Below are 72089 nucleotides of genomic sequence, written 5' to 3'. Positions count from 1 at the left end.
AGAAGCCTGTCGTCTTTTCTCCTCAAGACAATGGAGAGACTTATAAGCCTCCACATTAATCTTACCATTTACCCAGATGATCTCACGATCACAGCACTCGTATAGGAAGGGAACCCAAGAAGAGCAGCAAGTATCCGGAGCGGAGTCCATTTTGGAAACGAGCAGTAATTTATATTTTGTGTGAAGTTTTATAACCTTTATTTTTTTATGCTATCTGTATTCTCATCAAACAGGCAAACAGGATCAGGCAACCACATTAAAGTCAAAGTCGGTGGAACAAACCCAAAAATTCTGTGAGCTAGCCGCGGCAAACTGTTGTGAGCGGGAAAAAGAAAAATAGTTCGTAACAGCTGGTTGGGTAACGTCATATAATCACCAAAAAAGGAAGAAAGTTCAAGGAGGGTGACAAATGAAGAATTAATTGAAGAAGAGTCTACAATCTTGATGGATGCAAATCGGTGAATAAAGTGTTTCTGCACTCGGTATTTTCTGCGACAAAATTAAAGATCGATTCAAGGTAGGAAAGGCGAGGGAGTCTCGATTTTTCGTTGACCACTCTACGTTGGCAATTCTTTGCCTCCTGCAAATGCCGATTCGATGTATGAAAGCTGTTTCTAGTTTTTACGCTCGTGGCCACTTCCTACCTTAAGCGGAGGTTATTCCGAGTGATTGGAGTTCCGATCTTTATTTTTAATTACTAACCCGTTATTTTGTTGGTTAAATAAGCTGCAGCGCTTGCTTTCTTGATTCCGCGAATACGCTCTCAAAACTTTACGGTTATTGGAAATAACGGACCAAATTATAACGTTCCCTTGTAGCTATCAAATAAAGGGTTTTTCAATCGCCGTAGCTTTTTCGAAACTCATACAATGAAGATCTTAGATTTAAAGGATGTTGCAAACGTTTCAGCGGGAATTATCGGACAAAGATAATTGTCCTTGTATTCTCCAATGACAGATGGGCAATGGATATGCACTGTGACACTAATGCGTTCGTCGCCGTTATCACTCCCACCACCTACACTATTAGCTTCCGTGTTAATCGAAGTGCCTCATAATCATGCTTGCTTTAGATTCTACCTCGTTCAAAAAGTTTTAAGAAAACGTATTTTTATGCCCTTCGATATCATTTGGCTGAAAACGATTGTCAATGTGAAACTTTTATTCTTTTGCCAATACGCAACGTAAAATTAAATTTTTTCAAACCTTAAAAAATATTACAGACTTCTGAGCTAGTTAGTGCTAATTTCTTTGCGTAATTTTTCAAACAACTTATTTGTTCAATTTACATGATCTCAAATCTTCTTATCCCTATAAATTTCAAAGGCAACATTCAAAATTTCAATACCATGATGCGTTTAAGGCTCTCTCAACAATGGAAATCTCATTTTCTGCTGGTCCAGAAGAAGGCCCTTGCTGTGTTTTCAGGCACTGCTCTGATATCCATTGCTATCATATTACTATCTTATTCAATTTATCCTTGGAGCTTGCTATCTTCCCAATATTGTAAACAATAATGGATTTATGGATGGAATAAATCATTTATGGTTTCGCTTCATAAACACAACCGAGGAAATGCTAAGCTATCTGTGATTTCCAAACTGCTAAAGAAACTTGTTACTTCGAAACTGCATCATTTTTGCAGCATCATATCCACCTCACAGCATGGTTTTGTCAAAAATCGCTCTGCTACATTCTTCTTGAATATATTTCGATCATTCACAGGGGTTTTCTGAGCGGCATGCAAACTGATGTGGTATACACCATCATTATTTCAGAAAGGCATTTGATTCTGCAGAATACTTATCACCTTCTACTTAAGCAGTATCTTATTGGGTTGTCTCAAAAAATCGTACAGGGGTTGACTTCCTATCTACCTACACCACATGTTCACATTACAAGGTAGTAGAATCAGAGGAGACGACGAGAATAAAAATGCGAGCGCGGCTTATCGCTTACAAGGTAAGCGGAGCTGATCATTGCCGCCACAAACAATTCAACCGAGATGAGTGTCTGTACCATCGGCAATCCAAACCCCCAAACGATTGAGCAGCTCACAAAATAGGCTCGAGCAGATCAACAGATCTTTTAAGATAGATAGAACTAACCGGCGACATCTACGCTGACACTGGGATAAAAGTCGGTGACTGCAGACCGAGGCTTGCTGAGGCCCTTCGTTTTTGTTCCAGCATGGCCTATTGTGATGAAGGATATTACCAAGAGTTGATTTTGGTTGGTTTTTATTTGGAAGGAGCAGCTGAGGTGCCGCTCCAACGATCAAAATGTCTCTGTTCTTTTACAATATTTCTTAAGTCTAAGTAAGGCTAAGTCTCGTAGCAGTGCTGCTCGCAGGCGGCGGCAGAGAGACGGCTATGTACTTATGTATAAAGGAATATAATAATATACGTTGTTATGCGCTCTCAAGTGGAGGCGCGAGGGGTATTCATATGCTGACCGTTTGTTACGATTATGCTGACACTAGCACTTTCTGTGTGCGGGCTAAGCCATAGAAAATGAAATTATTAAAAGAATTTGTGTATTTATTTATCTATGTATGTGTGTCTTTGTATGGCCATACTTAGTGCAATTTATGAAATAAAGATTTTTAATCTATCCTTATGAACTGTTTGTTTTTTATGTTTATTATTTGCTATTACTATGTTATCTCTATCTCCTATTTCCGTTACTATATACAGACCTGTATATTTAGGATCTAGCTTATGACCTGTCTCGTTTTTTAATAAACTGATACCTACTGATATATCTATATCCCTTACTTTATGATCGTATAGTAGTTTATTTCTATTCTTATTTGCTTCTAACATAACTCTAGCTCTTTAATAGGCTACTTCTAATCTATACTTACTCTCCTTAGCATAGTCATCTATATTATATAGTGCTTCTACACTATCTATGCTATTAAAATGTTTTGGCAAATTACTTGTTTTACCGAATACTAGCTCATATGGACAATATGTATGTGCCATAGAGGGGGTCGTGTTGAAACAGAAGACAAAGTATTGAAGCCATACGTCCCAATCAGTTTAATCAACCGATATGTAAGATCGTATGTATTCATTGAAAGTTCTATGACTTCTTTCTATTGTTCCAACTGTCTGGTGGTGGTGTGCTGTGGATGTAATATTTTCAACATTTAAATATTTGCACAAGTCGTCTATAATTGAATTCTTATATTCTGTTCCCATGTCCGTAATGAACGTCTTCATTGGACCGTACTTCAGGATAAAAGATTCAAATATTGCTTTAGCGACAGTATTGGCATTTTTATTCGGAACAGGTATGGCAACTAAATACTTAGTTAAATCACATATTAAAGTGACTGCATACTCATTGCCATTTTCTGATTTTGGCAGTGGACCAATAGTGTCCACTATCACTCGGTCGAAAAAATTTATTGGTGTGTCTGTAATTGTTAAAGGGGTCTTTGTGTGTTTAGTTATTTTTGATTTCTGGCATTTTTGACATTTTCTTACGTACTCAGTTATATCTTTAGACATGCTTTTCCAGAAATAGTGTCTTTTTACTTTGGCCAAAGTTTTTGATATGCCAGTATGACCTCCTTGAATTGGATCATCATGAAATGTAGACAAAATTGCTTCTTTTTCTTTTAAATTTGTTATTTGGGTCACCGGGTTGAGTAGCGCTACTCTTAATGTTTTCAATATTTTATTGCCCATTAATTTAAATTTATCTATTGAGGTATATTCAAAGATATTTTCCCACGGTGCCACTTTGAGTTGGCTGATTTTATGTACACCGGCTTGCATTTCAAGCCTTTGGAAAAATTGATCTAAATCAATAACTTCATTAGAATATAAATCGCTAACATCATATCTTGCTGTAATTTTTCTGCCTTGTTTAAATAAACATAACATATTTTTTATCTGCAAGGTCACTACTTTACGCACTTCATCATTGTTTTTGACGTCGTATACGTTGGGCTTAGAAGCTTTATTTAAAGATTGCCTTGGCAATTCTTGTTCTTGATTTTCCGCGCGGAATTTTTGTCTACTTTGATATCTAGTAAAGTCGTATTCTTCTAGTTCGAGCCTCATACGTGTCAGTTTAGAACTGGGATTGGTCATTGAGAAAATGTATATTAAAGGTCTTAATATACAAATGTTCTTATTAAGAAATGTTTTCCATAAAACATGTTTCCATGTTTTCCATGGTCTAAAATATAATATCGCCCAGTGAATTGCAGCTAATTCCTGCTCAGTAGTACATTTGTTACTTTCACCTTTTGTAAATCCTCTTGATGCGTTTGCAATGGGAAGTTGGAGACCATTATGATTTTGAGTTAAAACCGCTCCACATGCTTGCTTACTTGCATCTGTTATTATGCAGAATTCTTTAGTGAAATCTGGGTATTGTAGCAAGGTAGGTTCCATAAGTTTTGTTTTTAAGTATTGGAATGCATTTTCACACTCATCCGTCCATTTAAAAGGAACATTCTTTTTACATAATCTTGTTATGTGCCGTAAATAATCGGCGAAATTTTTTATAAAACGTCTATAATAGTTACAGAATGCTACGAAACGTTTAGCACTGTCCGCGTCTCCGTGTATTCCTTTATCAGTGCATTTATGACCTAGAAAAGTCACTTCATGCATAAAAAATGAACATTTTTCTGGATGTAGCTTTAGGTTGAATTTTCTACATTTCTCAAAAACATCTGTTAAGTTTTTAAGCATATGTTTTTCGGAACAACCGATTACTTTTAAGTCATCCATATAAAGGAACGCTTGAGAAGGTTCTAGACCAGAGTCATCATTCTCTGAAACGAATTAGGAGCTATTTTTAATCCGAAGGGTAATCGCGTGAAGCGATATGAGCCGTTGCTTTGAAAAAGACGTTATATCTCTTGAACCTTTTTCTAGTTCAATTTGATGGAATCCTGACATTAAGTCAAGACATGAAAAGTATTTTGCTCGACCTAGTTGATCTAAAATATCATCAATTCTAGGTAATGGGAATTTATCAGATAGTAATTTTTTATTAATATGGCGATAGTCAATTACTAATCGCCGTTTCTTTGCATTTGATCCGGGGGATGATTTCTTAGGAACAAGTAACAATGGGCTATTATATTCGGATACTGACGGTTCGACAATCCCGTCTGAGATTAATTTTTCTACTTGTTTTTGTATTTCATTCACCTAACTATGTGGGCTTCGATAGTTTTTTATATAAACTGGTTCATCATCTTTTAATCTCAGTTTTTGTTTATAAAAATTATTTGTGGTTATTGATTCGGTTTCCAATCCGAATATATCGCTATACTGGGTGCATAGGCTAGTAAGCTGAGACTTGAACTGTGGAGGGAAGTTTTTTGATAGTTGTGATAGTACGGATTTTTTTCTATTGTCTGGATTTGTGTTGACTACATCGTAGTTCGAAAGTGATTCATATATTAGATTATCTGTAATCACTACTTGGTCGGTATTTGTTGTGTTTAATAGTCTTATGAAGGCATTATTGGATGTTGCTATGGTATTTGCAACGTAAATACCATGTTGAATTTCCTGATTTGGAATTAATACACTGTCTGCTGTTGAATTAAGTTAAATTTTCCGAATAACTTGGGATCTTGCTGGCAGAAGTATTGAATTATTGCCAGAACTATGAGCTATTGGTACTTTAATTGGGAATTTTAAATTATTTGGAAGTCTAATTGACTGTTGTATTTTTTGATAAAGTCGATGCCTATTATTCCATCGCATGGATATCGCACCAAGGATATGAAAATCGTGTGGAATTATGTAATTGGTGGTCTGTATCTCTATAGAAACTAAACCTTGGGATTTTATTATTTCTTGACTTATGGTATGCCTTTTATGTCTATGATGTAATCATTTTGAATGTTTTGTTTCGAAGTTTCTTTTAGAATGGAAATGTCTGCACCTGTGTCTATTAAAAATATAGGTTCTTTCCCAGTAGCTACATTAAAAAATGAAACGAATATATTTTGGCTGAGATTAATAGTGTGAACTCTCACTTCATTTATTGTTGAATATTTAAAGGGTTTTTGGAGTTTTCCGATGTGTTTTGGTTATTATTTTGTGTCATTCTTACATTGCCTTGGTTATTACTATTGTGGCCTCGGTTTGATTGACCACTGCCTCTATAGTTTTCTCTATATGGGCCTCGCCCTCTATTGTTATTCTGATAATTGTTGTTATAATTACCGTTGTTGTAGTTATTGTGATTGTAGTTATTGTGTAACCACGAATACTACCTCTATAACTGCCACGTCCGCGATTTGAGCCGCGCTGTGGATAATTCTTATAATATAGGACAGTGTTTGACTGCCCAGTTGCTTCAGTGCAACTATTAACAAATTTGGAAACGGCTTCGTTCATCGTACTGAATGTGCCAGCTTGCATGATAAGTTTTACCTTATCGATTGTGCAGTTTTTAGTCATTGCTTTGACTGCATGCTGCATGGAATAATTCCTGGCTAGCTCTAAAGATAAACCATCTGATATATATTCACCTACTAAGGCTTTCGTCATCTGCTCAATTTCTTGTGTGTATTGGTTAGCAGTTTTATTGCGCTGCTGTAGATTCATCAGCTTCGCTGATAATACCTCAACAGTTTCGCCTTTGACGTTGCTTCTTAGTCTAGCAATCACCTCAGTAATTGTTGTTTCATCACCGATTAGATTCCTGGCGACACCTTTTAGCTTTGTTTTAATAATGGAAATAGCTAATTCTTCGTGCTCGTCTTTTATTGATTGTATTATTTGTAAAGCATCAATGAAACTTGTTAAATTTTCAGCCTTACCATCAAAAACTGGTATAAGCTTAGATGCTGTATTAATAAAATCAATATTTCACTGTGCCATTGTGATGGATTTATCTATTTTGTATTCTATGACACTCGAAGTATCTGAATCTGTAGAGTTATCCAGATCAGTGTATACCGCCGGAATAGTAAGATTATTTAAATCTTCATCTTCTATTTTGGGGTTTACTTTGGGAAGCTCTTCTGACTCAGATTCTTTCGTTTCTGTTGATTCCGAGTCAGGTGCAGTGTCAACTGCTATTGGAGTGTTTAGAACGGTTGGTAACGATATTTCTAAACTGAACTTTTGTTTAATGAATATTAAATTAGATCGTAGTCGTATCAAAAGTTTCGATACCTTTGACCAATGATCTTGATTTAATCTTTCCCTATAATCATGTATTAGCATACGCGCTTCATTAAAGAACTCTACTAATATTTCAACGTGCTTCCTAACCGTATTCTTTTGAATGGGTCTATTCTGAGTTAGAGACTTGTACGATCTGTCAAAATTATTTTTAATTATTGATAACTCCTCGTACAATTTGTTCCAATTCATGGCTTTAGTTTAGCCATACTTTTGTAAAGAGAATTACGTAATATATTTTAATATTTATTTTCTGTTATTTCCTTTTCTTAGATTTTAGGTGTTTACATTTGTGTTTAATAATTTTTATTTTTTCTGGGTTTTTATACCCTTGCAGAGGGTATTATAATTTTGTCCAAAAGTGTGCCACGCAGTGAAGGAGACATCTCCGACCCCATAAAGTATATTTATTCCGTCCGTCTGTCTGTCCGTCTGTCTGTCTGTTTCTACGCGAACTAGTCTCTCAGTTTTAAATCTATCGTCTTGAAACTTTGCACACACCCTTCTTTCCTTTGCACGCAGTATATAAGTCGGAACGGCCCGGATCGGCCAACTATATCCTATAGCTGCCATATAACTGATTGATCGGAAATGGTATAACTTCGGTGTTTTTAAAGTTAGAGAGTTCAAATTTCACATGAGAGCTATTTTTGGCAAAATAATACGACATGCCAGATTTCGTAAGGATCGGCTGACTATATCCTATAGCTGTCATATAACTGAACGATCGGAAATGACCCAACTTTCGTGTTTTTGAAGTTCAAATTTCACATGAGAGCTATTTTTGGCAAAATAATACGACATGCCAGATTTCGTAACGATCGGCCGACTATATCTTATAGCTGCCATATAACTGAACGATCGGAAATGGTATTTGGTAGAAATACCAACTTTGGTATGTTTGAAGATAGAAGTTTGGGACTTTTTTTTAGATTTTGTATTGTAATAAATTGGATTATATATTCATATTCCCATAAGGAGCGGCCAACTATATCCGATGTTTGCGATATATATCCGGTTTTAACTGCAATGGTATATACACTTCAGCTCCGCCCGAAGTTAGCTTTCCTTTCTTGTTTTTATTAGATTTTGTCCAGGTCATTTGTTTGACTCTGGAATTTTTTCTTTAAACATTTGTTGTGTAATTTATATAATTTTAGCAATACGCTTGCTAACATTATAATAACGATTATCATTTACAATATTGTAATTGTTTGAAGATCGATTTTTTCGGATTCAATTTTATTAACGACATTTGCCGTGAAATCTACAACTTTCGTTTCTATTAAACCCATTTTAAATATTGTATATGTTTTTATTTTTTCAATTTCTATTTTTTTTCACTTTGTGTCATACTTTGTAATGTCATCTGTCATATAATGTCATATAATAATATGTCTAGGCAGTAATAGTCAGAATCATTTATTTGATCCGTTTTACTTATGCCATTACTTCTCATTAGAAAAGAGTGAAGAAATTAAAAAAAAATCTTAGTTTTTCTCTAACATCTTTTTCCTACCTATTATTTGTACGGCTATACATGCCATACTTTATAATTGGGCAAAAGAGGTTCCGCTCCATTTTTCAAAAAATATTATATTATATAAAAAAAATATGCATCGCAGTGCAATCAAAAAAATTATGCAACGCAGTGCAGTATTGGGTTAAAAAAATGTTTCTCCTCAGTTGATTTCCTTTTTTTTTTCACGTCAGCTGGTCGTTGCCGGTTTGGCTACACTGATGTTTCCTCGGTGGCGCAGGAGGTGGCGTATTCCCGCACTCTATTTGCTGCTCCTGCTGTCCGGGGCCTTTTGGACTCAGGCGTTACCGGTGCCGGTCCTCGCACAGGTGTCCAGTGGTCCAGGGCAATCCTTCGGGCACGTCTTTTTTAGTTTCGGTAATGGCTTGGGTGATGGAGGTTTTGTTATTATTTTGTCATTCATTTTCCTTATCGGTACTGAGTGAGTGGCGGCAATTTTTGGGCTTTTATTTTTGTTACTCATTAATTTTTCTTTCAGAAAATCTAGTTCTGATTGAAGTTTTTGGGCTGTAGCCCACGCGGGAGGTGGAGTGTTTACGTAGAGTAGCCACTTTAGGTGTGCTACTCTTTTTTTTATTTTTTCCGCAACTCCTCCGCGATTGCCCATTGCTTTCCCTCTACTCATTTATTTATTTATAATTATTTTTCATTTTCGATTTTCCAGTTTATCCGGCCTTTTTTTTTTTTTGCTTATGCGAATCCTCCTGGGTATATCCTTTTTAATCGTCGATGTCCTTCGATGTTCCATGGCTGTCACGGTCGCCATGTGATTAAGGATATTACCAAGAGTTGAGTTTGGTTGTTTTTTTTTATTTAGGAGGAGCAGCTGATATTCCGGGATATTTCTAGCAGTGCTGTACGGCGCCAGGTCATCTTTGGGCGACCCACTCTTCTGCTTCCTTGTGGGTTCCATTCCAGAGCCATTCTTACGATGCTTCCTGGTCGATATGCGAATGATCGTCAACGGGTTGGGGAGGTGGTTGGTTTCTTCTCTTCTTGTATTAGTTTCTTTAATCAAATGATTTTTCAGTTGATCCGGTGATCAGCCAGGTGCAACCTATCCCAGAGGTGGGGCTGCCACCTGTCGATATCTGGGAATAACGTTTTTCAACCTCACATGTTTAGTAGCATCGGAAAAGAGACCACTAAGCATAATGAGGCCGAAAAACTTTGGAGGTCATGATTGCCATGAGTGAGGTTCGAGCCCACGACCCATCGCTTAGCGTGCAGCTACACTACCCACTAGGCTATGGGCCCCCCCATATAGACCCCCTTTATACTTATGTATAAAGGAATATAATAATATACGTTGTTATGCGCTCTCAAGTGGAGGCGCGAGGGGTATCCATATGCTGACCGTTTGTTACGATTATGCTGACACAAGCACTTTCTGTGTGCGGGCTAAGCCATAACGATCGGTTCATATTTCGGCCACTTAGGGTTTATGACCGGGACTTTGGATTATGTAAACACTGCAACAAAGTGTTACAGTGCGCACCCTTTAAGTACTCTCGGTACAGTGGGTATTCAATATATGTGCATACTACACTATGTCAGATACGACTCTGGTGACTTAAATTGGCGAAGCTGCCGTTGAGTTGCTAGTCTCGAGGTGTTTATGTGAGCGCATCCGCGCTGAAGAGCGCACCCCCGCTGAAGAGCTCTTTTGCGGCAGCAACGCCCCCCTACAACATTTTGGTCCTTCGAGCCGGATAAATCCTGGATTTTATTCTACCAGCAGTTCTTGTTCCGCCAAAAGATAAGTACATCTTTCCGTCCCCTTCTCTCTGCCGGTCTTCAGCAGTGGTCCGAACATTAAATTTCGTTTACACTGCTGCAAGATTTGTTTTTTTTCTACCGTGTCAACACCAAGTCCGAGTTTTCCGACCTCACGGCAACTTGAGATTTTCTAAAAACCCTACAAAGTTTTCCATCCGTCTCTGTTTTGTGTGCCTCGCCATATTCCTCGGCGTATTTGTCCTCTCCGTTATCCATTCGCTCGCCAACGGTCGAGGCATTTTTCTTCCCCAATTTTTTACACCACATAACTTTTCTGTTCCCCCAATTATACAGTCCACTTATCGACGCTCCACTGTGCCAACATATGCCCTCATGCCCTTACATATATCCGTACTTACATGCATATTTCCAAATATTTTCTGCCTCAATTTCAGGAAATATATAACCAATAAAATTTAACATATACCGTCATATACAGTCCACTTATCAACGCTCCACTGTGCCAACACATATATCCGTACTTGCGTGCATGTCCATATATTTCCAAATATTTTCTGCCTCCAATTTCAGGAAATATACAACCGATAAAATTTAAAAAAAAATTTAAATTTTTTAAAACCAACAAATATAAACCGCCATTTCACTACAAATCCGTGATTGTGTCGCTTAAATTCAGATCTAGCTGTGTTATGTTTTTGGTGCTGTTTTTTTCCTTTGGGGTACGTACAGGGTGCCGACGGCATAACCGGCTGCGTAACAACTCACTTCAACCAAAAAATAAATTAATTATAAATTTATATATTTATAATTATAACCACCACAATTTATTTAATTAATATTTCCGTTCGAGCGAAGGGCCAGTTTTGTTTTAAGTACCCTTTCCGGGCACTCAACAATTAAAATTATTTAAAAAAAATTAATAATCGAAAATAATTAATAATTTAATTATCTACCGTCTGTCCGAATAGAGCCGCGGTTTCAATTCCACCTTTCCGGCTTCGGGATAACTAAATCCAATTAATTAAAGATTAAGGTTTCAAATCCACCCTTCCATAATAATTAAATCCGAAAATTAGCCAAAAATTAATTATTATTGATTATTTATTTTTTTTGTGTTAAATGCAAGCCGAGGTATAGTCCACCTTTCCGACTCCGCAAGTTCGAAAAGAGTTAAGGATTCAATATCTACGTAGGAACCACACTTGTATACATATACATATATAGTTCGTCATCAATTTGTTTTTCGAACGAGCACGAATTTTTCCATTTTCCGTGCCTCCAACGCTGCTTCTACTCCGCATCAGGCAACATCCGCCTACAATCTGAGCAAACCTCGTCTCCTTTTGGGTTTTTTCTGGTGCCTGAAGTTTTTCTTTCCACATTCGAATTGTGCCGCACACGACTTTCCTTTCGACATCGGTGCCACTAGTTCGCACTTGCTCCTTGTAATTACATTTAATCCGCGATCTCACCGTTCTCATCACATTAGTGCGACCGGCCACCACTTCGTACGAGGCACATGTTGCGCAAGTCAGTCGACAAGCGCTGACCAGCGAATTGGACTCTGAGAATGCCCACGGGAGACGACAAAAAGCCGCGTTCGATCCCAGCCATCCGTTTGGACAGATCTCAATCCGCATCTCCGCGGACGCCTCTTTTGAAGCCTAAGGCTACCAGTGCCAGTCCAAGGGGAAAGAGTGACGAATCCGTCAATACAACCCCCGGTCCTTCACAGAGGCAGACTCGCTCCGTTGCAAAAATGGTTCCAAGTGCGGTCGAAGTGGCGTTGAAAAAGTTCATTGCCACAACAGATCGAATTAGCCAATTTGAGGCTAACATAAGTACTCCGGGCGCCCCAGAAACGGAAATAGGCTCTCAATACATGTGCGAAGCCCATCGGGACCAAATTCGGGCACTGTGGGAGAAGGTGGAAAAGAGCTATGAGAGCTGCTCCGATTTGCTAGCCGTGTCCGACGACAATGCGGCCGCCTCGACAGTGCTGGAAGCGAAGTACAGCTACTGTTACTCCGTCTATTCGAGGTGTATTGCCCAGCTTCGGGAGAAAATTGCCTCCCAATCCTCTCAGGCTTCCGTCAATGTCCACACGCCCGCGTCTACAGGCTGCCAGTTACCTCCAGTGGATACCGAGGTATTTGCGGGTGATTATCTTCGGTTCAGAGACTTGTTTACGGCCATTTACATCCAAAACTCGCGGCTCACCCCGGTAGAGAAGTTGTTCCCCTTACTGTCCAAAAAGAAGCTCACGCTGGTGTAACCCAAGGCAGCGTTCTTGGCCCGTTGATGTACAATGCTTACACGGCCGACCTCCCTGTTCTTCAGAGGCCTGACCTGCTCGCAGCAACCTATGCAGACGACACCGCCTTCCTTACCACCGCCGATAGCGCATTGGGGGCAGCCGATACGATGCAATTGCAGCTTGACTTGCTCAGCGACTGGCAAAAGCGATGGAACATTGCCGTCAATAATGAGAAGTCCACTGCCTCCACATTTTCTCTCTGCAAAGGCAACTGCCCTCCAGTTAACCTTAACGGCTCTTCAATCCCACAGGTAGACAATCCCAGGTACCTGGGATTCACCCTAGACAGGAGGCTCACCTGGAAGCCCCATCTGATTAAGAAGAGGAAACAGGCTAATCAAAGACTTCGATCCTTCTACTGGCTTATGGGTAGGAGATCGAAGCTGAGAACTTCCACTAAACTCCTCATTTACAAGGCAATAATACGCCCTATCTGGACGTACGGCATACAGCTCTGGGGCACTGCGAGCAAGACGAATGTCCGAACTATGCAAGCTTTCGAAAATTGAGCCCTTCGAATCGCCACTGGGGCCCACGTCTATCATGCCAATCGCACCATCCACGAGGTTCTCAATTTCCCTTGGGTCAAGGACGAGATACAAAGAAGCAGCGCACGTTACATGCAGAGGCTTCATAATCACCCGAACCGGTTGGCCAGCTCCCTGCTGGACAACAGCGAGCAACCCAGAAGACTTAAAAGGACACACCCGCTGGACCTCCCCTTACTACTCTAATTTTCTACCATATTAATATTTAAAATTATCTATACGTGAAGTTTACGTGATAACATTTAATGGTTGTCCCTAATGGACAGTTTTAAATAAACATTACCCTGCTATTACAAAAAAAAAAAAAAAAAAAAAAAAACTGTCCAAAACGTGGTGACGCCCACGCCATTGTTTCTAAGGCTCCGAAGACCCATGATGGGTTTGTCGCCGCGTGGCAGAGCCTCACAGACCGCTTTGAGAACCGGCGGCTATTGGTCAACAGCCAGTTGAAGATCCTTTTCAACATCCAGGCTATTTCCCAAGAGTCCGGGGTCGCGCTGAAGGAGCTGCAAGCCACCATTCAGAGTTGTCTGACAGCCCTAGAAATGTCCTCCATTAATGTTGAGGCTTGGGACTGTCTTCTGGTATTTATGATTTCGTCAAAGCTCCCCAAAGTCACACATTCTATGTGGGAGCAATCCGTACATAATAAGGCCTAGATTCCAACATGGAATTAGAAGGAATAAGATAACTTCCTGACAGAGCTCCATCGCACTCTGGAGGCCATCGACGACGTATGGCCTAGTGGCTCCGTGCAATTTCTGCCAAGGTCGGGACTTCCTACTGCCCCTGCTCGGAGGCTCACTTTATACGAGACTCGAGGGGTTCCGGACCGTAAGGGCTGCGATCTCTGTTCGAGGGAGGACCACCCCATTCGCTTATGTCCGCGTTTCCTAGAAATGGATGTAAATGGGCGCTCTGACTACATAAGGAGGAAGTAGTTATGTTTAAACTGTTTTGCCTGAGGGCACCAGCAGCGAGACTGCATGAGCGCCCATACCTGCTTCACATGCCACAGGTGACACTATACCCTCCTGCATCGCGGCAATCGGTTCGCCACCGCTCCAAGTCCGCCTACGCCAGCAAACGGCTCAGAGGATCAGTCGAATGTGCAGGTGTGTTTCGCATCCGGGTCAGGAGCCGTCTTACCCTTATCAACGTGTGCCATTTGGGGTGCACCGTCCAGGCACAAGCACGGGACTCAGGCTCCGAAGCGACTTTCATAACGGAACGACTGTTCAACCTTGTCAAGTTTCCCTTCAAGACGATTCACGCCCAAGTTTCCGGCCTTAATCAGACCATTTCCGCGCAGTCTACTAAATTGTGCCATTTCTCCATTCGGTCGCCGTCTAGACCCGGGCTACAATTAGAGACTGCGGCTTACATTTTTCCGCAGTTGGCAGGAAATCTGCCATCATATCCTATTTCGCGAGATCGTCTCAAGGGGCTGCCCGACATTCCCCTGGCGGACCCCAACTTCTTTGAGAGCTCCCAAGTCGATATTAGGAGCTGACATTCTTCCGTCCATTCTCTCCGGTAATTCCAAGGCTAACATCTGCGGGTCGCTTCTCGGTCAGGAGACCACTTTTGGATGGGTGCTGACAGGCCCATTATCTCCAGGCAACCCGCAGCGTGTCTGTTTTTTCCGCACGAGTTGCCCGCAGCCTCGGTGACTCACTGGATCTGGGAGAGGTGCCCACACAGATCAGCTCGGAATCGGATCCAGGTTGCGAGCACAATTCTGTCTCGACTCCTTCTTTAATTTACGCATCGCATCACGCTGCACGGTGGCAATCAGCTGATGATCCGTCTGATCCGGGCCAAATTCTGGATTCCAAGATCATATTCAGCACGATGGCGCCACGCCCACGCAACGCCCAGTCACTGGAGAGCAGAGGTACTCGAGGTACACAATCTTACCGATGCCGAGTCTGCAATGTGATCCATCCATTGAAGAAGTGTCGGCGCTTCCTACGCCTTAGTGCCGAGGAGCGGCTCCGAGCGGTTCTCGTGAACTCGAGCTGCCTGGCCCACGAGCACTCCGACGGATCCTGTCGGCGTGGGGACGGCTGTAAGACGTGTGGTCAGGATCACCACACGCTGCTGCACCCCGTGACCGAGGAGCACCGGTCACGGAGCGCGGGAGACAGTACACGGAGTGTCTCGCTCTCTCCTTGGCCGTCGTCCGCCAACTTCCGGCGCGGTTCGGGTACTTCTCAGCCTTCGTCCGCCACTTTCCGGCACTCACAAGCCGATCCACGACCACCGATTTCCCGGCGCTCGTCGGCGACGTCTCGGCATTCTTCCGCCACTGGCCGACAGTCGTCAAGCGCTCCACCGCTCATCCGCCCGCGTCATCCGCGCCTAGGCAGTTTTTCGCCTCTCGTCTGCTGCGCCCACCCTATCAGCCGTAACGACGAGGGATTTGTTGCAAACCAAGTGATTGCAAGGGGGACGGGATGTTTATGTGAGGGGCCGTTGGGTCCCTCAGCTGAACGTAAGAGCGCATCCGCGCTGCAGAGCGCACCCGCGCTGAAGAGCTCATCCGCTCGCCCCTTTATGCACTCTCGCTCTCTCGTCGGCCGTCATCGATCGTCCGTTTTATTGTACTAGTTAAGTTAATCTCTTGTAAGCAGCCCAATAAAGCTGAACGCTTATAACATCGAAGACGCCCCCGACTTTTTTATTTTCATCTTCATCTTTACTCCCCCCTACAACACGAGGTAATTAGGTTCACCTGAGAGCCGGAATCGAAAAGCGCTCGGCAGGGAACAAGCTTCCCATAACAGTTCATCATGTTGCCGCTGGCATTTATTTGTCAGGATACCGAGAAGGAGGAGCATCATAAATACGATCCGTCACAAAAAGGGACCGCACTGCACTCAGATGCTTGAACTTGCCGATAGAAAACGCGAGGGACATGATCCGAAAAATGCAATGGCTGGGGTGCCCTTGCACGCACATAATTTAATAAGATGCAGACTCGAGTTAAGTGGGAACTGTTTAGACATTTGCGACATAAACCAAGGCGTCGAATCTTGTGTATACGGCCCTCGGGGTGTACTCTGTTTAAGACAGGGCAGAATTGGATCAGTTGGACGTAGCGCCACATAACAGGCATAAAGAAGACTGCGCCCTAGTAACAACAAACAATGATCGAGTATAGTTACCATGCCTTGGACTTTCTTATTGAACGCTGACGCATTTGGGGCCATCGAGAAATTGACTGTGTCTAAAATCCGGCACTCCTGTCCCACGTCGGACCTACTCACTATTACATCGTCTCTGGCTCCGCCTGCATCTCGTTTTATGTATCCTGAGTGGACGGAAAAATCCCGCAATTTGCATGGTGCCCTTGCTAGCTAGGGCCCCTATATGCACATTGAATTTATAGGACAGCTCACGGAGTCCACTCGATGATGCCTTTTTGACTGCTCCCAAATTCGAAATTTGCTTACCATGCGCTTTAAAAATAAGACGGCGGTTGCCTAAGCTTATTTAGAAGCTCCACATATCATAGTTTCCGTCTGTCAATTCCAGGGGACGAACGCTGAGTCAAGATTCTTCAGCAACCTCGACCTAAGTGACGGTTATTGGCAGATCTCCCTGGAGGAAAGAAGCAGGAGGTACACTGCCTTTACTGTACCAGGGAAACCCCTATACAAGTGGAAGATGATGCTGTTCGGGTTGCACTCAGCCTCGGCAACGTTTCAGAGAGCCCTAGACCAGGTCATAGGCCCGGACATGGCTCCACACGCAATCGCATATTAGGACGAAATCGCGTGATTAGACGCACCAGGGAGGAACACATGGAAAACCTAAAATAGCTGTTCAGGATGTTAAAAGCGGAGAACCTGAGGATAAATGCAGAAAAGTGACATTTCTTCAGAAAGGAAAGGTCTCCGCAGTTACGGAGCTACAATCCGCGACCAACGTAAGGGGAGTACGCCAGCTTATAGGGATGGCATCATGGTATCAGCGGTTCGTTCAACATTTCGCAGGAATCGCAAAGCCCCTGAACGATCTTCTACGGAAAGGAACAAAGTGGGAATGGACAGCCAAACACCAGGAGGCGTTTGAGACATTAAAGTCGCCGCTGGCAGAAGATCCAGTGCTGACGTACCCAGGTTTTGGAAAAAGATTCGTGCTGCAAAAGGACGCCAGCGACTACGGCGTTTGTGCGGCCCTGACACAGAACACCAAGGAAGGGGAACGAATTATAGCCTACGCCAGTCGAACGTTGATTAGGACTGAAAAAAACTACTCAGCGACGGAGAAGGAATGCCTGGCAATAGTGTGGGCCATCAGACAAATGAGATCCTACCTGGAGTCATACCAGTTCGACATGATCACGGACCATATGGCGCTGAAGTGGCTCACAATATCGACCGCCTGCTTGCGAGAATAACGAGGTGGGTGTTTGAGCTGCGACAATATGATTACGTCATCAGCTACCGAAAGGGTAAGATTAACGTGGTCGCAGCCAGTGGTTCCCGCCAGCATGTATTGAAAAAATTAAGGAGCGCCCTAGTAGTAGGAAACAAAGAATGCGTGTGAATAAGCGCACTGAAAGACAAACTAAAAACCGCAGAAATATCCGGATTATGTCGAAGGCGGCCTAATTTACCGCCACGTCCCGCATAGAGCCCGATGGGAAAAAGTGGCGTCTTGGAAGTTGTGCGTAGAGACATCCGAAAGATTGTCAGGAGATGGTAGATGTGCATAAGGCAAAAGTTGAACCATATGCAAGAGGCGAGAAAGATGCTGACGCCGGTCCTAGAAGAGCCATGGGCGACGGTGTGCGAGAATTTTGTAGGTCCGTTCTAAGCATGGAAACACAGTGATGTTGGTCATGATTGAACGGTTTTCGAAGTGGACGGAAATGATGCCACCACAGAGGGAGCGCCGCAGACTGAAAACGCCGCCTCGGCTGTGGACCGGCAGATGGTGGGTGCGAACGCATACTCAGGATGACAACGATGAGGAGTTTGGAGCAGCGGCGGTCCGTAGAATGGGCCAGGAAGGTGATGGACAATGCGAGATCGTTGACTCGGTGGCCCGTAGTACCACCAACGAGGGGCCCGTGGATACGGCCAGCGCCAGTTCCTGGCCTGAAAAGCTACCCTTGAGGCCGATTCTGAAAGGGTCGGTTTCGGGAGGAGGGGCCTGAGAAGAGATGGCTCAGTGCGAAGGTGGCGGGAGAGGTCCAGAGAAAGAAAATACTGCCAGAAAGATAAGCGGCCCTGTGGCAGCTGGGAGCAAGGACCTTTCGGTTGTGAAGTGGTGCCCACGGCTCAAGGTTTGAAAAGCACTAGGGGAAAAAAACGAACAACGCAATACAAAAAATTAGGAATAAAAAAAACTGAAATAAAAGATGAGTAATATTTTGAAAAAATAAAAACAGGGAAGGAGATACACACAAAAACAAAAAACCGAACAAAAATAAAAAAACAAAAACAGGAAGGAAAAAATTTAACTAAGTTCACCGGACTTGATTTCAATTCTTAGCGACTACCATTTTGCTGACCTAACTTTATGCCGGAAGCCAAGGTCCACCGCACTATAGGAAATATGACTACTTTTTCTGGCCAAAAATAATATCTCAAGAACGAAACAAGATATTTAAGTTTTGATTTTTGATTTGAGTTCACATGGTCAATAGACCATGGCACCGCGTGGCACCGCCCACTTTTTAAAATTCTAACATTTTAACTCAAAAACTATGCAAGATATTTAGATTTTGATTTTTGATTTGAGTTTATATGGTCAAAAGAACTCGGAAATGAAAAAATTGTGGGCGTGGCACCACCCCCTATTGAAAAATAACATGCTAACTGTTCGGTTTTGCACTAGTCTCACAGCTAACAGATTCACATTCAAGGTGTTGAGGCTGCCTCCTTAAATTATGAATTTCTTCGAAAGTGCATAAAAGGGAATATTCATATTTCACTTATTTGAAGAAAATTAAACAATCTACAACATGGACGAAATTACAGTGCCCGACTCGGTCAGACTTAGTTTAAATCTCTTTTTAAAAATGTGATTTATTTTTAAAAATTTATTTTGCTAGACTGCTTACCTTTTCACTTTATTAAAAAGACAACACAAGTTTTTTGGACACTTTACATACAAAAACACATAATACAAACCACATTAAAAAGTATTAATTTCAAAACTTTTGAAATTTTCAGAAATTTTCAAAACTCCATAAAATTTTCAGTATTCGCGTTTTTAAAATCGCACCAAAAAATCGTAAATTCTAAGCTCATGTAAATGTTAGCATCAACAGCTGTTTTTAACAGCTGATTTCTTCGCAGTGGCGCCATCTATGAAAATTTCTGGCATGCAACATAAAAAATTAATCTATTGTGAATGATGTGCAGTTAAAATTATTTTAATCTTTTAACTTTCAAAAAATGATTTTTGGTCAGAAAAAGTGGTCAAATTTCCTAAAGTGCACCGACTTTGGCTAGCTATAAGAAATAAATTTTTAGTTTCATTTTGTATGCTATGAGGAAATTGTCGGAGGTATTCTTTATTAATAAAAAAAATACATTTTTCATTTTTTCAAAAGAAATACATTTTTAGTTTCATTTTGTATGTTAAGAGGAAAATATCGGAGGTATTCTTTATTAATAAAAAAAATGCCTTCGACAATAAAGCATAGTACTGAGTTGACGAAAATCCGCTGTTGAAATTCCGATAGCGATTTTGCACTTTATTCAACTACCGAGCTAGTGTGACCAAAAAAAAAATTAAGAAATAAGATAATACTGAACAGCTGTTGTTTGTAAAGCATAGTACTGAGTTGACGAAAATCCGCTGTCCAACGAGTGACAGCTGTCAAACTCCATATAAAAAAAACGGTGTAAAAAAAGGAAGAGGAAGAAATTTTTGCCTTCTAGATTTTGCGGGTACTGAGTTGACGAAAATTTTTGTTATCGATTTTAATCGTGTTGCCGGATCAAAAAAAATAAACAGCTGCTCTCGGGGTGTTAAAAAAAATATTTGAATTTATTTTTATAGGTGTGACATGGAGGGTCAATTGACCAAACAAAAAAATAGTCGGCCCGAAAAATTTTCGACGCGCCAGGACAAATTAAAATTAATTTCTGCGGTCAAGACGAAGCCCATAATATGGGATGTAAAAACAAATAAGCAAAAATGAATTCAAAACGATTGGATGTTGGTGTTTTGTTTGCGGATTGCGGAGACCATAAAATTCAAAATTAAGACAACGTCCAATGCAACGAGCCATTTGATGCTGTAAAGTGCCTCCCAGAATTATCGGGTTCAATAGAATTTTATGTCACGCCATTACTTAGCCGTAACAATCATTAGGAATAAAATCAAGGGCCGTGCCGATGTCGTGCTCACCTCGCTTAGCATTGTACTCCTCGACTTCACGTTTAGTGATGAGCGCCCGTTGCACGTAATCGACGAGCTAAGTACCCCTAGACAAGGAGAACAAACCTTGTTAAAATGTTATGGAAAGGTAGAAAAAAATTAACGCTGTTAGAGAAAAAAGTTAAAATGTCCTATGAACATGCGATGGCAGAAGCTCTGTGCGAGAAATTCCGTGGAGATGCCTTACGGGTATTCATATCAGGCCTTAAACAAAATTTCACAAATGTTCTTTTTGAAGCAAAACCAGGAGATTTGCCGTCGGCTCTGGCCTTAGCACAGGATGAAAGATACTTCTTTGCCGCGAGCTTAAGGACTGGCTGGGGAGGGGGGCTCTTTCCCTGCTAGGGATGCGATCAGATGGGGGAAAGAACCCCCATTTACAGGAACAGAAGTACCCTGTGGAAAAAATCTGCATTTAGGTTAGGCAACATAAAGTCCTGGTTCATTCCGATCAACTCGAAAGTAGCTACAGGGATTACCTTAGCTCCAAGAAAGAGCCCATGGCCCATCTCTTTCGAAAGTTATTCAAACAACGCAGATGCAGGTCTATCAGAAAATGAGACCTGCCTCTTCCAAGCGTCTAAAAATTGCATCAAACCGTTCTCGGTGCTGAAATGAGTCTGCCAATAGCATCTCCATTTCGATTACATTCGATCCACGGTGTGACTTACATTACTCAAAAATACATTGTCTCGGTCTTCAATACAAAGGTCACGTTTTTTATATTACCGGATCTGTCCTTTCTTGACGGAATCATTGGCTTCGACATTTTAAAACAAGCGGAGGCGTCCCTCCGCTTACAACCCTGCCACCTAAAATGGGATTCGGAACTCGAGAAAATCGCCTCTCCCGGGTGCCCGGTCTCGGTCGGTCTCCCCTTATAACAACCCTATTTGAGTTGTGGACAAGAAAAGAACCGACGAATCTAGGAATAAAAATATGCGCATTTTTTTACACATACATTTTACATTTTACATCGACCCCAAGTCCGGCTATCACCAAATAGCTCGCTGAACGCGACCGTGAAAAAACTTCATTTGCGTAAATGGGGGAAAACATGAGTTCAAAAGACTCCCATTTGGCATAAAGACGCATCTAGTATTAGCAAATAAATAGTATTAGCAAGTAATAATAGTATTAGCAAGTTCTGCTATGTTTATTTGAATGCCGTCATCAACTTCTCAAAGAATGAGGATGCTCCTGCAAAGCACGTAGATTGGGTTCTAAAGAACTTATACGATGCAAGAAGCAGAAGTCGTTCGATCTAACGACGGATGCTTCTGCGTACGGCATTGGTGCGGTTTTGTCATAAGAAGGGCGCCCTATCACAATGATCTCAAAACCATTAAAATATAGGGAAGTAAACTATGCTACCAATGAAAGGTAATTGTTGGCCGTCGTCTGGGCATTACTCAAACCGCGGCATTACTAGTTTACGGTAAAAGATATAATCATCTACACCGACCATAAGCCGTTGATATTCGCGGTTTCAAAATCAAATCCGAATGCAAAGATCAAGAGGTGGAAGAAGCTCATAGATGAAACAGATTCTCGAGTGTTTTATTAGCCTGGTAAGAAAAACCTGGTCGCCGATGCATTATCTAGGCAACAGGTCAATGCTATAGAGAAAGATCCAAGGTCATGTGCGGCAACGATACGTAGCGAGATGTCCCTGAGTCATACAATAGAGACAACGGACAAACCGTTCAACTTCTTCCAGAATCAATTAATTCTGGAGCAAGCACGCTTTTCGTCAAAACTGACTTTTGTTCTCTACGGAAACAAGAGGTTACATGTTTCAAGTTACATGTTATTCATGTAAAGAGTCATTGCGGGACAAACTTCCGGGCACAATTGTCCTCTAGGGTGTAATCGCAATACATTGAGGCTTGCGTACAATCGCAAAATTCTCACGACTGAGCACAATTGGGCCACACGGCTGCACAAAGTTATGAAGCAGATGTTCACCGAGTACAACTTCCCAAAGATGGCACAGATGAAAAAATTGTGGGCGTGGCACCGCGCCCTATTTAAAAATAACATGCTAACTCAAAAAATAAGAAAGATATTTCAATTTGTTTCTTTTCAAGTTTTTCATAGAGCCATAGTCTTCTTTTGGAAAAGTAGGTGTGGTTTTTTTTTTTAATTTAAAATCTTTTAATTTTTTAAATTTAAAGCGGTTTTACACTAGTCTCACAGCTAATAGATTCGCATTGGGGTTTTTAGATTGCCTCCTTAAAATATAAATTTCTTCAAAAGCGCATGAAAGTGCACTTTCATATTTCACTCATTAAAAAAAGAAAAGAAAATTAAACAATCTACAAAATGGACTATAATTTCAATAAATTACAATGAACAATGCACAAATTACAATGCTCGACTTAGTTTAAATCTCTTTTTAAAAATTAGATTTAATTTTAAAAATTGGTTTGCTAGACTACTTACATTTTCACTTTATTAAAAAGACAACACAAGTTTTTTGGACACTTCACATACACAAACACATAAATCAAACCAAAATTCAAAAATTTTCAATTTTAAAACTTTTGATTTGTTGGATGGATGTTGGTGTTTTGTTTATGTATTTCGCCGCTAAGGAGCTGATTAAGAAATAGAAAACTGGGTCAAAATCAAAATCAATCACAAATCATTTCAATGCCATTTTATGGCATTAAAATGCCCCTTGTGGGTCAAATCCCATATTATGGGCTTCGCCTTGATCGCACTAATTAGCTTGACTTTATCCTCGCGGGCCGAATTTTTCGGTCCGACAATTTTTTTCTTTCAAATTTTCGCTCCATGTTTTAGCTATCAAAATAAATCAAATGAATTATTTTTACACCCCAAAATCAGCTGTTTATTTTTTTTTTAATGCGGCAACGCCATTCAATTCGATAGCTAAAATTTTCGTCAACAGAGTACCGGAAAAATCTAGGAGACGAAAATTTCTTCTTCCTTTTTTTACACCGATTTTTTTAATATGAAGTTTGACAGCTGTCACTCGTTGGACAGCGGATTTTCGTCAACTCAGTACTAGGCTTTAAGTTTGAATGGCCACTAAAATAGTGCATTTTATGTTAAAGAAAGCTTTTCTAGCAAAAGATCTTGGACAAATCAAAAGTATGCTTTTCTATATACATAGAAGGCTGATATATATGTATACTTTCTATGGAAAAAAACTCAAACCAAATTTCAGAGAAAAGAAAAATCTCACAGAGAAAGTGTGAAATTTTTTTTTTAATGTTTAGACCTGTGGGGGCTAAAACGAACACATTTTTAGAATTCGAGTGTTTTCGTAGCAGTGAAAAAAATGAGAGCAGAGCATTCACTGAGCGAAAAAAACCTAGTTTTTTATTCAATTTTTTGTTCAAAAGTTTGAATGAGCACTAAAATAAAGTATTTTATTTTAAAGAAAGCTTTGCTAGCAACAGTTTTTAAACAAAGGAAAAACAACGCTTCCCTATTTATGTTTCATATGGAGAAAACTTTTTCCAACCCAATTTCTGAGAAAACTTTTCTCAGTGGAAACATTTTTTTTGTTATATATTTAGTTACTTCCTGTAGTGGAAGAATTATTTGGCCTCCCCGTTTGAACGGGTTAACGCCACAGCCAATGTATGAAAACTTATTTCAGAAGATCTAAAAATTGCGTTTGTTTTAAAGACAATCATTTTTATATATTAATTTTGGCTCGCTTTAAGAACAACGTTATGATATGTAGTTGTCGATTGGATCATTTGCAAAGAAGCGACAAATATAATTATATTATATAAGTGTTGGAAAATGGCGGCAAATGTTTGAGTATTTTGAACAATTTAAAATTAGATGTGAAATATTTTCCGTTGCATTGCATGTGTCGCAAATAGCGTTGTCTAAAATGTTCATTTTTGATAGAGTGTACTTATTGAACGCATATCCACTAAGGATTCTATTTAATTGTTTTGTGTCTATACGGTCGAAAATATCCGGTTTATAAAAAAAGGGTTTCTTGGTGATGAAAGGCGTAAAGTTTGAATAACCTTATAAAATCGCAACTTAAGAGTTGTGACATTTCCGGTCAAAAAATGTTATATGGCAGCTGTAAGATACAGTCGACCGACCCCGACCGTTCCGATTTTGTTCCGTATTGCCTGCAAAGGAAAGAAGGATGAGTGCGAAGTTTATGGATATCCAATACTTAATCTACATTAGGATGAGGACAATTTTGACAGAAAAGCAACCTAGTAGACCCAGTAGGTATTGTGGCTGACGTCCTTACCCAAAGTTCCTATACCTTTGGGTCATAAGCCGGGACACCCGAACACCCATAGGTATGATACAGTGGTCAGCAGTGCCCTATTTGAGAGACATAGTAAATTTCTCTGCCCGAGCTCTGCCGCTCACTACTGTGTGTGTAAACTGTAAAACGTATGAAACATCATGCTCTGAATACTTTCTGATATTCGTTACTAATAAAGTGTACGAAATAAGTAAGTAGGACTATGATACAATTATAATAATTGTATAATTGTATCATGAGTAGGACACGTATGTTGATAACTGTTTCGTCCACAAAAACCCACTACTGGAATTTTTTTCTTCTACGAATGGTTGATTGAACGATTTGTGATACGCAGAGAGAACTTTAAAAAGTACCGTACGATTTTCCTGTTAGGTCTACATTGACCAGGCGAGCTTTGATTTTGCGAACGAAATAAGTAAGTGGGACAGATCTGTTTATGTTCGTTTCAGTAGAGCTCATTACATCGAATTTCTATAATTGAATTAGACAACCAAATTTAGTGAGTTTCGTCAAATAAATCATTTTTTTTTTAGTTTTATTTGAGCAAAGTAGAGCGGGCAAGAATATTGGCGCTCCGAGATATGAGGATGTCAATACGCAAAATTGCTGCAGAATGTGGGAGAAGTAAGCTGACGGTGGAACACCTTTTAAAAGTCCCCGAAAACCATGGGAAAAACCCCAAATTTTTGGATATAGAGAGGAAAAATGTAATATTTAATATTTATTATTATCGCGACATTAGAAGTCCCAAAAAAGTCCACGTCTCCAGGTACTTCCAGAAGCGGGTCGCTTCTGGTATGGGCTGCCTTTGGCTATAATGGAAAGTCTCCTATTTGCTTCATATCGCATAAAATGAATGCAAAATTATATGTAGAGCTCTTAGACGAAGTTCTAGTCCAATTTGGAGAGAACTATTTCGGTGAAGAACGGACTTTTCAACAGGATAATGCACCTATTCACTGGGCAAAGCTTACAAAAAGCTTCCTTTCGTCATCGCAAATCCCAATTTTAGAATGGCCAGCCCGCAGCCCGGATTTAAATCCAATTGAAAATCTTTGGGCCATATTATCTCAAAGAGCTTATGCTAATGGAAAACAATTTACTAGTCGTAAATAATTAAAAGAAGCAATTAAACGCGAATGGGAGAAAATTGACATAAAAATCCCGAAAAACTTAATTAATTCAATGCCATGACGAGTTCTTAAAGTATTGGACAATAAAAGATGCACTATTTAAAATAATTATATACTTTTTCCTAAAATTACTGTTAAGATTAATTTATTGACTTTGTCCTTACTTATTTCGTTTGAAAGTTTTTTGTTTGAATTTCTATAATGTGTTGTGAAGTTTAATTTTATTTCTATAATTTGACAAATGTAACAAATTTAATAAAGAATATTTACAAATTTTTTTTTTTTTTAATTTTTTAAGCGTTGTTTTGTAAAACAAAAAAATTGGGTGTCCTACTTACTTATTTCGGGCACCTTACTAATGCATTAAAATGATATCAATGTATTGGGTGCTGACCAAGGTTTAATATAAGATAGGTTTGAAGAAGGAATTGTAAACCTGCACTCGTCAACAAAGTTTTTAAATGTGGACAGGCCGCTGTTCCGTTACCTGAGCCACCGTGCCCGGAAACCCCCACCACCATCCAGCAGCAGTTTTTATATTAACTATAGCAGTTATAATAAGTTATTATAACAACAGTTATATAATATTTATTCTATTGTAATCAAAGTTAAGCCTTTAGTATTTAATTACCGGTTAAACAACTTTGAATTATTATAGTTTTAATATATATTATATTATATTATTTTAAATATATATAGTTTACAATTCATTTTTGTCCTCAAGATAATTACATTTCCAAATTACATTTCGTAAATAATAAGTATGGAGCAGCTATACAGATGACTATATAAAATATTTAAAATGATAACAAAGATCTACATATTATATGAAGCAATTTTATCAGCTGAAATTGAATTTCATAACTTCCCTTAAAATTTAACAAAGTGTTTTAAAAATAAATTCAGATTAAAACACTACTATGTTGTGTCGTAGCTTATTAATAAGGCACCATCAACAGGTTCTAAACAACTAGGACAAGTAAGACTTCTTAATAACCAGTCATCTATGCAGTTAACATGATAAATGTGCATGCAAGGAAGATAACGCACAGCTTCCCCAACATTAAACTCAGCCATGCAAATGACACACTCTCTTGACATTTTTGAGCATCCATCATATGTTCCTATTGGCAAATGTTGCATTAAACCAATCCGCTTGGCTATCCTCACTTGACCATCTTCCAAAATCTGATGAGCCGTTGATGTTGAGTTATTAATTGAAACGGTTGAAGTTGGATAGTACATTCGCTGGTCTTGCTCATCCAGCTAAAAAAAAAAAAAACAATTAATTATTAAAATTAATTTAAGGATTATAATTCATATAACAAAAAAGAAAACAAAACAAGAAAGCAAAGCTAACTTCGGGCGGAGCCGAAGTTGATATACCCTTGCAGCTAAAACCGGATATATATCGCAAACATCGGATATAGTAGGCCGATCCTTATGGGAATATGAATATATAATCCAATTTATTACAATACAAAATCTAAAAAAAGTCTCAAGCTTTTCAAAAATACCAAAGTTGGTATTTCTACCAAAAACCATTTCCGATCGTTCAGTTATATGGCAGCTATAAGATATAGTCGGCCGATCGTTATGAAATTTGGTAGGTCGGATTAACTGACCAAGAATATAATCTGTAACAAGTTCCAGTACCAAGTCTGTACCGAGTATCTTCAAAAACACGAAAGTTGGATCATTTCCGATCGTTCAGTTATATGACAGCTATAGGATATAGTCGGCCGATCCTTACGAAATTTGGCATGTCGTAATGTTTTGCCAAAAATAGCTGTCATGTCAAATTTGAACTCTCTAACTCTCTAACTCTAAAAACACCAAAGTTATACCATTTCCGATCAATCAGTTATATGGCAGCTATAGGATATAGTCTGCCGATCCCGGCCGTCCCGACTTATATACTGCGTGCAAAGGAAAGAAGGGTGTGTGCAAAGTTTCAAGATGATAGCTTTAAAACTGAGAGACTAGTTCGCGTAGAAACAGACAGACAGACGGACAGACGGACATGCTCATATCAACTCAGGAGGTGATCCTGATCAAGAATATATATACTTTATAGGGTCGGAGATGTCTCCTTCACTGCGTTGCACACTTTTGGACAAAATTATAATACCCTCTGCAAGGGTATAAAAAGAAAGCAACCTTCGGGTGGAGCGGAAGTTCTTCCTTGCTAACCGCATCGGATCGCAAATATTAGAATAAAAAATGTAAAAAAAAAAAAGTCCCAAGCTTCTATCTAACATAACACCAAAGTTGGGTCATTTCCGATCGTTCAGTTAATTGGTAGCTATGGGATATAGACCATCAATACTTGTGAAATTTCTAGGAGAATGGTTAAGTTTATTTTGAACCAAATAACTAAAAGCTCAAACACAATTTAAAATGTCATCCTAGTTCGAATGGTATTAGAAAGAATATTTTGTTGCAATACAAGGGGATATTGAGTTCAAATTCGTATCGTATATTTATAGTGTTTTGTGTGGCAGAGAAATTTTGGTTATGCTCCTGGAATTGGGTCCTGCCGACAACTGATCTAGTCAGCCATTTGAGTCGTCGAACGGTCAATTCTAGAGCCACGGAATATATCAGAGAACGAAGATCAGGCGAACTAATCGAAGAAAGTAATGAAAGAGCGCGTGTAAGCATGTTGCAGTTTCGTCAATCACAATCGGAAGAGGCACGAGATGCCTCTTTGTTGTCTATGGAAATTTTGTAGGTACATATCTAAATTCATATCAAAAAATCCTTGCTTTCGGTTCGCACATGTTATAAATAAAGTTATTCAAGTGGAAGTACGATATTAGTCGGATTCGTCTAAATACTTATGCAGACTAGTGTATATTGATACAAAGGGGACTCAGGAACAGTGTGCAACGAGCTACCTGTAACCACTAGCCATACAGAATAGACAAAAATGGAAAATGGAAGCAGAATTCCCGAACTTCTTTAATTCACGCGGAGATCAATTTTTAGCAGCGAAAGATTTATATGGGAAACAAACACACTGTTTCTCGCATCTCATGACTCCCAAACGGGCAATATCTGCATACTTAAAGTCACTCCGAAAAGCCCAACAGGCAGTCGCCTGTCGACTCCATCGGAATTAATCCCGGTCGAATGTCTGGGCTCTGCATTTCTTAGATCCTTAACTAAACTAGACGATTACATAATGTCGTAATAGCCAATTACATAATCTAGTCCAAAACATAACTGCCAAAAAATCACTAAAAACACTATTTCACAGCTTCCCGCTAATTGTACTAGGATTTAATAAATTCTTCCTTTCATACAATTTGAAATTAGAACAAGTTTACTTTTTATAATTAGGCTCTAAATTGCAACCTTATCTCTTAAACGATTGAAAGTTAATCTAAGATTCACTATGCAATTCTAGACCTAATTATGCTAGAATAAAAACTGATGCTGCACTGTTATCTCGATCGTTAAAACCAATAGACCGGAGAATAATAGAAACAACACTTTAAGCTTTGAAAAGATATTGCTCTCTGTGTATTTTCTGTGACATGAATGCCCTGTTGGAAATCCACACACTACAAGACCACGAAAGAAAACTCGGCCCCCGAACCAGTGCTCAAAAACAGCGGCAAAAAAACCCTACTTTGTAAGGCCAGAAATTTATATGCCCCTGCTCGCCCAGGAAGTTTGCGCTGTAACCAGTCCAACTTCTTTATTTGCTTATCAGGTTTTTTTTTTCAAACTTGTGCCACTCTGTGCCAATCAAAAATTTGTTTTTAAGACACAAATTTTAAAATTGCAGGAGAAACCTTACCGGCCATGGAGGGCATAAGAAAAAGACGTCTATGGAAATCTACAGTCAATTTTGTTTGAAAAGCTCAGAACAAGTTGCGTAACATTATTTAGGAGTTAATAAAGATAAAAACGATATTTTCACGAAATTTTAATATCTTTTATAGTTTCTTGTGAAAAATTCCCAAAATTTACTGGGAATTGTATTGGTTAATAAAAGTTTGGGGAAAAACTAATTGGTTCGTTACGCGACTTTCCAAGAGCAGCAGGTGCGTGGTCCTTCTAAAATTTGTATTCAAAGGGCTCCAAATACACTTAAGGGGCCAGCATAAAAGGACTTATCCTATACCTACGACCCTACGATTCTCGAGACATAAATCCATGTCTCTTAACAAGTAGCTTGTTTGATGCTAATATTTCAAATGAACGTGGATATTGTACATTTATACCGTGATATAGTGAAGGAGACTTCTCCGACCCTATAAATTATATATTCTTCATCAGGATCACCTCCTAAGTTGATGTGACCATGTCCGTGTCTGTTTCTACGCGAACTAGTCTCTCAGTTTTATAGCTATCGACTTAAGTTTTAAAGCAGATTTGAAATAAAACTCTATGTTAAAAAAAAAAAAAGAAAAATAGGTAAAAATCACAAGGTTTCAGATCAAGTGAGTAGGGTGAATGATTAATAGTTAATATGGAGTGTTTGGTTAAAAAATCAGTGACAAACGTCGATCGATGAGACGGCGCATTACCGTGCAACAGACGACAGGATCCGCCTTACGGTATTGTGGTTGAACACGACGAATGTGTGACGAAAGACGCTGCATAGCACCACTGTAAAACACAGCATTTATCGTTTGGTCAGGTGCGACGAAATCTCGGCGTACAAAACCCTCGGATTTGTAAAAAAAAAATCAGCATTGCCTTTTAAGGATTTTTTAATGAATTTTACTATCGATGACCAAAAGCTTTTTCCATTTTTATACCCTTGCGGAGGGTATTATAATTTTGGTCAAAAGCGTGCAACGGAGTGAAGCAAACATCTCCTGAGTTCATATAAGCATGTCCGTCTGTCTGTTTCTACGAAAGCTAGTCTCTCTGTTTTAAAACTATCGATAAGTTTTATAGCTAAGCTATAATTTTGCTGATTTTAGAGTTAGAGTTCAATTTTTGCATTCATTCTGTTTTTGGTAAAATAATACGACGTACCAAATTTTAAAAGGAACGGCTGACTATATCCTATAGCTGTCATATAACTGAACGATCGGAAATGACCCAATTTTCGTGTTCTACCCCATAGCCCCTTCTGATTATCACCTATTCAGATCGATGACGCACGGTTTGGCTGTGCAGCATTTCACATCTAAAATTTTCACATAAAATTAATTCAAACTCTCAATACCATTTCCGATTGTTCAGTTATATGGCAGCTATGTAGTCTGCTGATCGTTATCAAATTTGGTAGGTCGGATCAACTGGTCGGATCAAATAGAATCCTTACGACCTCCAAACTTTCAGTCTTTCAAAACACGAAAGTTGGGTCATTTCCTACTTTTCAGCTATATGACATCTATAGGATATAGTCAGCCGATCTTTATGAAATATGCTGTCATATTATTTTGCCAAAATAAGAATCCGAACTCTCTAACTTTAAAAACCCCAAAGTAACAGCATTTCCGATCAATCAGTTATATGGCAGCTATAGGATATAGTCGGCCGATCCTGGCCGTCCCGACTTAAAACTGCGTGCAAAGAAAGGAAGGTTATGTGAAAAGTTTCAAGTCGATAGCTTTAAAACTGAGAGACTAGTTTGCATAGAAACAGACAGACGGACATGTTCATATCAACTCAAGAAGTGATCCTGATCAAGAATATATATACTTTATAAGGTCGGAGATGTCTCCTTCACTGCGTTGCACACTTTTGGACAAAATTATAATACCCTCTGCAAGGGTATAAAAATTTGATTGGAAAGGCTATTATTTAGCCGATCCCAATTTTGATAAACCTGCTGGAATTGTCTAATAATTGGTGCAGATTTATATACACGATTTATTATGGTGGAAAAGAACGATTTTCGGATGGATCGTGCCAGGTCGCACAAGATCCAAGATTAAAAAATCAATTAATTCTACAGCCTTTGTAAATACAATCCAAGATTGGTGGAAAGAAAGAGGAAATTACGTGGAACCCTCAATACAAAAATACACGGCTAAAAAAGAATTAAAAAATAGAAAAGAATTTCAAGTTGTCCGACAAAAATACAAAATCTGTCATTTATCCTTTGGGGAAACATAAAATAACATATGTCAGGAAGAAAAGAACAAAGATAATAGTAAACAATTTCCATTTCTATTAGTAAACAAAAATATAACTAAGGCACTTTTGTGGCCCCTTGCATGATGTTCAAACATTAAATTGAACACGACAACTTTAAGCAACTTTAAAATATTTTAAATAAAAAATAAAATTTTACAGTCTACTATATACATATTGTTATCGAAGAATTATAATATTAACAATTTTCTAATATTGAGGAAAACAAATTTGTAAATTGAATACAACAACAAAAATACACATATACATATACAGTTTGCTATGTACTATTATTAAAGGAAGATAATATAAAGTAAAGAGAATGATAATGTAAAATAATATGTTAATTTAACAAGAAAGGAAAGCTAACTTCGGGCGGAGCCGAAGTTTATATACCCTTGCAGCTAAAACCGGATATATATCGCAAACATCGGATATAGTTGGCCGATCCTTATGAAATTTGGTAGGATGGATCAAAATATAATCTGTACCAAGTTCCAGCTTTCTATCTTCAAAAACACAAAAGTTGGGTCATTTCCGATCGTTCAGTTATATGGCAGCTATAGGATATAGTCGGCCGATCCTAATGAAATTTGGTAGGTTGGATCAACTAACCAAAAATAGAGTTTGTACTAAATTCCAGCTTTCTATCTTCAAAAACACGAAAGTTGGGTCATTTCCGATCGTTCAGTTATATGGCAGCTATAGGATATAGTCGGCCGATCCTTATGATATTTGGCATGTCGTATTATTTTGCCAAAAATAGCTCTCGTGTCAAATTTGAACTCTCTAACTCTAAAAACACCAAAGTTATACCATTTCCGATCAATCAGTTATATGGCAGCTATAGGATATAGTCGGCCGATCCCGGCCGTTCCGACTTATATACTGCGTGCAAAGGAAAGAAGGGTGTGTGCAAAGTTTCAAGACGATAGCTTTAAAACTGAGAGACTAGTTTGCGTAGAAACAGACAGACGGACAGACGGACATGCTCATATCAACTCAGGAGGTGTTCCTGATCAAGAATATATATACTTTATAGGGTCGGAGATGTCTCCTTCACTGCGTTGCACACTTTTGGACAAAATTATAATACCCTCTGCAAGGGTATAAAAAAACATAAAATGTACACTTTTTTGAGGCCCTTTGGAGAATGTGCAAGCATTGAACACAATTTTAGATATAAATTCCAATAATAGTGTTTTTAGGGGTCTGACCCATGGAAATACGAGGTAAACAGCATGGGTTAAAAGTTTTAACTTAAAACCGATCCCGACCGATGTCAGAGTACGTGCGAGAAGCGATGCGATAATGTTGAACCACTGCAACCTTTTTCATGTGCAATCGCTCAAAAGATGTCAGAGTGAAAGCGAAGCATGTTGCGAGTTCAAGCAATGAAGCGAGAGAGCAGTTGCAACCTGCTTTATCGCTTCAAAACGCTCGGAGCGTTCGATAGTTTTTTTGCATGTTTTGTTACATTTAAAAGCTCAGATGGTAATTTTGTTAATATATTTTTTAGTTTATTCCCACTGACTGAGTGGGATACAATTATTAAAAGTAGGATACAATAGTATGTGAAAATAAAATATCGCGATCTTGTATTCGCAAAACAAATCTACAAACGATCTTTAAAACAAAACATTAGTTAAATCTCAAATTGGAATTTCTTATGTAAAGTGAAACAAACAATAAAACAAAACACTTTAAATCAGTAAACTCATCATAAGTTAAATTTAAAATAACATACCTAAATAGTTTGATGATTGAGAAATAAACTAATGTTTATTGTAATGTAATGTTAAGCTAATTACTAATGTAATGTAAAATTGGTAATTTGTAAATACGAATTTATTACGAGTCTAATACTTCTCCGTCTAATATTAATCAAAGGGAAAGAAATCCACATTCTCAAAAACGAGCTCGTCCCTCTGAATCAGATCAACAGCGTAGATCAGAACTTATGCAAAAAGTTGAAAACTTTCAGACACAAGCCTCGGACACAACAGCAATAAAAATAAATATTTATAATAGACTATGTATTTGCCGTATTGACACAGGTTCAAGTAAGGCTTACTAATGATAGCTTCCTAAAGTATCCAATTACAAAATGTTATAAAAGTTAAAACAGTAGAAGGCCGTCATCCAACGGCTACAACGGGGGGACCTACACGCAAGCGATTGCGTGCCATAACTGTATACACCGTTGGTAGTGCGACTATACTCTCCACGTGAGGGCGGCTGGAAACAGATCCCGGTAAGGTCATGTCTCAGCCGAGGATGCTGGCTATTTGTAGTCGGGCAGGGAGAAGAACACTCCCTTTCTTAAATCACCCCAATCCAAGGTGGAACAGCAGATGCCAAAGAATGCTTGTCCGAGAGGGGATAGGGCTCTAATATGCGAACTCTGGGGGACCGGCCGACCTCCCAGTTTTAACCAGGTTTATTATGACATGCAAGTTACGTCATTAGGGACGAACCCCTTCCCGCCTACTCGAAGGACCAAAATATGAACAGTTTAAATTTAACAAAAAAACACAGTGGAGAACGGAACTCCCTAACGAAGTCCGGAAATGGGCTCAACGACCCGTCAAACTCCAAGGCCCTCAAAAACCAAGGAGTTGCTGGGATGGAGAAGCTTCCTACAGAGGGGAAACATCCGGAGGCATGACGCAACAGTGTGAAGGAGGATGCCAATGCATCTTCTTCTAGAGTGCGGCTAGCCATGGGAACACCGAACGGCGTGGGTCAACCTCTAAATCAACCGGCGGGGCCCCTAAGGCAAACCCTGGTCCGGTAGCGTCTCACTCCACGCCGCGGAAAGGCTCCTACAAAGACAGGAGAAAAACAGCCTTCATCCTCATGAGGGCAAACCCATCGGCAGCAGCCAACCCGGACCAGGCCGACATCATAAGATGGGCAAGGGAGATCCTGTCCGACTTCCTGCCCGGGTGTGAGAAGTGAGCCGAAGAAGCAAGCTGGGACAGATCCTGCCAAAGAGATCGCGCAGAGTGCAAAAGGCAGAGGTCAACAGAAGGAGGAGCCCCCCAAACCAAGAACAAGGTCCAGCCGCAGCCGTTCAACCGCTCGTTCGTCGAGGTAACGAAGGAAAGAACCCTCATTGAATTCCGAAATCCGAAAAGCCGGACGACCCTAACACCATCCTGGCGATGCTGAGGATGTGAAACCCGACGCTTCCCACGCCGGACTGGGGAGTCGCCAAGGTGGAGGAGGCGGTAGGACTGGGTAGAAAGGTTGTCCTCACTCTGAACGAGGAGACTGCGAAAATCCTAGAAGGGTCGGGGCACCAGATTAAATACGGATTCGAACACGTAACGGTCCGTATTTAAAAGTCCGATGCCAAGAACAAAGCAGGAGGAATTAAGCTGCAAGCTGACGCACAAGAGCCAGACTTGGAGGTGGCGTCCGAAGAGGTGCATTCTGAAGGAATGTCGGATGAGAAGGAGCACATCCTGGAAGGGTACACTTCTGAGAGACGCCATATTGACATATAGTCGAAAATCTCGCAACGTAAACAGGTTGCAGATCTTGTGATATCTGAAAGAGGAGACAAAACTTAGTCATACAGGCAGTATGGATAGCCTCTCGAAAATGGGGAAACACGACTTTGAATTTGTGTTAAATTTGCTGTGCATTCATTTTTATAATAATATTATATTTTTATTATTATTTTTTTTTCTTTTCCTTATTACTCCTCTTGGGATCTTAGGGCCTCTACAAGGGTTCTCCACCTAACTTTATTTGGCGCTGTCTGTTTTTTTTATCGTGTCCCATCTGATGTTTTTTCCCGGGCGGATTCTAGGAGAGCTGTACGGCGCCAGGTCATTTTTTTGGGCGACCCACTCACTGCATTTTCTCCATTTCTCTTCAAACTGCGCCAGTCTGGTTGATTCCATTAAAGTCCTCACGTTCCATTGTCCAATTCGTGTCCGTTTCGATGTGCGAATGGTCCGTCCACGGGTTGGGGGGGAGGTTGGTTTCTTCTCTTGTATTGGTTTCGTTAATCAATTGTTTTTCAGTCGATCCGGTGATTAGCCAGGTGCGACCAATCCCAGAGGTGGGGCTGCCACCTATCGATATATGGGAGTACCGTTTTTCGACATCACATGTTTAGTAGCATCGGAAAAGAGTCCACTTAGCATAATGATGCCGAAAAACTTTGGAGGTCATGATTGACATGAGTGGGGCTAGAACCCACGACCCCACGCTTAGCGTGCAGCTAATCTACCCACTAGGCTATGGGGCCCCTCTTCTGATTTTTTTATAATAAAATAATTTTTCATAATAAAATTTATTGTGCAACAAGGGAGCAATCCAAAAATAATAATTTTGGCATGTTACCTGCTTACAATAAAATTGTGGAAGAAAAGAAAAACAGTCGGCCGATCAACATTTGCATAACAGAAACAACAGCCGAACTCTCGCTTCAATTCCTTTTATCTCATACTTCTAGTTGTATTGTTTCTTTACAATGACGCTAAAGAACCAGAGACGAAGCGAGCTAAATCTGCGGAAATAAAATGTTATCAGTGTGGAAAACTAGGCCATAAAAAGCAAGACTGTAGATCTGAATCTCAGGGTTCGACAAATGTACATGTAAACAAGAAAGGAAAGCTAACTTCGGGCGGAGCCGAAGTTTATATACCCTTGCAGCTAAAACCGGATATATATCGCAAACATCGGATATAGTTGGCCGATCCTTATGAAATTTGGTAGGATGGATCAAAATATAATCTGTACCAAGTTCCAGCTTTCTATCTTCAAAAACACAAAAGTTGGGTCATTTCCGATCGTTCAGTTATATGGCAGCTATAGGATATAGTCGGCCGATCCTTATGAAATTTGGCATGTCGTATTATTTTGCCAAAAATAGCTCTCATGTCAAATTTGAACTCTCTAACTCTAAAAACACCAAAGTTATACCATTTCCGATCAATCAGTTATATGGCAGCTATAGGATATAGTCGGCCGATCCCGGCCGTTCCGACTTATATACTGCGTGCAAAGGAAAGAAGGGTGTGTGCAAAGTTTCAAGACGATAGCTTTAAAACTGAGAGACTAGTTTGCGTAGAAACAGACAGACGGACAGACGGACAGACGGACAGACGGACATGCTCATATCAACTCAGGAGGTGATCCTGATCAAGAATATATATACTTTATAGGGTCGGAGATGTCTCCTTCACTGCGTTGCACACTTTTGGACAAAATTATAATACCCTCTGCAAGGGTATAAAAAAAGTACAGAATGCTGGATTGGGGGTGAGAACGGAAAAAAGAGTGGAGCTATGCGCTATAGTGGAGCCTCAATCGAGTATGCTGGTCAATGGTGAGAGACTTCATTTGATTACATTTGATTCGGGAGCTGAGTGCTCATTAATTAAGGAAAGCTTTTCTAAAAGTTAGTTGGTAAGAGAATTCATAACGTTATTTCTTTAAAGGGGATAGGTAATGCCAATACCTACGTACAGCACAAGTTGAATCAAACATCATGATTGATGGCAACTCCTTGGTTGTTTTGTTTCATATAGTACCAGACTAATGTATGAAAAAAAAATAGTAATCGGCAGAGAAATATTGGCTCAAGGGTTTTTAGTAGAAGTCTCCTATGATAATTTTAAAGTTGTTCAATCTAAAGTTGTAAACATTTGTGAAACCATTCAGCCTACTAATTTTGATAAAATTGAAACGGAGATGGTCGAAAATGGAAGAGAAATGTTAATATCATTGCTAAAGCAACATTCTCTATCTTTTATCGAAGGCACTCCGCAAACTCGTGTGAATACTGGGGAAATGCATATTCGTTTAATTGAATCGACAAAGACTGTGCAAAGGCGACCATACAGATTTAGTCCAAGCGAACGGGAGTTAGTACGTGCTAAAATTAAAGAATTGATCGAATATAAAGTTATCAGACCTAGTAACTCACTATTTGCGAGCCCTGCATTGTTAGTAAAGAAGAAAGACGGCTCAGCGAGACTTTGCGTTGATTACAGGGAATTAAATAGAAATACCGTAGCTGATAAGTTTCCATTACCGTTAATATCAGATCAAATAGCTAGACTTAGGGAAGCCAAATATTTTACTTCCCTTGACATGGCTAGCGGGTATTACCAGATTTCAGTTTGTTACCCCTGATGGACAATACGAATTTCTTGCGATGCCTTTTGGATTAAAAAACGCACCTTTAGTGTTTCAGAGAGCTGTATTAAAGGCGCTTGGCAGTCTTGCTCATTCGTTTGTAATTGTTTATATGGATGATTTATTAATTGTTTCAGAAACGAAGGAAGAAGCGTATGAACGTTTGAAACTTGTATTAGACGTTTTAGTAAAAGCAGGATTCTACTTTAACATGTCAAAGTGCTTTTTCATGAAAACTACAGTGCGCTATCTGGGCTATGAGATACAAGCGCGGGAGATACGTCGAAATTCTAACAAAATAGAGTCACTAGTGGCGTTGCCTCCACCAAAGTCAGTTGCTTCGTCAATTCATTCAGGGGTTTTCTCAGCTGATGAAGCCTTCATATTTTCTCACATCTGAAAAGACTAGTTTTGATTGGCAAACACAACATGAACAAATTCGCAGTAAAATCATAAGTGTATTATCAAATAAGTGATGGACGAGTTATGTGTTTGATGAATTCGTGAAGCCAAGTGTTGGGCGATGGACGATTGATGTGTTTGATGAATTCGTGAAGCCAAGTGTTGGGCGATGGACGAGTGATGTGTTTGATGAATTCGTGAAGCCAAGTTTTGGGCGACGAGTAATATAATTAATGAAATTGTAAAGCCATGTGTTTGGCAAAAAATTTAAAAGTTGGCTTGTAAAAGTTTAGTTAAGTTATGTTAGGGAACATTATACGAATTTGAGATTAAAATTATAAAGTGGAATGAAATTCAGATGTTTATTATAGACATTATAGTCTATAATATGAATACATCTATAAAGATGTTATTATAGTGTGTATGTCAGGATGGCCGTGTCGTGGAGAAGACAATTCAGTCTCTCATTAGACCGAGACTCTATGGTGTAACCATCGGTCGTGCAAGGATATACCATTTCTAGTATGATGGGGACTCAGTTTGCGAACTGAGGCCGTGTATGTCTTCGTTGTGTTGCTGGATCTGGTCTTTCTAATTTTCACTGGGTTCTTCTATTCGTCTCGAGCTTTAGCGTGGTGTCCGGTAGAGGACTGTTGAGTAAGTGGCGGCTATGAGCAACAAAGGCAACAAAGACTCGCAGCATCATCCAGGACTTGGAATGGAGGAGCAGCAAGCTAGCGATCAAGCGACTGATAAGAGTCAACGTGGAGAAGACTTCAATTCTCCGACATATTGTTAAATTTAGGCAATATTGTCATACGACAGCAGCATTGATAATTGATAAATATCCATGGTTACCAGTGACAGCTACTGTGCACAAGATATACTCTAGTATTTGTATAAGATATATCCACTCTAGTGATATTATAGAAAGCACAGTTCTTCCTGTGGGACATTCTGCAGAGGAGGGAGCTGAAGGGCGAAACAAAATATACAGATCATATCGCTTGCATCATGCACGGAAGTTCAGTCGAATAAATAATTTTGGTGACGTCTTCCAACGAGCAATGGATACATTTGATCCTATTATTTCGTCGGTCAACCTTGATAGACGAATTCCGAAACAAACAAAACTGAAACTTCCGACTGAAGTTTTGAAAATTCTATCATGCAAAGCTGGTCCTTCAGAGGACTGAGACTCGGCTGGACCATAGTGCAAAAATTGGATTGAAAGTAAAAAGGAATACTTAAAATTTTTAATATTTTAGGAAAACCCAAAACAATAAAAATGGATAAAGAACCTGGATTAGGATTAATCATTAAGATAGAAATAACTACTAGCAAGAGCATAGCCGCTATAGAAAGAATCCATAAAGCAATTAACGAAAAATTGCTAGTCACTAATACTTACTTTTACGCAAAAATAAATACAAAACCGCATACAGTTTCCTTTTCCACCGCACAACGATGGTTTCAACGTTTTTGTTCTGGTGCAGAGGCGGCCGAAGATGCGCCACGCTCCGGAAGGCCTGTCGTCGAAAATTGCGACAAAATCGCTGAATTGGTCGCTGAAGAGACCGGCATAGTAGCAGCTGTAGCATGGTCCAAGAACTGGGCATGTGTTATGAAACCGTTAAAAACCATTTGAAGAAGCTTGGTTTCAAAAAGAAGATCGACGTTTGGGTGCCACACGACTTGACGAAAAAAAAAACATTTTTGACCGTATGGATGCATGCGAATCGCTTTTGAATCGCAACAAAATCGACCCGTTTTGGGATTGGATAGTGACTATCGACAACGCGAAGCGCAAACGGTCGTGGTCGAAAAGCGGTGAAGCTGCCCAGACGGTGGCCAAGCCTGTATTAACGACTGCGTGTGCTGTGTGTTTGGTGGGATTGGCAGGGAATAATCTACTACGAGCTGCTCCCCTATGGCCAAACGCTCAATTCAGATTTTTCCAACAACTCGATCACTTGAAGGCAGCACTCATGCAGAAGGGGCCATCTTTGATCAACACAGCCCGAATTGCCTTCCATCGGGACATCGCCAAGCCACAAACATCTTTGGTGACGCGCCAAAAGCTCCGGGCGTTCAGATGGAAGGTTCTTTCGCATCCGGATCTCGCACCAAGTGATAACTACCTATTTCTGTCCATGGCGAACGCGCTTGGTAGTCAAAAGTTGGCCACAAAAGAAAATTGACCCTCCGAGTTTTTTGCCAATAGGAAAGCGACCTTCTATAAGAAGAGCAGTAGGAAGTTAGCAATTCGTTGGAAACTCGTCATCGAACAAAACGGCGCATATTTGACTTAAATCGCATAATTTTAAGGGGAGGGTAAGGTCAAATCATGCAAAAAAAGCCATGTTTTTGTGATTTTTTTCCTGACGACAAAGTTAAAATTTATTTATTCAACCAACGGTATATTAAAGTATGACATTAGAAGAATGTTTTATCAAATTTTTACAAAAAAATATTTAAAAATATGGCAATGGTAGCAATTGTCCGGACGTGTCGCCAAAAAAAGTTGAATTGCGGTGCCCCTCATAACTCGGTGCTGGATCATTTGTAATCAAAAAATGAAAATTCATTCGTTAGATAATAGTTCGCCCCAGGTAACGCTGTGAAGGTTTTTTGAAAATTGCAATTTTTTAATTTTTTCGAAGACTTTGAAGTGAAAAACTCAATTTTTTGGGAAAAAATCGGTTAATTTGTCATTGCGAAATCAAAATTATGAACAAAAAAAAAAAACTCGACAGCGTTACCTCGTAAAATATGTACAGAAATGGTGTTTAAAATTTCAAAAGGATCGGTGCAGTAGTTTTGAAGTTATGAGGGGCACCGACTTTGAAAACGTGAGTTGTGGGAAAAACGCTTTAAAGTTTTAAACACCAGTGTAATCCAGTGTAAAACGTTTATAAGCAACTTTGTCAATAACTAATAACAATAACAATTTTGCTTTAATTGACTTGAAATTTTGACACAATATTCTTCAGATATTATGCATTCAATTTAAAAAATAAAAAAAAAATGAAAAAAAAATAAAAATTAATACCTTACCCTCCCCTTAATAATGAAATCATTGGAATAATAAAACAAGAAAGGAAAGCTAACTTCGGGCGGAGCCGAAGTTTATATACCCTTGCAGCTAAAGTTGGGTCATTTCCGATCGTTCAGTTATATGGCAGCTATAGGATATAGTCGGCCGATCCTAATGAAATTTGGCATGTCGTATTATTTTGCCAAAAATAGCTCTCATGTCAAATTTGAACTATCTAACTCTAAAAACACCAAAGTTATACCATTTCCGATCAATCAGTTATATGGCAGCTATAGGATATAGTCGGCCGATCCCGGCCGTTCCGACTTATATACTGCGTGCAAAGGAAAGAAGGGTGTGTGCAAAGTTTCAAGACGATAGCTTTAAAACTTAGAGACTAGTTTGCGTAGAAACAGACAGACGGACAGACGGACATGCTCATATCAACTCAGGAGGTGATCCTGATCAAGAATATATATACTTTATAGGGTCGGAGATGTCTCCTTCACTGCGTTGCACACTTTTGGACAAAATTATAATACCCTCTGCAAGGGTATAATGAACACACAGAAAAAATAAATAAACTTATTAGAAAAGACGAAGAAAATGAGGCATTGCTATTTTTAGGTATTATTTGCATATTTTTTTAGAATATATTGACTTTCAAATGGGAACAAAGTTGACAAGAATTGGAATATTTATTCTAAAAGTATTAAAAAATAAAGAATTAGATTATATTAATGAAGAGAAACTATTATCAATAAAGACTTCCGCTTGGAAATGCATGCAAACAGAAACTAATTTTTTATATTAGTACAACATCATTTAAAGAAGTTGAAAAATACATAACAATTAAATTGGTTGCGTAGTCTGGCACGTTTTCGGCAGTTGGTACCCATCACCATTGGGATACTTCCGTAAATTCCAAGATTTTTGCCACCGCTTTTCAACAAACTGCTTATACCGCCGGTGGGTGCTGCTTATCTAGTGTAGCACGGTTTTGGAATCCGTCCAAAGTACGCATCCGTTAATGTCAATACTGTGTTCCTGTTTTACAGTGCTCATCAACCGCGTCCCTAGCACTTAGTTCCAGTCTCGGGATTGACATCGTCCTCATCGGAGCACATTGGGTTTTGGAACGAACGAAATACGCCTGCACATCGTCGTTTGCGTAGGCCCACCAATACGACGTCGCAAAAAACGCCTGGATGGTGTTTACGAAGACGTGCAGCTGCAGCTGTAGCTGCTCAAAAACCCGATAAGATCGTACGTGGACATCCCTCGGCCTTCCTCGCTTCGCCCTTCAGAGGTTTCAGTAGCTTTCGATTGTTCTCCAATCTGTACACTGATAAGCTTCCATCGTCTATAAAGCTAGGTACACACGATGCAAACAATTTGCAGCAAGTTGATTGCTCCAACCAAATTTGCTCGTATAAGCACGAGTTCAAACATTTTGCAGCAAACAAAGAACATGCACAGTTTTTTTGCAGCAATGTTTTTTGCATGCATTTTACATTTGCATTTTTTTACCGCTTTCTTTATTAAGTCATTCGCTTGCTTTTTGGCTTGTGCTGTTTGCTTTCGATCGCAATATTGCAGCAAGCGAAGCAACATATGGGATCGTTAGAACACCGTTAAATTAAATGACTTATATGAGAATCTGTGGTTCTCATATGATTGGTTCATATCTCATACTAAATATTTTTTAACATTTTTTGTCCATTTTTCGTAATGGGATCCCTTGAAAATGGAGTTTTCCTAAATGGAGTCCACTGTGGTGGCTATATATATATATATATATATATATCCAATTCTCATCCAATTCTTAAGCGGAATACCTTAAACGATTTCTAAATCGATTTTGCGCCATTCTGCATAAAAATCCTAAGACAAAATATTTTTTTTAAATTTATTGTCAATTTTTCGTGATGGGATCCCTGAAAATAGGGTTTTTCCCTATATTCTCTATATATATTTTCCAATTCTCATCCGATTCTTAAGCGGAGTACCTTAAACGATTTCTAGATCGATTCTGCGCCATGCTGCATCAAAATCCTAAAGTAAAATATTTTTTACATTTTTGTAAATTTTTCGTGATGTACTTTGTGTGTGGCAGATTTGCACTCAAGTGTGCTGGCAACTGTTCATCGTAGGATGGCGACACTGACTCTGGTGGTCCCGTTGTCAGATTTGTATTCAACATCTGCCCTACCGTTGCGCCACATGGCGTATACTCGCCGCCCCGGGATTCTTGGCGGCCGTCGACTGTCCTTCATTTGGCCTTGCCTGTAGGAGTTCTTTCTCCAGACTTGCGATCCTTTCCATGAGCGTCGCAATCTGTGTAGTCCATAGCCTGTACTGGAGGTTCCGCCTGAGCAGTACTGATGGTGTGTTTCCTTTCTCTGCACCAGATGTACACCGGCCGGTGTACCTGTTGCTACAGATGTGGTTCTCGAAGCTACCGTAGCCTCAGGTTGATACAGGCTTTGGGCTCCTTCTCGGCGAATGTGTCGTCGGCATGTTCCGATTTTTTAGTTATATGGCAGATATAGGATATAGTCGTCGGATCCTTGGTGGGTCATATTATTTTGTCAAAAATAGCATTCATGCAAAATCCGAAAAAAGTAACAGCATTTCCGATCAATCAGTTATATGAGAGCTATAGGATATACATATATAGTATGTATTAAGTTCCAGCTTTCTATTTTCAAAAACACCAAAGTTGGGTAATTTCCGATCGTAATATCGTTAGTTAGGATATAGTCGGCCGATCCCAGCCGTTCCGACTTTTATACTGCGTCCAAGGGAAAGAAGGGTGTGTGCAAAGTTTCAAGTCGATAGCTTTAAAACTGAGAGACTAAACAGACAGACAGACGGACATGCTCATATCAACTCAGGAAGTGTTCCAGGTCAAGAATGTACATATATGTATATTTTATAGGGTCGGAAATGTCTCCTTCACTGCGTTGCACACTTTTGAGTATTAGAGGGTATGACAACCAAACTTTTACAACTTGGAAGCTCTTAGGAAGCAAAACAAAGTTTTTTATTTCATTTTTCACTCTATTTTCTCTATTATCGTTGCACACAATAATTACCATTGCATCTTTAGATGATTTATTATTATAAAGTTTATAAATCATTGAATACTTACGTGATAAATTGGATGCGAAGTGCTGATTTGCCTGTTAAAGCTTTCATTACCTCTTAAAAGTGAAATATCATCTGAGTTGCCCATTTTTAAACAATTTCCCATTATTTTCGAACCACAGAGCTTAATCTGAAACATATAATAAATGCACCTATGTATATATTTGTAAAATAGGTTTACTTTAATACTTTAATTTAGATTCTTAGGGGGTTAACGCACAGACGTGGGACTAAAAAAAAGCCTAAAAAAATTAAAATTATTGGAATTTATCGAAAATTTTACGAAAATTCTTTTCAACGCTTATTCTTATATAAAGTTACGTAACCTAAGTCAGTTCCAATTATGCTACTAACTTAAGCCTAAGCGCTATGGCAAATTTGACCACTTTTTCTGCTTAAAATCAATATCAGAAACGAAGAAGATATTTCAATTTGTTTTTATACCCTTGTTGAGGGTATTACAATTTTGTCCAAAAGTGTGCAACGCAGTGAAGGAGACATCTCCGACCCTATGAAGTATGTACGATCAGGATCACCTCCTGAGTTGATATGAGCATGTCCATCTGTTCGCCTGTCTGTCCGTCTGTCTGTCTGTTTCTACGCAAACTAGTCTCTCAGTTTTGAAGCTATCGACTTGAAACTTTGCACACACCCTTCTTTCTTCTGCACGCAGTATATAAGTCGGAACGGCTGGGATCGGCCGACTATATCCTAACTAACGATGTAACGATCGGAAATGACCCAACTTTCGTGTTTTTGAAGATAGATAGCTGGAACTTGGTACAGATTATATCTTTTGTCAGTTAATCCGACCTAACAAATTTCATAACGATCAGCCGACTATGTCTTATAGCTGCCATATAACTGAACGATCAGAAATGGTTTGTGGTAGATATACCAACTTTGGTATTTTTGAAGAAAGAAGTTTGGGACTTTTTTTAGATTTTGTATTTTAATAAATTGGGTTATATTATCATATTCTCATAAGATCCTTATTGGCCGATCCGGCCAACTATATCCGATGGTTGCGATATATGTATATACGGTTTTAACTGCAAGGGTATATCAACTTCGGCTACGCCCGAAGTTAGCTTTCCTTTCTTGTTTTTTTATAGTGTTATAGCAAAAAAGTCCCAAAAAACGGGTTTTTCTAAAAAAAATCAAGAAGTTGAGGGTTTTACAAATATTTCAAACACGGTTTTGTGCTGTATTCGACCTCATAAACAATTCCTACTATGTCACTATACAAAATCCTGTTCTGGAAGTCACTATTGCACTGTGTTATTGACCATAATCATTTCCTGAGTTGATATGAGCATGTCCGTCCGTCTGTTTCTTGGCAAAATAGTCTCTCAGTTGCAATAGCTTTGGAGTTTTTAGAGTTAGAGAGTGATATGTTTCAATTGATTATTTTAAAAATATGGGCAATAAAATATTAATTGATATAATTGAGAGTAGCGCTACTCAACCTGGTGACCCAAATAAAATCAATAAAAGAACAAGAAAGGAAAGCTAACTTCGGGCGGAGACGAAGTTAATACACCCTTGCAGGGATATACCCGGATATATATCGCAAACATCGGATATAGTTGGCCGATCCTTATGTGAATATGATAATAAAACCAATTAATTACAATAAAATATCTAAAAAAAAGTCCCAAGCTGCTATCTTCAAAAATACCAAAGTTGGTATTTATACCAAATGCCATTTTGATCGTTCAGTTGTATGGCAGCTATAAGATATAGTCGACCGATCGCTATGAAATTGTAGGTCGGATAAACTGACCAAAAATAGAATCTATACTAAGTTTCAGCTTTCTATCTTCAAAAACACGAAAGGTGGGTCATTTTCGAACGTTCAGTTATATGGCAGCTATAGAATATAGTCAGCCGATTCTTATGAAATTGGGCATGTCGAATTATTTAGCCAAAGATACCTTTCTTATTAAATTTAAACTCTCTAACTTTAAAATCACCAAAGTTATACCATATCCGATCAATCAGTTATATGGCAGCTATAGGATATAGTCGGCCGTTCCGACTTATATACTGCGTGCAAAGGAAAGAAGGGTGTGTGCAAAGTTTCAAGTCGATAGTTTTAAAACTGAGAGACTAGTTCGCGTAGAAACAGACAGACAGACGAACAGACGGACATGCTTATCTCAACTCAGGAGGTGATCCTGATCAATAATATATAAACTTTATAGGGTCGGAAATGTGTCCTTCACTGCATTGCATACTTTTGACCCAAATTAAATACCCTCTTCAAGGGTATACAAGAAAGGAAAGTTAACTTCGGGCGGAGCCGAAGTTTATATACCCTTGCAGTTAAAACTGGATATATATCGCAAACATCGGATATAGTTGGCCGATCCTTATGAGAATATGATAATATAACCCAATTTATTATGATACAAAAACCAAACCTAAAAATGTCCCAAACTTCTATCTTCAAAAACACAAAAGTTAGGTCATTTCCGATCGTTCAGTTATATGGCAGCTATAGAATATAGTCGGCCGATCCTAATGAAATTTGGTAGGTTGGATCAACTGGCCAAATATATAATCTGTATTAAGTTTTAGCTTTCTATCTTCAAAAACACGAAAGTTGGGTCATTTCCGATCGTTCAGTTATATGGCAGCTATAGGATATAGTCGGCCGATCCTTATGAAATTTGGCATGTCGTAATGTTTTGCCAAAAATAGCTCTCGTGTCAAATTTGAACTCTCTAACTCTAAGACACCAAAGTTATACCATTTCCGATCAATCAGTTATATGGCAGCTATAGGATATAGTCGGCCGATCCGAGCCGTTCCGACTTATATACTGCGTGCAAAGGAAAGAAGGGTGTGTGCAAAGTTTCAAGGCGATAGCTTTAAAACTGAGAGACTAGTTCGCGTAGAAACGGACAGACAGACAGACGGACAGATGGACATGCTCATATCAACTCAGGAGGTGATCCTGATCAAGAATATATATACTTTATAGGGTCGGAGATGTCTCCTTCACTGCGTTGCACACTTTTGGACAAAATTATAATACCCTCTGCAAGGGTATAAAAAAGAAGCTATGTATTCTACATTCCATGATGATCCAATACAAGGAGGTCACACAGGCATCTCAAAAACCTTGGCCAAGGTCAAAAGACATTATTATTGGAAAAGTATGTCTCAAGATATTACTGAATACATACAAAAATGTCCAAAATGACAAAAATCAAAAAATCAGAAAAGAAAAAATAAAAACTCCTTTAACAATAACTGATACGCCAATACATGCTTTTGACAGGGTTATAGTAGACACCATTGGTCCATTACCCAGGTCTTAAAATGGAAATGAATACGGAGTAACATTAATTTGTGATTTGACTAAATACCAAACAAAAATGCTAGCACAGTAGCAAAGGCGATTTTTGAGAATTTTATTCTAAGGTACGGTCCAATGAAGACGTTCATTACGGACATGGGAACAGAATATAAAAATTCTATAATAAATGATTTGTGCAATCATTTACAAATCAATAACATAACATCAACCGAAATGAAACGGGACTCTTCTAAACCACACAACAACATACACACCACACATTATCCCATCACACAATCAAAAGTTACACCGTATTATTTAACAAATACAGGGTGGCCCAGGAAAAATTTCCGTTTTAAAAAAAACGAGTATATTAAAAAAAATTTTTTTTTTGGATAACCTTAATATTCCTGTTTATGTATAAAACACCACTTTGTTCATAAGACTGCCTTGGCTGGCTTTACAGTAGCCCATTCGGTCGACCCAATTTTTAAACAAATTTTCGATGGGAAGGCCCTCAATGGCTCTGATGGTCACTTCAATCTCGTTCTTTATGTCGTCAATCGTCCTTGGGTGGTTGGCATAACACTTATCCTTGACGGCACCCCACAAAAAAAATCCCACGGGGTTAAATCGCAACTGCGAGGCGGTTAGTTGACATCGCCGTTTCGGCTGATTATGCGGTTTTCGAACGTACCGCGCAAAAGATCGATTGTGAAGTTGCCTGTGTGGCACGTAGCGCCGTCCTGCTGGAACCATATGACGTCTATGTCTTACCCTTCTGTTCGGGGAAAGAAAAAGTCTTCCAACAAGCCGCGATAGAGGACACCATTAACGGTTACGGCGGCTCCTTCCATGTTTTCAAATAAAAACGGCATATTTTGCATTTTATTTTTTCCGAATTTGGCCGCAATTTTCTTGCACTTTCGGTTGAAGGCTCTCCACATTTGGAAGATCCAAATTTGGAAGAAAGTTTTCAATATTTCCCAATTTTTTTCAAGCAAACCGCAAACCTTCTGCTAAATATCTGACACATTGACAACGACATTCGAAATGTCAAAGTCAAAATTATCGATAGTTCAAAAAGCAAACGCTAGATGGCCCGCCCTTGAGTTGTTTGGAATTACAGATACAAGGTTCAATGGTGCTAAGACTAAATGATATCGATGGCAGGGGACTTCTGGCAGACGTTGCCAGTTATTTCCGTGAAACGCCTGGAGATGAATTGAATGCTTGCCTGGAGACCTCACCTTTATGAAATAAGGTAAAAACATTATCGCTAATATGAGAGTTCAAACAAACAATTGTTGGCTGTTGGAAATGGAAAAGTCCCAGTTGATGCGACATCTGGATTAATTACTCTCACCAACGACTTTGGACGATTTGCAGACTCTCAATTAGCTCTCATTGAAAACGTTTTCCCAAATATTACTGCAATTCATACAAAGAGCCATTCTTGCCGCAAATAATAATGATGTACACGCGCTGAATTTCACCATTCAATCAAAAATGGCTGGTGGTTTTGGTGACATACAGTTTCGTTGATTCCATAACAAATATCGATGATGCAACTAGTTTCCATAACTAGTTTAGCTATTTCAGTACATAAAATTGAGGCAACACTTATTCAACACTTATTATATTAAATTGAATATAAACATTCTTTTAATCAAAGAAACCAATTGTTCTATGCATGATTTTTTAGTATTTATTGAATTAGTAAAGAATACCATATTTTAATTTTGGATTAAAGGAAAAGTTTAAAAACATTTTATTCAATTCGTTATAGTTATTTCAGCTTTTAAGTTTTGATTAATTAGGAACTTAGAATATCATTTTTTAAAATAGTCATGGTCTTCTACTAAAATTAGAATGTGTTTGTGAACCGATCTTTCAAAGAGATTTGTTTTTAACGGGGACATTTTTCAAATGTGTAATCCTTAAAAAGATTTCTTGCCATGTCATGTTTTTTCCAATGTTTAATGGCTGTTAGTGAGAAAATCATGGTCCTACATGGTACCTGTATATGTTGTCTAATGACATTTTTTCGCTCAGAGAATAATGATTATTTGTGATTTTTAAAATAAAAATCATAATGATTACGGTCCCTGAAAATAAGCAATTCTGAAAACATCGCAGAAAAAAAAGACATAAGAAACTACACCAAAAACATATTAAATACAAAACAAAAAGTTACAAATACAATGGCTAAGGAATAGAGGACTAAAGTTTCTAGTCCTTCTATTAGGAAAGTTGGAAATTAATGCGTGTTAGTAAATGCTGGCTATCTACATCCCCATTAATTAGGTTATTCAGAAAAACTACACCGAGCATTGTCCTTCGATTTGTTAAGCTAGGTAAGTTTATAAGCAAGAGTCTACTATTATAAGATAGAAGGTTAAGATTTGCATCCCAGTTAAGACCGCTAAGTGAAAAAGTTAAGAAATTCTAGTGTACGGATCCTACGCGGTTCTGATGTTCTCCATATTAGGGACTCCAGACACGTGAATCGTACTCCAATATCGGACGGACTAAAGAAATGAATAATGTTTTGGGTCATTAAATTCTTTTGGCCACCTTTTAATAAAAACAAAGACTCTTTTAGCCTTATTAACCATTATTATAAGGAAATATGGTCGGAAAATTTAAGTTTAACGACTGAAGTTTGACATCGGGTTGGTATCTCTTACGAAAGCCTGCCTCAGCCGACATTAATGCAGCCGCTTATATCTCTGGCCACCCCAAGGGCTAGAACTGAGAAAAATTCGTCCGAATTTCTCAGGGATAATGAGCAATTGTCCGATATGTCCGCCATGGCATCCCTTCAAGTGATGCCACAGGTCCTAGGGAACGAAACCCCCATTAGAGTCACCCAAAAGGGTATTCCACAGTCCGGACCACCGGCACCGACTGATGCTGCAGTTCTCGTACCTGCGACACCAAAACCCTTACAGGTGATTCCTCCATCGAAACATATATTTGTTTCTCGACCTGATACTTCAGAGATTGATATCTCGGCTTATATCAAAGCCAAAACAAAAACCGATATAAAGGTGGAGGACATAACTAAATTTAAATATAATTCTACACGGCGCACGTCTTCTTTCAAGATTCGTGTGCCCGCGCTGATGTTCAAGACGATTTGTTCTCCCAGTTTTTGGCCAGAGAATCTTTTCGTCCAAGAACATCAGCCTAGTTCCGTGAAGAATAAAGTTAAAAAACCAGTGGGAGTGAGACTTCCCAATATTGGAACCACTGACCAACCCTCCACCTCTTCTTTGGCTACTAACCCAAAAAACTAGTTTCCTCATTAACTCTTACCTATCAGAATACTAGGGGGCTACGTAGTAAACTCCCCAAGCTATATTCTGATAGTTCTTTCTTTGCATCCCATATAATAGCATTTACAGAAACTTGGTTAAATCCGGAGATCTTTAGCTCCGAAGTTTTTCCAAGTAAGTACAGCACTTTTAGACGGGATCGATCTCACCGAAGAGGAGGTGGAGTCCTCATTTCGGTAGACTCTACTCTTGCTTCTGAAGAGGTGAAATCCCATGAGTTTGGTGACATAGAATTTATTTGCGTTAAAATCACTATGTCCGTTAAAGCTTTATACATTACATGTTCATATATACCTCCTATGTCTGAACCGCCTACATATTGGCAGCATTTGTCCGCCATTCGATACGTCTCTAATCTTATGACGGATCGTGACCAACTCGTAGCGGTGGGCGACTTTAATATCCCAGAATTAAAGTGGTCCAACGTCGACAACTCACCATCTTTGTCACTTATAACTCACCATGACTTCACCGCGGGCATGTTTGACATGTCCCTAGGTCAGATCAATCATGTTAGAAATTCGCTAGGTCGGCTCTTAGACTTATGTTTTGTATCTGATCCTGACCCCTTTCAACCCCAGAGGATCCATATCACCCCACGCTGGAGGTCTCAATCGAAACCACTCCTGGTATCGATCAGATGTATCCGAGCGTGGTAAATAAGAAAAAAAAATAAGCTTTTACTTAAATATAAAAAAACCTGCAGAAGTGTTGATTTCTCAAGATACCTACTAGCTCGGTCGAATTTTACCGTGCATAACGCTGAATGTTATAGGAATTATATTGACCGCTGCCGGATTCAATTTACTCAGGATCCAAAGCAGTTTTATAATTTTGTAAACACTAAGCGTGTTTACGCTTTTTTCATCTTTTTCACCTCTGCTTACGTTTGAAAATTCCTCTGCGACTTCGGATCAGGCCATTGCCGATCTATTCGCAGAATTTGTTCAAACAACTTATTCTCCTCCTAAATTGACTGATCAGCCTTACGCATATAACATTCAAGCAGCAAATCTTATTTTCTGTCCGTCTTTTTCTGAGAACAACTTATTATCTGGTCTTTTAAGGGTAAAACCCATTTATTTGCCAGGCCCCGACGGAGTACCAGGCTGTGTGCTAAAATACTGCGCCAGGGCTCTGTGCAAACCTCTTCTAAGACTTTTCAACTTATCTTCGGAAACCTCGATTTTTCCCCTTAAGTGGAAGGAATCATTTATAATTCCCCTACATAAAAAGGGGAAAAAGTCCGAGGCTGCCAACTACAGAGGCATCTCTAAGTTGTCGGCAATTCCAAAGTTATTTGAAAAATTAATTACCCCTCATTTGCAACACCTTTGCTCTTCGATCATCACTCCTTGTCAGCATGGCTTTATTAAGCGTCGCTCCACCACCACAAACTTATTGGAGTTGACATCCTTTGTCATAGATGGCTTTTGTAAGGGATATCAAACCGATGTAATTTACACAGACTTCAGCAAAGCATTTGATTCAGTTAATCACTCACTCTTGTTGAGTAAACTGAATATGCTGGGTTTTCCTAAAGACCTCTTAACGTGGATCTCCAGCTACCTAGATGAATGGACACAAAGAGTTTTATTTAAAAACATTCAGTCCCGTCTGGTCCGTGCTACATCCGGCGTCCCTCAAGGAAGTCATCTTGGCCTGTTATTGTTTACGCTTTTTATAAACGACTTGCCCCCTGCTTTAACGAACTCTCTAGTTCTTATGTATGCAGATGATGTAAAGCTTTGTCTTCAGTACAAATCCATCTCTGCCCAATGCAGTCTTGACCTTGATAACTTTCAAAAATGGTGTTTAGCTAATGATCTAATACTTAATGGATCTAAATGCAAACATATGTCTTTTTATCGTTGTTGCCCTCTGCAAGCTACTTATTCTATTAATGGGATTGACTTAGAAAAATTAACCCAGGTTAATGATCTCGGCATCCTATTAGACATCAAACTTAAATTTGCCGACCATATTTCCTTAATGATTAATAAGGCTAAAGGAGTCCTTGGTTTTATCAAAAGAATTTAATGACCCCTATATAACCAAAACACTATTCATTTCTTTGGTCCGTCCTATACTGGAGTACGGTTCATGTGTCTGGAGTCCCCAATATGGAGTACATCAGGACCGCATAGAATCCGTACAAAAGAATTTCCTAACTTTTTCACTTAGAGGTCTAAACTGGGATGCAAATCTTCAACTTATATCTTATAGTAGTAGACTCTTACTCATAAACTTACCTAGCTTAACAAATCGTAGGACAATGCTCGGTGTAGTTTTTCTGCATAACCTTATTAACGGGGATGTAGATAGCCAGCATTTACTAACACGCTTAAATTTTAACATTCCTAATAGAAGGACTCGAAACTTTAGTCCTCTGTTCCTTAGCCGTTGTAGCTCGACATATGCACTGCATGACCCTTTTAGGGTATTATGTTCGAACTACAATGGTCTCTACTCTATTACATCTCTTTCCTGTCCCTCTAACTTAAAATATAGAATTTTAAATTTCCTTACTAACTCCTCTTAGCTTAATAATTAACAAATAACTTAATATATTCTAATAAATCGTTTCTTGAGCGCCCCTCGGTCGTCTGGGCCTCTAAGCTTTATGATGAATACAGGAATGCTAGCTGATGCTCTTATTGATGCACAAGCCATTTCCAAATTCTGAAAGCCCGTTAAAAAAAAAAAATAAATAAATAAAAAAAGCCATCTATGACAAAGGCTATCAACTCCAATAAGATTGTGGTGGTGGAGCGACGCTTAATAAAGCCATGCTGACAAGGAGAGATGATCGAAGAGCAATGGTGTTGCAAATAAGGAGTAATTCATTTTTCAAACAACTTTGGAATGGCCGACAATTTAGATATGCCTCTGTAGTTGGCAGCATCGGACATTTCCTTTTTTTATGTAGGGGAATTATGAAGTATTCCTTCCACCTAAGGGGAAAAATCGAGATTTCCAAAGATAACTTGAAAAGTCTTAGAAGAGGTTTGCACAGAGCCCTGGCACAGTATTTTAGCACACAGCCTGGTACACCGTCGGGGCATGTCGAATAAATGGGTTTGACCCTTAGAAGGTTTGACCTTAAAATGTTTCTAAGGTGACATTAAGATCTGTGCATGCAGAATATCGGACCAATCATATGTATCGATAAGGCCATTAAGTTTGTGAAAAACTGCTTTACGGAAGCAGCGAATCTTATTTGCTACTCATGGAGATATCCAGGATCGATACCAGGAATGGTGATATGGATCCTCTGGTGTTCAAAGACGGAAAGCTCTGGAAACAGCAGTACCATCAGGATCAGATACAAAACATAAATCTAAAAGCCGACCTAACGAATTTCTAACATGGTTAATTTGACCTAGGGACATGTAATGTATACAGATTTCGCGGACAAAACGATTTGAATGCAAATAAATTCTATGTCACCAAACTCTTGTGATTTCACCTCTTCAGAAGAAAGAGTGGAGTCTACCGAAATGAGGACTCCCCTTCGCTGAGGTCGATCGGTGTACTTGGAAAAACTTCGGAGCTAAAGATCTCCGGCTTTAACCAAGTTTCTGTAAAGGCTATAATATGGGATGCAAAGAAAGAACTATGAGAATATAGTTTGGGGAGTTTGCTACGTAGCCCCTAGTATTCCTCTAGTATAGTTAGTGACGATACTAGTTTTTTGGGTTAGTGGACGAAGAAGAGGTTGATCAATGGTTCTAATGTGGGGGAGTTTCACTCCCACTGGTTTTAAAACTTTTTTCTTCACGGAACTAGGCTGATGTTCTTGGACGAAAATGTTCTCTGGCCAAAAACTGGGAGAACAAATCGGCTTGAACATCAGCGCAGGCACACGAATCTTGAAAGAAGACGTGCGCCTTACTTAATTATATTTAAAATTAGCTATGTCCTCCACCTTCATATCGGCATTCGTTTTGGCTTTGATATAAGCCGAGTATCAATCTCTGAAGTATTAGGGGAAAGCCGAGAAACAAATATATGTTTCGATGGAGGAATTACCTGTAAGGGTTTTGGTGTCGCACGTACGAGAACTGCAGCATCAGTCGGTGCCTGTGGTCCGGACTGTGGAGTACCCTTTTGGGTGCCTCTGACGGGGGTTTCATTCATTAGGGCCTATGGTATTACTTGAAGAGATACCACGGAGGACATATCAGACAATTGCTCATTTTTATACCCTTGCAGAGGGTATTATAATTTTGTCCAAAAGTGTGCAACGCAGTGAAGGAGACATCTCCGACCCTATAAAGTATATATATTCTTGATCAGGATCACCTCCTGAGTTGATATGAGCATGTCCGTCTGTCCGTCTGTCTGTTTCTACGCAAACTAGTCTCTCAGTTTTAAAGCTATCGTCTTGAAACTTTGCACACACCCTTCTTTCCTTTGCACGCAGTATATAAGTCGGAACGGCCGGGATCGGCCGACTATATCCTATAGCTGCCATATAACTGATTGATCGGAAATGGTATAACTTTGGTGTTTTTAGAGTTAGTTCAAATTTGACACGAGAGCTATTTTTGGCAAAATAATACGACATGCCAAATTTCATAAGGATCGGCCGACTATATCCTATAGCTGCCATATAACTCAACGATCGGAAATGACCCAACTTTTGTGTTTTTGAAGATAGAAAGCTGGAACTTGGTACAGATTATATTTTGATCCATCCTACCAAATTTCATAAGGATCGACCAACTATATCCGATGTTTGCGATATATATCCGGTTTTAGCTGCAAGGGTATATAAACTTCGGCTCCGCCCGAAGTTAGCTTTCCTTTCTTGTTATTGATAAATTCGGACGGCGAATTTCTCAGTTCTAGCCCTTGGGGTGGCCAGAGATATGAGCGGCTGCGTAATTGACGGCTGAGCAGGCTGAGGCGGATCACAAACAGCGGAATTCTTACGCTGAGGGGACTCATTTAGCAGCTGAAGGCCGCTTAACTGAGTGTCAACCGCACAGAGCTGGTCATTGATTTTACGAAAACCAGTGATCAACTCTTTAAATCCATTCTAGGTCTGTCTCATGAACGACCTCATTTCGTCTTGGACAGCACGACAATTTTCACAACAATAATGTAAACCAGACCTACGGGAAATGGCATCCGAAACTAAGGCAGTGAAACCGGCACACTTGGCTTGTACGACGTTTTCACATAGCCAGCAATGGATGGTAAGCTGTGATGAGGAGATTGTCATGTTACAAGACTTCAGAACAGACCAGCTTAAATTCCATATTATTATTAACAATACAAAAACAAGAAAGGAAAGCTAACTTCAGGCGAAGCCGAAGTTTATATACCCTTGCAGTTAAAACCGGATATATATCGCAAACATCGGATATAGTTGGCCGATCCTTATGGCAATAGGAATATATAATCCAATTTTTTACAATACAAAATCTAAAAAAAGTCCCAAACTTCTATCTTCAAAAATACGAAAGTTGATATTTCTACCAAGTACCCTTTCCGATCGTTCAGTTATATGGCAGCTATAGGATATAGTCGGCCGATCCTAATGAAATTTGGTAGGTCGGATCAACTGACCAAATATATAATATGTACCAAGTTCCAGCTTTCTATTTTCTAAAAACACGAGTTGGGTCAAAGTTGGGTCATTTCCGATCGTTCAGTTATATGGCAGCTATAGGATATAGTCGGCCGATCCTTACGAAATTTGGCATGTCGTATTATTTTTCCAAAAATAGCTCTCACCTAAAATTTGAACTCTCTAACTTTAAAAACACCAACGTTATACCATTTCCGATCAATCAGTTATATGGCAGCTATAAGATATAGTCGGCCGATCCGGGCCGTTCCGACTTATATACTGCGTGCAAAGGAAAGAAGGGTGTGTGCAAAGTTTCAAGACGATAGCTTTAAAACTGAGAGACTAGTTTGCGTAGAAACAGACAGACGGACAGACAGACGGACAGACGGACATGCTCATATCAACTCAGGAGGTGATCCTGATCAAGATTATATATACTTTATAGGGTCGGAGATGTCTCCTTCACTGCGTTGCACACTTTTGGACAAAATTATAATACCCTCTGCAAGGGTATAATAATGTATAAAATGTTAAAAAACAAGTTCTCTTCTCAGAACCACTGTGCCAAATAGAAAGCCGAAGTGGGAGCTTTGGAGAGTGTAAAGGAAAAATGTAAAAGTAGAGATAAGACGTGGAAAAAGCAAAGCTGAGCTATGCTTGGAATTGAATTTAAACAAATTATTAATTCGCCTCCAAATATACCGCAACACACGCGAAACGATACGGTTTAAACCTCGTACACGCACATGGGTCTGGCCAGGCATATTTCGACATTTAACGTTAATGTAACTTACTCCTAATTTAGATATCGAAAATTGCTTCCATGTAATCTCCACAAATTCTATTGGCTTCCGATATGTGCATTTTATAATTGAAAAAAGTCCTTAAAACAGGACAAAAAAAAAAATTTTTAAAACCGCACCTTTCTACATGCACCAGAAAGCCAGACTCCTTTGTATTTTGTACGGAAAAATACGGATTTTACATAGGATATTTGTTTTCATGCATTTTGTCATTATTAACGATCTTATTGCTTATTCTTTTATTTCTCTTTCTTGTTTTGTTTCTATTTGTGAGTCAGTTATCGATGAAACGCTGAACAGAAAACAGTTACTGTCAGAGCTGAAAAACTTTTTTCGCTTGCTGACAATTTTTCGTTTGCTTGTTTCATTTTTGTCAATCATGAGTGATGAAGTTGAATTCGTTTAAATACGCGATCGCGTAACAAAATTCAAAGTACGGATTTTCACGCACGTTTATCAGCGGCGTCGAAAAACTCGCTTTTACTGCTGTAAATGTACGAATCCGGTATGTAAACAACATTCGAAAATCGAATATATATGCTTCGCATGCCTTCCACAGAAGACATGAAGAAATTTGATATTATTTTTAACTACAAAACTCATTACTATTCCATTTCTTTTGTATTAAAAACTTTGTTTTGGCTCATAATAAATGATAAAAATGAACGAAAGAAAAAGTTGTTTAGAAGAAGTTTATTTTTCCTCACATAGGTGTACGTGCGTGTACAAGGGTTGAGTTAAAACTTAAGTTTCTCAAAAAATTCGATTCTCAAGCAAGTAAACATCGGTTTACCAATATTTATTATAAACGCAGTGCGCACCAAAAAAAAACGCAACATTTGCTTAAGAGGAAAAGAGAAGCGTAGAAAAAACTTCATTTTCCAAAAAAAATGGAAAGTACGAATTCGTTAGAATGCCATTTGTTCTAGCAAATGCCTCACGAGTTTTCCAGAGGGCAATGGAACATGGGAACATGAACAACAGGAAACATGTTGGAAAAATTTGCCATGTTTACATGGCTACATGGCTTACGTGTTTAAATTACAATTTTTTAAATTAGATACATCATTTCTGGGTTATGTTGTAGCACTAAACGTTATTATAACCCTAAATAAGCTCATAATAAGCTTCTAAGAGAATGTCAAAAAATGTTGCAATTACTCTGGACGAGACTGCAAATACAAGCCTTTAAAAGTCCTACAGATCACCTAATTTGCCAAATAGAATAGTTGAACTAGATTATTTAAAACAGTTTATTAGCAGAGAAGAAATGCCGAAATTTCGGGATTTGTCGCTTCTTCTTCTACCCCTATTTCGCCGGATATAAATGAACCAAAAGCAAGAGCGCCCGCATCAGCAGCAGCAGGATGGGCGGGAGAGGCACAGAACGCGAGAGAGAGTTGGCGAAAAGACAACAAATAAAAATAAAAATAAGAAAAAACAAGAAAGGAAAGCTAACTTATTGCAATAAAATATCTAAAATAATAGTCTCAAGCTTCTATCTTCAAAAATACCAAAGTTGGTATTTCTACCAAATACCATTTCCGATCGTTCAGTTATATGGCAGCTATAAGATATAGTCGACCGATCGTTATGAAATTTGGTAGGTCGGATAAACTGACCAATAATATAATCTGTACTAAGTTCCATCTTTCTATCTTCAAAAACACCAAAGTTGTGTCATTTCGATCGTTCAGTTATATGGCAGCTATAGGATATAATCAGCCGATCCTTATGAAATTTCGAAGGTTGGCAGCTACAGGATATAGTCGGCCGATCCTTATGAAATTTGGCAAGTACTTTTTTTTTGCCAAAAGTAGCTCTAATGTAAAATTGGAACTCTCTAACTCTAAAAACAACGAAGTTATATTCCGACCAATCAGTTATATGGCAGCTATAGGATATAGTCGGGCGATCCCCGTTCCGACTTATATACTGCGTGCAGAGGAAAGAAGGGTGTGTGCAAAGTTTCAAGTCGATAGCTTTAAAACTGAGAGACTAGTTTGCATAGAAACAGACAGACGGACATGCTCATATCAACTCAGGAGGTGATCCTGATCAAGGATATATATACATACTTTTTAGAGTCGGAGATGTCTCCTTCACGGCGTTGCACACTTTTGGACAAAATTATAGAAATCCATACAAACCATCAATCACATTTTTAGGAAATTTCTTATAAAATTTCAAATATGGAGCTAAAAAGATGGTTTAATTATATAGAAAGACCAAAAATTTTGACTCTGGTTATTTTTTTAACAAATATTTTTATTTATTGTTTTTTAATAATGAGTCTACATTCCTTTGGACTTTTTCAGCTCTTCTATAGGATTGTGTATACTTTGGGTATCTGACTCGAAGCGATTAATTTTCTGTTTCATCCGACCATAAAACCTTGATGGACACTCTTGGTATGGAACTAGAGATCCTATAATGCAGTCACCAAGGTATGTGCAAAAAACGGTCAAGCACGGTGGCGGTTCCAACATGGTTTGGGGGTGAATTCATTTAAATGGAGGTGGTCCTTTTGATCGATGGGATAATGCGAAAGGAGCAATATCTAGCCATTTTACAAGAGAATCTTTCGAAGGTTATTGAGAATATGGGTCTTTTTGCCCAATAATGCGTTTTTAAGAAAAGGCAACGACCCGAAGCACACGTCTATAATGGTGATAAATTGGATATCAAAACAGAAATTTCAATCTATGAAGTGGACACCATAGTCTCCCGACATGACTCCAATAAAAAACTTGTGGAATCCTGTAAAATCAGAGCTTTTGAAATATGCAGTCCCTCCAAGTGGAGTGAAGGAGTTGTGGAAACGGACACAGCACATATGGAATGCTGTTCCACCGGAAACAGCATATCCGAAAACCGGATATATATCGCAAAAATCGGATATAGTTGGCCGATCCTTATGAAAATATCATAATTGTTGCGGGTATTCGAAGTTTGTAGCGCCGACCCAGTAAAGACGCCCGTGTAGATGCTAATAATTGTTTATTTGTTTTCTTTATTCATAACAAGGCAGCAAGGTCCAACAGTGGTACAGTCGGTAACTACTCCTACACTCCAAGCAGAGATAAGCACTATAAATTTCTAGTAAATTAATAGATGTACAATTTATAATCAAATCTTAATTCGATGTTCTCACTTTTCGTCCGCTTCCCTCGAGTGTAAAATAGAAAAGAAAGCTAAGGCACATGGTTACCGGCTGACTTAACAGAGATTCAACACCCGCTTAAACTATCGGTTCTGCAACTTCGGTGTTGCCGGATGCCGCGGGAGCAGTTTTACTATCTATCGTAACACTCCCCACTTGTATATTCCGCCAGGGGTCAACCAAACTACTCTCGATAGATAAAACTGCCAGCTTTGTCGCGGGACTTGTATAAACGCCAGATTGGGTCCTCACCGCGGCGCTCCACACTTGTCCGTCCGGGCTAAGGTTCACCTTCAGGATTCTTCTTTTCGGCCACGCGGCTGTCCGGGATCGCATACATACACGATATCCCCCTTTACAAGAGGCTTAGTCTTTTTGCACCACTTGCTCCACCTAGTAATCACTGGCAGCTATTCTTAAAGCCACCGCTTCCAGAACGAGTCCGCCTGTTGTTGTGATTCCATCAAGCTCTTCTTGAGCTGCACTCCTTCGGGTAGGGGCTTCATCGTCGGTCCTCTTGTTGAGTTGAGCTTCCAAGCAGGAAATGATTCGTCTTCCACTGAATGTATGTTAGGGGTCGCGAGTTGACGATCTCCTCCGCCTCCATTAGAGCGGCTCTCAGCAACTCATCCGATGATCGTTTGTCAAGGAAGATTGATTCCACCGCCGTCTTCACGGAACGCACAAAGCGCTCCCTTGCTCCACCCATGTGGGGAGATGCGGGTGGAATGAACTTCCATGTCATCTGGGGTCCAGTGAACACGCGAGAAAGTAGATCCTTGTCCACACCTTGCCCACAAGCTACGCGGTGCTAAAATACAAGAGTCAGTGGTTAATGAATACGCTACCTCAAGATGTATTGCCTTGTAGAAAGGCAGGTAAAGAGCACGCCATATCGTTTTTTTGAACTGCGTCTGACCCGCACCACCAGAGGCCCAAAGTAGTCAACACCCGTGTAGCTGAAGGGTCTATGATAGGCTACTACTCTTGAATAGGGAAGTTCCGCTATGCGCGGCGGTTTGGAGGCCGCCTGTCGGTCTTGCATTGTTGCCAGGAGCGTCGTATCAAAAATCTTCGGTAAAATTCCTTTATGATAAGCTACGTAATGTGGCTGCCGCAGGGGAGTACGACGCGGTCGTTTCCCTTGATCATTTTAGCATGTTTAACCAGATTTAATACTCCATCTGAATCCATATACGGTCCCAGCTTGTATAGTAGTTTATTCTTCTTCAATGGTTTTCCTTTTAAAATTAGCCGTCTCTCCGTCTGGTAGTATTCTGCTTAAGCGTACGACCACAAAAGACTCTCCGGGACCCTGGTATCTTCTTGTGATGGCTGATTTTCGATGACCGATCGTTGAAGATCCTTGGCCTTCCAACGCCTCATACGTTCGCGGTACTCCATAGCATACTCCATAGAGTCTATGAGAGTCGCGTGTCCTCCGTCTGTGAATCCGTCACATACGTCGATGAATTTCGCCTTCAATTCCATTCCTAATTCGTCTCCTTCTACAGCCTCATTCAGTGGCCAAAATTGCCTCTCTTGCCAAAGAAATGGCCCGTTCAACCAATGACTGTCTCGGTTAAAATCCGGTCCTTTGTTCCACTTAGTGGCGTCATCCGCCACGTTCTCGAAGGAAGGTGCCCAGCGCTAGTCCTTGACGCTAGTACCGTCTAAAATCTCGGTCACACGGAATGCTGCAAATTGTTTGTACTTCCTCTGGTCCGATCGCAGCCAACTCAAGACGGTCCTCGAGTCGGTCACAGAATGTCAGTGTGCTCAACTTCGCACAAAGAAAGAGCTCCAGAGTAAGAGCTAACCTCGCTCCAAGAACTGCTCCCATGAGTTCAAGCCTTGGTATGGATGTTCGTCTTAGAGGGGCTATCTTGGTTTTGCTTCCCAGTAGAGTGCAGTGGATATCTGCCTCGTTTTAAAATCTTATATAACTCACGGCGGCAATTCCCTTCTCGCTTGCGTGCATCTCCACTTCTGAATCCGTCAGCGACTCCTTCATGTGGCATCTTGGGATGTGGCATCCGGGATATACCGAAGCCATTGCTTCCATTTAATCCATTCTGCCTCAGGTATGAGGTCATCCGAGGTATACCCACTTCGCTATATTTCCTGAAATATTATTTTTGCATACATCACCTAGAAGGATATGAGCCCTAAAGGATCATATATAGATATCAACACACTGTGAAACTCTCGTTTGATGGGTCGTTGCCTTCCTTGGAGAAGTTCTCTATGGCGATATCATGGGGATACATGGTAGCGGATGAGATCTTCTTTCGAATCCCACCATATTCCCAGCACCTTCTCGGACAGAGATCCGTTATTTCGTCTAGTCTCACTAGCGTGGGTGCTCCTTCGACGAGTGCGCTTAGTACTTCTTTGAAATTCAATACCCAGTTTCGAATGAGGAATCCGCCCTGAAGATGAATGTAGTGGACCAGCCGCGCGAGGCTTATGGCTTCTTTCTATGTGTCGACGCTGTCCAGCAATCACATAGTGATTCTCCAGGATGAACTTTACAGCGCGTGGGTATTGCTTCTTGAGCGACTCTGCATTTCTGTTCTTCGCGTACTGGGCACAGCTGGGGGAGCAACTACCCCCAAACGTCATTACCTGCATGGCGTAGTTTCCTTCCTTCCGTATCTTTCCACCTTGTGGCTATGGAAACATCTCCAGCACAAGCGACATCGTCGAGTAGCATTCCAGCGGTCGCGGGTCGTCATTTTCAGGAATGCTGGACACTCCTGCAGGGTTCTGCAATAGCGGGTGCACAGCCGACAACCTTGGCACACAGTATGTACCGTGTCCCTTCTCCACGTTCTTGACGACGAGCTTGGGACTATCACAAGGCTCGCTCCTTCTGCCATCTGCGATAGCCACGTACTAAACTCTGCCAAAGTACACACTGTTAGAGAGGCTTTGTGCATTCCCCAAAATGTCTGCACCATCGATGGCAACTTGCTCACTAGCTCCTGCGTGAGCGCTGGGTTGTTTAAGTACTGGTCCAACTTGGAGGCTTTCATCGTAGCTTAAACATTTTGCACCTCCACCGAGAAGCATTTCAAGCTTATTCTCCCTCACTTGAGGAAATTGTTTACGACTTGTCACTAATAAGTCAATGATTATTTCGGGTCGCCCAAATCGCATTCTCAGCGTGGCGATTATCTGCGGAACACAGTCCGCATGCAGCATTACACTTTGAACGGCGTTCTTGGCTGGTCCTTCCAACGCATGCCGAACACGCATCAGGTTTTCGGCATCCGTGAATCCGCATAGCTCCGTCGTCTGTTCATGTTTCGATGAACAAGAGCCAGTCCTCCGGCCTTACGGAAAACTTCACCAACTCAGCCACGCTAGTCTTCCTCGCTGTCAATTGTTTGTGAGATGGTCTGCCCACAGATTTAATAACCTTAGCGGCTGAGTTCTCCTCCCCAATGGTATAAAAGAACCATGGGAGCGTGGAACCAACGTGGGCTCTCTGTGGGCTCGTTTCCGTCCACAACGGCAACTTTACCAATCGTATCCGTACCAGCATTCTGGTACCGTGTACTAGATGCTCCAGGCATCTTCTCTGCGTGGCCAGACGCCGAAAGCCTCTCCATTGGGAGCTTGCCTATGGGCGCCTTTCGCCTATGTTGAAGTTGTTGTCGCAACTGCAGCAACTTATCTTCTTCCTCCAACAACCTTAGCTCCGTCTGCAGTTCCTGCGCTTCCTTCGAGGCCTTGTTGACGTCGTTAGTTTCGATCATCTTCTGATCGCCACCTGAGTAACTCAGGTAATTGTCCCCAGCCGTCAGGCTGGTCAGCTTTTCTCTCCTGATCAACGTGGAGTTCTGTGCAGCCAACTGTAACGTGCTCGTCCTCCACTTCACAGAGGAAGCATGTCGCCACCAATCTTGCCTCTCCACCGGATCCAATAGCATCTCAATGTTGATTTCGCACTCTGATTCAATTATTCTTCAAGAATAAACCAAGAAAAGAATTTAAAGAAATGTTGCGGGTATGTGAAGTTTGTAGCGCCGCCCCGGTAAAGAAGCCCGTGTAGATGCTGATAATTGTTTATTTGTTTTCTGTTATTTTTCTGAGATTTTATTGTTTATTTGTCAACAGTGGTACAGTCGGTAACCACTCTTACACTCCAAATTCCTAGTAAAGTAATAGTTGTACAATTTATAATCAAATCTTAATTCGATGTTCTCATTTTTTGTCCGTGTCGGATCAAGCAGCAGCACGGCGTTTAATGTTTATGTTTAAATAATTTTTATGAAATGTTTAGTGTAATGATTAATGTAATGTTTATTTATTAGGCTTAAGTTTGTACAAAAGCTTTGTTGATCGCAAGCCGACTCTCTCTCGGCCGCTCGACTCAACGGGTTTTTTATAGAGTTTTAGCTCGGCAATGTCTAGGTCGGGCCGCCCTCTCCACTTTCGAGAGCTTTAGCTCGAGGTGACTTGTCGGTCCGCCCTTTCTGTGTATATTACTTGAGTCCCTGCATGCACCATAAGCTGGTCTATCTGCGGATCATCCGGCTTCATCTGCATGCAGGAATAAACATTTTTTTAACGTTAAAAATTAAATTCTTCGTTTTATTTTAATGGCACTGAAAACGCTCAATGACCAAACAGTCCGCTTCCCTCGAGTGTCAAATGGAAAAGAAAAGAGATTCAACACTCGCTTATACTATCGGTTCTGCAACTTCGGCCCCGCCGGATGCCGCGCAGTTATACTAGTTATACTATCAGTTATACTATACAGTTATAGCAGTTATACTATCTGTCGTAACAATAATAAAACCAATTAATTACAATCAAATATCTAAAAAAAAAAAGTCCCAAGCTTCTATCTTCAAAAATATCAAAGTTTTCTACCAAATACCATTTCCGATCGTTCAGTTATATGGTAAAGTTATTCCATTTCCGAGCAATCAGTTATATGGCAGCTATAGGATATAGTCAGCCGATCCCGGTCGTTCCGACTTATATACTGTGTGCAAAAGAAGGGTGGGTGCAAGTTGATAGCTTTAAAACTGAGAGACTAATTTGCGTAGAAACAGACAGACGGCCATGCTCATATTAACTCAGAAGGTGTTCCTGATCAAGAATATATATACTATATAGGGTCGGAGATGTCTCCTTCACGGCGTTGAACACTTTTGGACAAAATTATAATACCCTCTGCAAGGGTACTGTTCAAGCATTGAACACTATTGTATATACAAATTCCTAAGTTAGAGTTTCAAGGGATCGGACCCATGAAATACGAGATAAGCAGCATGGTCTAAAACCGATCCCCTGCAGCCTACAAAAATATGTCGCACTTGAGGAAGGGTCGCATAGCAGGTCAGAGTGCAGTGCGTTGATAAGTAGTTTTAAGCAGATTTAATATTTTCATGTATCTTACTTATTAAAGAACTTTACCAATTAAAAAGAGTTTCCAAAAGGAACTCATTGGAGTAAGACTTATTTATTTAGGTATACAAATACAGGTATACAAATATGCGATTTTTCGAAGATATATAAGTTAATGTATTCCTAAGATAACATACCTTTTATATAAATAATAATAAAAAACAAGAAAGGAAAGCCAACTTCGGGCGTAGCCGAAGTTAATATACCCTTGCAGTTAAAACCGGATATATATCGAAAACATTGGATATAGTTGGAGAGAATATCATAATAAAACCAATTAATTCAAAAATACCAAAGTTGGTAATGTTACCAAATACCAGTATATCCGAGGCAATTTCCGATCGTTCAGTAATTTAACATATAGTCGGCCGATCCTTATGAAATGTTGTAGGTTGGATTAACTGACCGAAAATAGAATCTGTACTAAGTTCCAGCTTTCTATCTTCAAAAACACGAAAGTTTTTCAGATATATGGCAGCTATAGGATAAAGTCGGCCGATCCTTATGAAATTTGGCATGTCGTTTTATCCTGATCAAGAATATATATACTTTATTGGGTCGGAGATGTCACCTTCACTGCGTTGCACACTTTTGGCCAAAATTATAATACCCTCTGCAAAAATACCCTCCCGAAAAATAAATGTTTTTTCAACAAGATGGGGATCCGAAGCACGCTTCGAAAATTAAGGAAGGATTGGATTGGGAGGCAACCTTTTAAATTAATGGCATGGCCAGCACAAAGTCTCGACCTCAATCCGATCGAAAATCTTTGGTCAATCATTAAAAGACGGCTCTGGAACTACGACACAGCTCCATCAAACATGGAGAACCTTTGGTACCGTGTTGTAGCTGAATGGATACGTATTCCTAAAGATATAATTAAAGTTTTGGTGGAAAGCATGCCTGACCGCGTACAGGAAGTCATCTCAAATAAATTTCTTTGGACAAAGAAATTTGGAAACGTCCGAAATTGAGTTTATGCGGGTTTTTTCGTTTTTAATTTACGTCTCCTCGAATTCATCTGTATCATCATTTTTTTTTTGCTTAGAATTTATTAAGAATTAAATAATAAATAGAATTAATAGAAAACAAAAAAAAATTTTGGATTTTGTTGTGATTATGATTTTATGGGTTACGAAAGTCTGAGTCGTGAACATTCGCTCAACTTTGCTCGCCACTGTATATATAAATCACGAAAGTTCATACCCAAAATAATTAAGGGGAGGTTCTTTTGGATTTTTCCGAATATTAAGCAAACTTTGAGAATGGATTGCGTGAAAATGAAAAGACATACGAACTTATGCTTTTAAACTTTTGATTCGTTGTTTATTAACGATTAAAAAAAATATTCAATATTCAGGAAATTCAAAATGGCGACTTCAAAATGGCGGCTTCAAAATGGCGGATCTAGTCGACCTCTATTTTTCTGCTTTGTCTAGTGTCGGGCCGCTGGTAGTTAACGGAAATTAGAAATGTATATAATTTAATAAAATTGATGAAATTTCCTATGCCTTATACCTAACGACAATTAATTTTGGTTAAAATAAACCAGTTTCATGGACGTTTAAAAAAAAATTGATATTTTTTCTTTTTTTTTTACTTTTAGTTTTTTTTTTAATTTTTTATGCCTATTTTAGGTATAAGGCATACAAAAAAGTACTTTTGTACTAAAGTACTGTGTACTTTAAAACATGAAACATGAACTTTTAAACATTTTTTTTTTAATGAAAGAAATCGGATCAATAGAACGAGCCCTGTGCGCGACAAGAGGTTTAAAAACATGGTTCCGAGAAAAACGCCTTTAAAGTTTTTTGAAAATTTGCCTTGAGATAGCTTTCTTGTTATCATGGGTATGTTTGACACGCTCTAGCTCAAGATATACGCGTCGTATCAAAATATCCCTTGGCACGTATATTCTATACATATGTAACTTTCATTTTATTAAAAACAAAAAATAATCGATTTTTTCAAAAAAATCCACAAGAACGTCCCCTTAAACTAATTCAACTTAAATGTACTAAAACTCAAAGAGAAGTAGAAATTCCTAAAAACCGAAAGAAATATATCAATAAAATTTAGCGTACTTAATAAAATATCTCTCGCCGCATAAATGTAATTAATCGGGGCGATTAATTTTAGGAGTGGAAAAATTAACTAAAATTTTATAATACTATAAACAATATATAGCGGCTTTTTTGCGCCGAGTTCTCTCGAACTCTTAAAACGTAAGCATTCCCACCCTCGAAAGCTTTATTTAGATATAAACAAATTTCCCTTATCTGATCGCCAACTTCAAAAACAATGATAGAATAAACATCCAAATCGATCACGTCACCGAGGCTGTCTCTTTTGGATATCTCGGTTTCTATCCAAACTTTGCCGATCGAAGCAATACCAATTCGGTAACTAAGATCGGAAATGACTTCTGATTCATATTCGTAAAAGTTGTAAGTCAATAGCTTGGAAAAGATTCATGGCCTGGCAGAGTCGGAATTAGGACTAAGAAGGGAATGTTGTGCTTATAAGTGCAACTTTTATAAAGTTTTTTTTTTACACCGGAACTGGTACTATGTTCTAATATGTACATAAATACATATGTAAATACGATCCTGTGAGGGTACATCAAATTTGGCTACGCCCAAAGTTAGTTTCAGCATACATATGTATGTACAATGTAGGAGAGAGAGGTATTTATGTTTTGGACCTCTTGTCAATATACATACATATGTACGTATGTTTGTATAATAGCTCAACGGCGACCATTAAAACTGTAGTATGAAAATACAATAATCTCAAACTTCAGGTTTTAGGAGACATACGTAATACGTATGTACATACATAACATATACATATTTATGTACAACCATTCACAAGTTGTACTTATGTATGTATGTATATTCTCGTCCAAAAATTCAGTACGAAGAAACATGAAATGGAGAACAGCTACCTTTTTTGCTATTCTCACGTGAATAAAAAGCATTTAAAATTTCCTTTTTAACGCCTTAGCATTCATATATATAAATACATATCTACATACATATGTATGTAAATATTCACCTGAAATATAAATACATTAATGTAACAGCCACTAAAGGAAATTCTTAAAAGACTTCTACATTATCGACTACATAAAGTATTTACCAGTCAAACCGGAAAATGGCCTCACTTTTTATGAGTCCGATTATTGTTAATAATATTAAGTACTACTTTTATTTATTAGAGCTGTGAAAACTAATAATATCGATACTAACATTGATGCATCAATGATTCCTTTTTTCACTATTCTATCGACTTATGTGATTTTGTTACGTATCGATATATCGCGCTAGTGAGCTAAATATCCCGGCCCGGCATTAAATATAAAAATGAAATTGCCAGATACCTCACAAGTATTTTTACGCATTGCTAGAGTAAAATTGGCATCGAAAAACATATGAAAATATATGTATGCATTCATAACATTAGAAGCTATTTTATATACTATGTCACTATTTTATATGCTAGTACAGGGATGCCCAAGCTCAGCTCATAGGGCTGAGCAAACTCGGGCGGAGCCGAAGTTGATATACCCTTGTAGTGAAAACCGGATATATATCGCAAACTTCGGATATAGTTGGCCGATCCTTATGAGAATATCATAATAAATCCAAATAATAACAATAAAAAATCTAGAAAAAAATCAGAAGCTTCTATTGTTAAAAGTACCAAAGTTGGTATTTCTACCAAATACTATTTCCGATCGTTCAGTTAATTGGCAGCTATAAGATATAGTCGGCCAATCGTTATGAAAATTGGTAGGTCGTATTATTTTGCCATTGCACTGCGTGCAAAGGAAAGAAGGGTGGGTGCAAGTCGATAGCTTTAAAACTGAGAGACTAGTTTGCGTAGAAACAGACAGACAGACAGACGGACATGCTTATATCAACTCAAGAGGTGATCCTGGTCAAGAATATGTATACTTTATAGGGTCGGAGATGTTTTAAAAATTTGTAAGGGTCTGCCTGTTTCTTTTCTTGTTCGGATTTTTCACTTCGCCGGCTAGCACGCGTTAACACCTACAGGGATGGGAACACCCGGAAAAACCCAAAAGACAGCCTCACAAAAAAAAAACGAATACGGTGAATAAATAATAATAGTACACTAATTCAACAAAAAAAAATAAATTCCAAACAAGCAAAAGTAAAAATGACAACGTTACAGGATTTATCGAAACACAAAAAAAAAATAAACAGCGGACCATAGAACACTACGATATTGGGCACCACGAAGGCTCCCCTACCTTGGCCCAGATTCTGGATCCTTGGGATCATCCCCTTTAACGATCTGCACTATTACATTTTGAATCCCACATTTTCACTTCCCCCCCTTTTGATTACTCTCACTCACACTTCATTTTGATTAATGATTTAATTTAACATTTTTTGTATCTTTCTTTCCTTATCTTTTCTTTTCGGTTGATATCAATCTTAAATATTAAACATGGATTAACCTAACACCTAACCAAGGCACCTTGGGACGAATACAGATAATTGATTAATTACAAAAAAAAAAAAATAATAACAAATAAATAATTTAAATAAATAAGTATATAATCTACGCTAAGATACGGACAGGGTTTCAGGTACTTTTCAAATTTTTAACTTCAAAAAAAACCTGTGGGCCACCCGGGAAGGTTGACCAATTTCCTTTTTTGCAGAAATTTTCGCTTCGGGTGGCTCCAGTTGGTTGACGAGATCCAAGTCCTCTTTCTTCGAAATGTAGCTAGACCTCCGTAGAAAATTATTGGGAACTGTTCCCTTTCTTCCCTTCTTTCCCTTTTTTTTTCTTTTGTGTCTCCTTGATCCCTGCTTTCCTTTCAATCACACCGGTTGCAACCCGCCCGGTTCATCCTGACTTCTTCTTTCTACCAAATGCCCTCTGTGCACAAATAAGCTCCCAAATGACTTAGCTACCCAAGATTTTACGGAATTCCCCATTGAACATTTCTCAACAGTCTTGACCAATACTGCGACTTGTCAGCATCACATATTTTGACGCTGTCCAACACAAATTGCACAATATAGAACAGTGGTGGGCACAAAATCTAACGGTCGGAGACGCAGCTCGGCCAAACAACAAATTACAACAACAACCACCACCCTCGCGATGGTTGTCGTCGCGTTGTGCGCAAACGGACCCTTAATAATTGTTGTTGCAAACTCGGGACCGCGGGGTCGGGCCCGCTACCTGCCTCGGAATTTGTGTAGCATTGTGTAGCAAATCTTCACGGCTCACTGACCGCGCGACTCGATCGTGTGGGCCGATTTGCTGGCGCCAAAAATTACGAATACCGGGGGGAGCCTTGAGAGCCCGAGGAGCCATGGGCTTGCCCACCCCTGTTATAGAAGTTAAATATCCAACCTTGCTTTTTTTTTTTTAGTAATGATGCTTACGAGGTCTTTTTTTTCTGAATCGTTTCAGACTATTTTTATCTAAA

At 39.4% G+C, this 72089-nt stretch overlaps 1 protein-coding gene across 3 annotated transcripts; it reads right to left on the bottom strand.

Moving 5' to 3' along the window:
* Window positions 1-26345: 26345 nt before the first annotated feature.
* On the bottom strand, window positions 26346-69909 carry Rnf11 (Ring finger protein 11). 3 transcript variants are annotated; one of them, XM_043213338.2, is made up of 3 exons: window positions 69780-69909; window positions 44999-45124; window positions 26346-27407 (listed from the first exon to the last, which is right to left on the bottom strand). In XM_043213338.2, the coding sequence occupies exons 2-3, from the start codon at window positions 45098-45100 to the stop codon at window positions 27060-27062; spliced, it is 450 nt and encodes a 149-aa protein (XP_043069273.1). In that variant the 5' UTR covers window positions 45101-45124; window positions 69780-69909; the 3' UTR covers window positions 26346-27059. The 3 variants fall into 3 exon arrangements, with proteins under 3 accessions (XP_043069273.1, XP_017101691.1, XP_070138458.1); XM_017246202.3 differs by having other exon boundaries at window positions 69755-69885; XM_070282357.1 differs by lacking the exons at window positions 26346-27407; window positions 44999-45124 and adding an exon at window positions 63362-65740 and having other exon boundaries at window positions 69780-69858.
* Window positions 69910-72089: the final 2180 nt, after the last annotated feature.

The sequence above is a fragment of the Drosophila bipectinata genome, chromosome 4 (assembly GCF_030179905.1).
Source record: "Drosophila bipectinata strain 14024-0381.07 chromosome 4, DbipHiC1v2, whole genome shotgun sequence".
NCBI lineage: Eukaryota > Metazoa > Arthropoda > Insecta > Diptera > Drosophilidae > Drosophila > Drosophila bipectinata.
This window is presented reverse-complemented; position numbering and strand designations above follow the sequence as displayed.

Excerpts from the sequence above, each read along its gene's own strand:
- Rnf11 (XM_070282357.1), bottom strand. The coding sequence starts at position 65,127 with ATGCTATTGGATCCGGTGGAGAGGCAAGATTGGTGGCGACATGCTTCC.